This window comes from Miscanthus floridulus, chromosome 7 (assembly GCF_019320115.1).
Source record: "Miscanthus floridulus cultivar M001 chromosome 7, ASM1932011v1, whole genome shotgun sequence".
NCBI lineage: Eukaryota > Viridiplantae > Streptophyta > Magnoliopsida > Poales > Poaceae > Miscanthus > Miscanthus floridulus.
In genome coordinates, this window is record NC_089586.1 from 51,501,630 (window position 1) to 51,561,614 (window position 59,985).

Below are 59,985 nucleotides of genomic sequence, written 5' to 3' on the forward strand. Positions count from 1 at the left end.
CTTGTAATCTTTTAGTCTCCTCTTTGATATCATCAAGAACATTTGGATTAAATCTCCTTGGAGCTTGTTTAAATGGCCGATATTCAGGTTTGATTGGCAACCGATGTTCAACAATTGATTGATCTAAACCAGGCATTTCATAATATTCCTATGCAAAACAATCTTTAAATTTCTTTAATAAATCTATCAATTCTCTCTTATACTCAGGATCCAACTTAGCACTTACATACGTCGTCCTAGGTCTATCTCTAGAACCGATATCTACCTCCTCTAATTCATCGGCCGACATAAAGCCATGTCCCGATTTACCATCTGTACCATCTATTGGATTATCCATTAAAACAAACTCTCAGAGCCGACTGCTTGGATCGGCTGTTGGCTTTCATCATTGATTTTAATGAAGCCTCCTTCCCATCGCTTGCTAGAAAAACACTCAAAATCTTCTAGTTCCCAATACATTGGGTCAGTTGTTGCTATACTCACAGAATCATCAGCATGAACTAGCTCAACATCATCTCCATGCCACTGAATCAAGCATTGATGCATAGTTGATGGTACACAACAATTTACATGAATCCAATCATGACCAAGGAGTAAACTGTATGAACCCTTTCCATCAATGACAAAGAATGTAGTGAGCAAAGTCTTACTTCCAATTGTCAGTTCAACGTTTATTACCCCCCGGTCTTGGATGCGTTATCCCCAAAATCCTTAAGCATTGTGTCAGTCTCAATCAAATGTCCTGGTCCCTTACCAAGCTTGCAAAAAGTAGTATATGGCATAAGATTAACAGAAGCACCTCCATCCACCAACATTTTGTTCATCGGCTTCCCATCAACAAAGCCTTTCACATATAAAGCCTTCAAATGTCGATGTTTAACAGGCTTATCAAATATAGCTTGCTGTATCACTGTCAATTTGGCAACTATCTCCTTATATTCCAATTCATCAAAATTTGAATAGACTTCTTGATCTGTTGGAGCTCTAAATTCTAACGGCAAAAGAAAAGCCATTTGAATATTAGCCGATGGTTGACCCTTATCGGTTGTTTGTTTAGCACGCCATACTTGAGGTTTACCAGATTTCTGAGCGTGTTCTAACTCTCTATTCCTTAAGCATTGTACCCTTCTTTTCTGACTTCTCATTAAACCTCCTAGACACCATTGCCCTTTTCTGCCAAACACTCTTTCTCATCACCTTCTTCTTCATAATTAGCCCAATTTTAATCAACAACTCACTTTCCAAGCCGATCATGAACACTTCTATTTTTTAAGCGTCGATCCATATTATCATAATGATACTCAATTTGAGCATGGATAGACCGGCGGTTGGCTTATAATTGCCTAAACTCCCAATATTGTTCACTATACTCTGGACAATTATTTCTAGTAGGCAGTTTCAAATCTTTGTTCCAACAATGTCTAAAAAAGGACAACTCTAATGTAATTCAACTTGTTCTCTTTCATATCTCTCCTCTTCCTATTGACGCTAATATTCTTTCTCTTCTAACCAACACTGATAATCATTTTCCTTTTGTCGTTGCCATTTATTCAACAAAATTCGAGATGTCACACGCGGCCTCATCACCCCATTTCTTGACGTCTCTCCCTGCTCATATCGGCTCTTCTGTTGGTCACGATGCCTTTTTAATTTCTCTATATTTATCAGCCGATATTTACATCTCTAGATCAACAATTCTAGTTTCTTTTATCCTAGTTGATGTTAGGACTTTAGTCTTCCCTTTAAGCAATTTTGCATCAACCATATTCTGATCTCTTGGGAAAAGATGATCATCAACTTTCATCTTCTGAGGTGCATCAAACGTAAGCTTCCCTCGCTGAATAGCCCTTTGTATATGTTGCCAAAAAATTCTACACTCATTAGTAGAATGAGAAGTAGTGTCATAAAACTTGTAGAACTTCTTATTCTTTAACTAGTCAGGAAGTAATATAACATGATTGGTGGTAAATTTGATTTATCCTTTCTCAAGCAAAAAATCAAAGAGCTTATCTGATTTTGTGACGTCAAAATCATAATTTTCTTCAACTCCTTTTTCCCAAGGATTTGGAACCATCACCATCTTCTTACCCCAATTCCATTCAGCCATAGCAATCTCCTCTACTTCATCATCCTCATCATCATCATTAACTGAATATGGATTATAAGCTTCAGCAGTTGCGGCACTCTTCTGGAATCAGGTATCTCTACGCATATTCTAGAATTGGCTATTAAGTGTTGCTACCCGTTGAGACAACTGACCTAAATTGTCAAACTCTTGCCCAAGCAATTTTTCTCTCCATGTTGGCAACATTCCTTGAACAGCCAAAGCAGCTAGTTGATCATCAGAAAGATTCAATGAAAAGCACAAATTTCCTGTCTCTCGGAACCTCTAAAGAAACTCAGCACCCGATTCATTAGTTCTTTGCCTTATGGTCTTCAAATCTGTGATTTTCTTTTCTCCTATCACAGTATAGAAATATGTATGAAATTTCTTCTCCTGGTCAGTCCAATTGGCAATAGAATTAACCGGTAACGATGAAAACCAGGCAAAAGCTGGTCCTAACAGGGACAAAGAGAAGAAACAAACTCAATAAGCTTCTTCAATGGATGCTTCACCTAACTGAGTAAGATGTCGACTGACATATTCTATTGTATTTGTACTATCTTAACCAGTGAACTTAGCAAATTTTGGAAGCCTATAGTTCATAGGAAGAGCAACCAAATTATATCACTCTAGATATGGACGTTTGTACAAAAAGGTCTGCCCTTTTGGTTTTAAACCAAACTGATTCTTCACCATTTCAGTTACTCTGAGCAACAATTCATCAGCATTTGAATTTGGATTTCTTTACAATTGCTAACCCATCTGTGGATTAAAATTTTAGGTATCTTGATACCCTAGATTTGGAATCATATGAAGGGTATTATAATCTGTGCCATAATGATATCCTTATAGAATCTTTATCTGTTGAGTCCTTTACTGATTTGCTGCTTGAAGTCTCTGATTGTAAATGTTGGGATCTGTATCTCTATGAATCCTTTGAACTGGTGGTGCTATTTTTTGAGCCGATGGCGGTATTTGGCCTAATGTGCCAAAATTAACCATTTGATTTTGAACTTGTCCTGTCGGTTGTTGCACATGTTGCACTGATGATCCAGGATTATACTATATTTGATTAGTAGTAGTATTCTGAACTTGCTCAGATGAGCTCTGAACTACATGAATATCATCATTGCCAGCTAGTGTTACTTCTTGATGTCTAGTACCAGCTTGATTAGTTTCCTGAGTTGACAGATATGGGATGTTATAATAAGTCGGTCAAATCTGATCAATTGGATATCCATGAAACATCTCCTTCATAGCATTGTGGAATGTGTTCAAAAAAGCTGTATTATGATTCAACATGGCATCATGAACATATTTGTTGATAGCATCTACAAAGAAACGCCTATCATTAGCTTCATCTGTATCTGACTGCCCATGTATCAAAACTCTTAGAAGTGGATATTTTTGAAAAACTTTATTGTCACATGTCTTAGTGTAGGACAACAAACACTTGTTCTAAAACTCTTCTATATCTTTACTAATGACATCTTTATCCTCATCAGGTAAGTCTTCATAAGGCACCATAAGAATGTCCCTGTTGTTGTGAGCTGCCATGACAATTGCAAACCCACCGGGCATGCTAAAACGTGTGTCGGCGCAAAAAATGTGGTGATGCGCCTGACACACTGTAAGCTAGAACGATCCGGGCGGAGTCAACCCAAAGATCTGCTTGGCTTCAACACAGCACTAGTCGATCCCAAAAATCTCGAAGGCGTGTCAGTCAATTTGACTTGCAATTGATAAGGAAAGAAAGTTTTATCAGTAGTTTAGGGTGGAACATGCTAGTGTTGCCCAGACAGTTCCAAGTATGCTGCTTCGAGAGCAGCCAAACAGGAGAATTGACTAAATAGCCGATACGAGAAGAAATCGACTGTTTAGGGACTATGATGCTCATGGGTCATGATTGATTTATAATAACAAGTACAATACACATATGTATAAGTAATATAAAGAAACATCATCGGCTAGATAGATATAACCAGTGTAAAGCATTGAGCCGATAAGTTTAACGAGAAGGGATATAACATGCGAACAATCGACTATCTGGTACAAATGAATCTATAAATGCTCTAGATCTAATCTATTACCATCAACAGTGAGGTTCGACCGGATCGATGCAGCTATGATAATAGTAACAAACTAAAGCCAAAGAATCTATAAAACCATCTATATATTAACAGGTTTATGGAAAACATGCTATATGTGTGAAAGCACAGGCGAATCGGCTAAAATAGCCGATGTAGACATAGCAAACAAACATAGTACATATCTTGACCATGAACAAAACCATTAATCGATAATCTCTAACCCAAAGTCTTACCAGTGAGGTTCGACCGGATCGATGCAACTATGATAGTGTCATTAGATTGGATCTCATTAACTAGTGAGTTTATTCAGGATTGAAACATGTCTTTGAATGCATACTATGTTCGATTGGAATAGAGATAAAACAGCCGATCTAGTAGAATTAAGTTATCAATCATAAGATTCAAAGCGTGATCAGACTAGAAAACGACCGATTATGATGATATGATGCCGATCTATATGTATCTCAATAAGATGATTTGTTGTAATTAATGGGACATTAATTATAACAAAATCGATAACTGGTGAATCAGCCAAAAACAACAAGGAAAATCTTACTAATCTTAGCATATTCGATAACTGGTGATATTATATTAAACAACAAGTTGTTTAACACAAGATCGATAACTTTGATCTATATTATGATTCGCAAGAGTTCAATCAGCTGATCCAGCCTTACCAATAATGATACAGATCGATAACTAACTTATATTATACTCATAAAAGATCAATCGATTGATGCAGCTTTACAAGTATGATACAAGTCATGATGGTACTCACAGACAAGCCAGAGGTCGATCGGTTGATGTAGCCCTGCTTGTTGAAGAACTTATCGAGATCTATAGTACTCCTACTCCTAAGGGTTGGCGTGAAGCCAGAAAATTAATTGTATTGATTGATTGATTGTTTTCTGTACAATAACTGGGGTCTAATATTTATATCCGGAACCTAAACATGAATCCTACTCGAATACGATTTATTACAATTCTTGGAATAAAAGAAAATATTCCTAACTTAATATAACATGGGCCCTAATTTTTCCTTTTTATAGAGTCCGATATATTTTTCTCCGTTATCTGTTGACGTCATCTATAAAATAGCCGATTTCGACACTGCATCACAATCAGCCGATATCGATTCACATCTGATTGATTCCTTGATGATGCAATCTTGGAAGTTTTGAGTTCTCGTGTTCTTCTTTCTAAATTTTGGTGTAAACAATAGTTTTTCACTTTTTCACATTCAATGAGTTAGTTAGTGGAGGTGGACGAAAAAAATAACCTGAAATTTTGCCTCTTTAGTATTAGATATAGATATAGATTTGAAGCCAGCTTCAGTTCTAAACTGCTTAGGCTCCCTAGCTTTAGTAGCTATACTAGGTTTGTGCCCATACGTTGCTACGAGATAGCTAAACTTTTTTTACTAAAAACACATGGATCGTATGATAAGATAATAATACTGTAAAATTAAATACCGACATTACATTTAATCCAAAAAATCAAAGTTAGTGTAATTAACACAGTCACGAAGAGCGCGGTATCGTAGGCTCACAAACTCTACTGTATAGATCTTTCCGTGATGCGGCTAAGACAATATTTTATATTGGCAAAAAGAAATCTCATCTGCAAGAACAAAGATAATGTTACCCATCTTTGTTATCTGCAATGTTTTTTCACGGATGAACTTCCATTTGAAGATATCCTTGTTCCATCCAGGACTATGTACATTCATTGCGGCCCTGTACTGCAAGTTAAATACAAGAGTTTGTCTGGCACACATCAGCACTGGTGTGCCTTTACACCACTTTTCAACAGGTCTAGAGTCGATCATGATAAGCGTCTTCTTCCACAAGTCGAAAATAGCCCTGTTCGTTTCGCTGAAATTTGGCTTATGCTGATTTGTTGTGAGAGGACTGTTCGTTCGCTGAAAAGTACTGTTGAAGTAGTGTTGAAGAATAGAGCGAAAGAATATATTTTTAAACGTGTAGCCATGGCAAAAGAAACTATAAACACAGTAGCGATTATAATAATAGGAAACAAATAATAAAAGCAGGAGCAAGTGACTTACGTATCTGCACTATGGTAAGTTGTATTTCAGATTCTCATATACACCAATCACAGCAGCTATTTCTTTCACACTGTATCTTTTATGATATTCTGGGCTTTTTGTTCAAGCACACATTTTCTGGAAGAGAAGGATATCGAGAGTCAGGATTAATATAACTTATCTATTTTATATAATTAGAAGAACAACAAATAAGGCAATATAATATACCATGATAATAATTATAGAAATGTGTTAACCGAAGCGCAGGTCCGTGTGATGCTTCATAATCTTATGGGATTTACATTTTAAAAATGGTAATATTTTTAGGAAAAAAAAGAGAAAAGACCAAACTACGCATAACCCACAATCACACGTACATTATCCTCAATAAGCACTTCAGCTATTGAGTAGCAGCTACGAGTGAGGGTGAGGGGACATGGGAGTAGAGTCCACTTCCACCACAACCAAACGCGTACCGGTACTCTTGATCTAGTCCTCTCTTCTTCTACTCCGCTCTTTCCCCGTGGCATGGATGCACGTGCGCTAATCGGATTCGGTCGTGTGCCGGTGAGAACTGGGCTGCTACAGACAGAAAACATAATAATCACGATAACATATGTATGAGCGTGTTATACTGTTATACTGTTACTACAAAAAGATATTACAATCCTAATGTTTGGACATTGATTATATTGTTATACATATGTACGAGCGTGTGTTATACTGTTAGGTTCCATGCAAAAATGATGATTTTACCCTCTGAGTAACAGTAAAATTTTACTATATTACATTATGTCATTGCACGATATTTTCATCCATTCCCCTAGATATCATTGTTTTGAATATTTATTCATTCCAAATCTCCCACCGAAAGTATATACATATATTTGACAAGAAAAGAATGAACAAAAATACATGGATAACACATATATGTTTACATAGACAACAAGCTAGCCATTTAATTGGTCACTGGATACACATGGATGACATATATTTTAGCGAGCTGCTCATTAAATCAAGGCTACACTCGGGTGCTCCTGATAGTAGTATCATCATCCAAGTTTTGTGTCGTGAAACATCACGACACCACTTTTGCTGCACATAGTAATGAGAACACACTACAGTTAGGGGCGAGGAGAAAGCTTGCTTTGTACCTTAGAGGAGCCTTCCAAAAGAAGCAAAAACAGGGGATGGATGTTTAAGTTTTAGTAAGTCCAATACCTAGTACCAATATGAATAAGAGCAAAAATCACAGGAAAAGATAAGCATCAATTACCTTTTGATATTGTTGATAGGCATCGCGGCCAATAAACTGATGCTCATTTTTTGAGACATAAACCTGTAGCAAAAGTTCAACAAAGCAAAATTATAATTGAATATGTTTTCTTCAAGAGGATAAAAGAATAATCTTAAAAAACATTGAAATGCAACTAATATATGCATCCATGCGGACAAGTTATATAATTCTTACTACACATGGTTGAGGGTCCTCGTATCGATCAGTCAGACCATGCTCTCAAGGGCTGCGACGCTGTCCTTGACCATGCTCGGCCTGTGCGAGTGCAGCACGTAGGCGCACGATGCCACCGCCTCGCCTACCGTCAGGAAGATCCACTCGTCGCTGGTCTACTCCAGCACCTTGGAGCTATCCAGCTTCTTCATGATCTCTATCTAGCTTCTTCATGATCTCGCTGCCTGGTTTCGCCTGCTCGATCTTAATGAAAGACACACGGAAGAGCACTACGGAATCAGCCAGGGTTCATGCAAGCGGCATGATATGACATTTCAGAACTGTGCTGGAGTTGACAACAAATAAAGGACTAAATCAGCACTGGATGGATGGGAGTGTGTGATTGGTTCTGCTCTTACCTACATTCTGCTCTTACCTACATTCCCATCCGGTCCATGGACTTCCTGAGTTTGGCCAGCATGCTCGTCCCGCTCGTGTCGATGCTACTGACCGCTGCAGCATGAAGAAAATACAGATCAAGTTTCTAATGCAGATCGGTCAAGTTTCAGAGTTGAGAGAAAACCATGCAACTGATTACTCACCACCCATGTCAGGGACAACGTACTGCACGCCAATCTCACCCTTACCCTTGGTGCGCTCCTCCTCATCGTCGTTCCACCGTGAGATCCTGATCAAACCAAACACCGGTAGGTAGGACCCAGATCATTCTCGTCATCCCTCCATCGAGTTCAAATCCGTTGATCAACCTGCCTGCATTGCTTACCTCTCTCGCACGTAGCTGGCGTTGGCGAAGTAGATGGGCGTGCCTATGCGCAGCACGAGCACGCCGGGCATCGTCTGCGTGGCGGCATACTGGTCCATCCTCCGGTAGACCATGGAGTTGGGATGTTGCCGAGCTGAGCACCGTTGTTCGGGGCCGCGTGATGAACAGCAAGCACTACAAGAGAACAGATTTTAGAACGATGTTCTAATTTAGCATTAGCCTCGGCATTTTTTACCCCTGGGACTAAAGGTTCCTGCCCAACGGTCGTCCGCGGGGCAGGGATCTTTAGTCCCGGCTGGTATTACCAATCGGGACTAAAGGTAAACCTTTAGTCCCGGTTGGTAATACCAGCCGGGACTAAAGCTTTTAGTCCCCAGGTTTAGGTGATGCCCTAGGAATAAAGATTAATCTTTAGTCCCGGTTTGGCCCCCTAACCGGGACTAATTATCCCGGCCTATAGATCAGCTCATTTCTTCCTTCCTCGAGCCCGAGCCATTCCATTCAAACTCACTGTCCTCTGTTCTTCAGCTTGCTTTCTTGCTCTCTCCCCCTTCATTGGTGTTGCTCTTCGATTTTGGAGGTAACAAACTTAATCCTCTTATGTTTTATCAGTAGCTTATCTCATTTTGCGATGTAGATGCATGTGTAACTTTATATGTTGGACTTTATTATGATTTTATGTCATTTTTAGCTCAAAATCACATGATGATTTGTATATATGTTTGGATAAACGAAAGTTAAATTAGTTCATCAAAATCACTTGATAGTTTAGTATTGCTAGTATATGTAGTACATTTCATGGTTTAGTTAGATAAATAAATATTTTTATTTTTTTAATATATTACTTTAGAAATGAAAAATTTACAATAGTTTGCAAAAATAAGTATAGAAAGTAACTTGATATGGTGGATTTGATTATGATTTCTATGTCATTTTTAGCTCAAAATCACATGATGATTTACAATAGTAAAATCACTAGATAGTTTGGTATTTTACTATTATATATAGTACATATTTCATGGTTTAGTTGGATAAATAAATAATTTTAGTTTTATTTAAATATATTATTTTAGAAAATGTGAAATTTACACTAGTTTGCAAAAATAAGTATAGAAAGTAGATGACAACTGATACTGGATTCTCGGCCTCTCGTTCGGTTGCGAAACGACTGAGGCCAGAACTCCCTCTCATTATCTGCGGTAAGTGTAAGCAGAAGATTGTGATGGAGTACCGAGTCAAGAGACAGGGACCCAACAAGGGTCGTGTTTTCTATAAGTGCCCGGATCGCGATGTGAGTTTCTTACGCATTTGATTATTATGGCTAATTGATCTGCTTTTCTTGAATATTTTTGACTAAATATTTTTTGGCTTTAATTTCAGTGGGATGGCAATGGATGCGATGGTTGGTACTGGGAGGAAGATTATGCTACATACGTGCAGAATTCCGGGTGCGCTTGAGGTAGCAGTTGCTGATGATGAGGCAGTGAGCCAGTAGGAGAAGCTTATTGATATTCAACAGACGAATGATTTATCTGTTTTAGTTACGTACGGTCATGAAATAATTATGTTATTGAAGTGCATTGTAGTTTTAGTTTGTTTAGTGACAGTTGGGATTGCTTACGTTGTTGCCAGGCTTAGTTAATTAATCAACCGTGTGTGTGTTATCTATGTTGTGTAATAAAATACTTAATTATGTTCAAGGTTTTCATAATTTGTCGTGTAATACAGATTATGTCACGCCATTGGATGTATAATGCCGATCGCCGCTCCCAAGACTTTATTGAGGGCATGCACTATTTCTTAGGTGTGGCCGAGGCAAATAAGCGGGATGGTTTCATATGCTGTCCATGTGCCCTATGTAAGAATTTAAAGGAATATTCAAGCTCAATGAGTTTTCATTCACATTTGCTTAAGTCAGGTTTTATGTCAAACTATATATGTTGGACTAAGCATAGAGAAAGCGGGGTCATGATGGAAGAAGGTGAAGGAGAAGATTTAGACATTGATGACATTATTGCTTAGTATGGTGCCTTTGATGATACTACAATGGGGGAGATGAAGAAGAGGTAGCGGCAGAAGATGATCTCGGTGATGCTCTTGGCGATGCCATTCGTGATGCACAACAAGAATGCGAAAGTAAAAAGAGAAAGTTAAGTTTGAGCGCATGCTTGACGATCATAGGAAGTTGCTATACCCAACGGCCGAAGAGGGGCAAAAAATACTGGGTACAACACTGGAATTGCTACAGTGGAAGGCAAAGAATGGTGTATCCGACAAGGCATTTGGGAATTTATTGAACCTCATAAAGAAGATGCTTCGAAGCCAAATGAATTGCCCACCACTACGTATGAAGCAAAAAAGGTTGTCTGCCCTTTGGGATTAAAAATCCAGAAGATACATGCATGTCCTAATGACTGCATCCTCTACCATGGCAATGAATACGAGAATTTGGATGAATGCCCAGTATGTAAAGCATCGTGGTATAAGATCAGGCGCAATGATCCTAGTGACGTCGAGGGTGAACAACATCCTAGAAAGAAAATTCCCTGCCAAGGTTATGTGGTATGCTCCTATAATACCACGCTTAAAACATTTGTTCAGAAATAAAGACCATGCAAAGTTGTTGTGGTGGCATAAAGAAGACCGTAAGGTAGACAATATGCTGAGGCACCCAGCTGATGGGTCCCTAGTGGAGAGCGATAGACAGGGAATTTCCAAAGTTTGCAAATGAGGCTAGAAACTTAAGGTTCGCCTTAAGTACAGATAGGTATGAATCCTTTTGGGGAGCAGAGCACTAGTCATAGCACTTGGCCAGTTACTCTATGTATCTACAACCTTCCTCCATGGTTATGCATGAAGCGGAAGTTCATTATGATGTCGATCCTCATCCAAGGTCCGAGGCAACCTAGGCAACGACATTGATGTCTATCTGAAGCCATTAGTTGAAGAACTTCTAGTTTTATGGAACAAACCAGGTGTACATGTCTGGGATGAGTACAAACAAGAACACTTTGACCTACGAGCAATGTTGTTCGTAACAATCAATGATTGGCCTGCTTTAAGTAATCTTTTAGGTCAGACAAACAAAGGATATAATGCATGCACACATTATTTTGATGACCTTGACAGTATATATTTGAAAAGATGTCGAAAAGGTTGTGTACCTTGGCCATCGTCGATTCCTTCCTTTGAATCACCAAGTAAGAAAGAAAGGGAAGCATTTTAAAGGTAAGCCAGACCACCAGAAGAAGCCTCATAACCGAACCGGGGAAGATGTACTCGCAATGGTCAAGGACGTGAAAGTAGTATTTGGAAAGGGACAAGGCAGTGAATCTGTTCCCAAAGATGCTAAGAGACACACACCCATGTGGAAGAAGAAGTCCATCTTTTGGGAGCTACCCTATTGGTAAGTCCTAGAGGTCCGCAATGCAATCGACGTGATGCACCTGACAAAGAATCTTTGTGTGAACCTGTTAGGATTCATGGGTGTGTACGGGAAGCCAAAGGATTCACTTGAAGCACACCAGGACTTGCAGGGCATGAAAGAATGAGACAACCTTCATCCAGAGAAGACAGATGATGGACGTCATTACTTAAGTCTTGCTAGCTACACGCTTAGCAAAGAAGAGAGGGACAACATGTTCGAATGTCTAAGCAGCATCAAGGTCCCATCGGGATTCTCCTCTAATATAAAGGGTATAATAAATATGCCAGAGAAGAAATTCCTAAACTTAAAGTCTCACGACTGCCACGTGCTTATGACGCAATTGCTTCCAGTTGCTTTAAGAGGAATTCTACCTCCACATGTACGTCTAGCCACCGTGAAGTTATGTGCATTCCTCAATGCAATTTCTTAGAAGGTAATCAATCTAGTGGAACTAGCTACTCTACAGAATGATATGGTTCAATGTCTTGTTAGCTTTGAGTTGGTGTTCCCTCCATCCTTCTTTAATATCATGACACATCTCCTAGTTCATTTGTTGAAGGAGATTAGTATTCTTGGACCTGTGTTCTTACATAACATGTTCCCCTTCGAGAGGATTTATGGGAGTCTTGAAGAAATATGTGAAAGTCTGTTCTAAGCCTGAAGGAAGCATCGCCTAAGACTATGGAACAGAGGAGGTCATTGAGTTCTGTGTTGACTTTATTCCTGACCTTGCCCCAATTGGTGTTCTTGAATCACGACACGAGGGGAGACTCAGTGGTAAAGGAACTTTAGGGAAGAAAACATATATTGGCATGGAAGACGATTATTTCAATAAAACACACTACACAGTTCTTCAGAACTCGTCATTGGTACATCCGTACATCGAGATACATAAGGAGTTCTTACGATCCAAGTTTCTAGGGAAGACTGAAACTTGGATTAGGCAGTCAGCACATGGAAAGTTTCAGTGGTTGGTTGCGAAAAGAATGTCAAGGCAATGACAATATTGATGAGCAACTGTATTTGTTGGCTAGGCAACCATCGTGGCATATCCTCACGTACCAAGGGTACGAGATAAATGGGAATACATTTTACACAGTTGCCCAAGATAAAAGGAGCACCAATCAAAATAGTGGTGTTCGCATAGATGACATAGATCCAAATGGGAATATACAAACATATTATGGCCGCATAGAAGAGATATGGGGAACTAGACTACGCACCTAATTTTAAAGTCCCTTTGTTCTGATGCCAATGGGTGAAGCTGACCAGAGGAGGGGTAACAGTCGACAAAGAGTATGGAATGACAACAGTGGACCTCAACAATATTGGGTACAAAGATGAACCATTCGTCCTTGCTGCCGATGTGAGTCAGATGTTCTATGTGAAAGACATGTCTACAAAATCAAAGAGAGGAAAAAACAAAGACAACACAATGATCAATGAGCCAAAATGCCACATAGTTCTTTCTGGGAAAATAAATATAGTAGGGAATTGAAGACAAGTCAGACATGTCAGAAGATTATGAAAGAAATGTCCGAATTCCACCCTTCATAGTGAAGAAAGATCCAAGCATCATATTAAATGATGAAGACACTCCATGGTTACGACAAGATCATAACCAAGGGTCATACGTCAATAAGAAATTCACTGTTGTGCCCGCATGATACAACGATGCATGTTTAATATATTATATTTTAGAGATGGATATTATGTAATATGTTATGACTTCACATTGTAATATGTTTAACATATATTTTCAAATTTCACAAGTGTGTGACATAGTTTTAGAAAGTCTATATGAGATTCAAGAATTTGTGACTAGTGTTTGATAAAACTTTCTCAAATGGGAAAATGAGCTATGTAACAATTGTAGATCTTGCTGAGATGATCAAACTTGGTATTCAGAGTTTTTTCATCTGAGGTCATTTAGTGTCTCATTTGAGCAAGTTTGACCAAGTCAAATTTGTTCAAATGAAAAAACAACACTTTGACTCTAGTATTATGAACTCTAAATGACTTCAAATTGAAAAGTTTTGAATACCAAGTTTGTTAAACTCATCAAGATATACAATTGTTGTTTTGGTCAACTTTCCATTTGAGATAGTTTGGATGGCTCAAATTTGTGATTTTTAAATTTTGACGCCTACAAACTAGTTTTCGGAACCCTAGATTGTCTCAAATTTAAAAGTTTTGAATACCAAGTTTGTTCAACTCATCAAGATGTACAAGTCCTTATATAGGCCATTTTTCATTTGAGAAAGTTTGAACAAAATGTAGTTCAAATTTCATAAGTGTGTGACAGTTTTAGAAAGTCTATATGAGATTCAAGAATTTGTGACTAGTGTTTGATAAAACTTTCTCAAATGAGAAAATGAGCTATGTAACAATTGTAGATCTTGCTGAGATGATCAAACTTGGTATTCAAAGTTTTTTCATCTGAGGTCATTTATTGTCTCATTTGAGGAAGTTTGACCAAGTCAAATTTGGTCAAATGAAAAAACAACACTTTGACTTTAGTATTATAAACTCTAAATGACTTCGAATTGAAAAGTTTTGAATACCAAGTTTGTTAAACTGATCAAGATCTACAATTAGTTGTTTTGGTCAACTTTCCATTTGAGATAGTTTGGACAGTTCAAATTTGTGATTTTTAAATTTCGACGCTTACAAACTAGTTTTCGGAACCCTAGATTGTCTCAAATTGAAAAGTTTTGAATACCAAGTTTGTTCAGCTCATCAAGATATACAATTGTTGTTTTGGTCAACTTTCAATTGGAGAAAGTTTAGATGGTTGAAATTTATGATTTTTAAATTTCAACGCCTATAAACTAGTTTTTGGAACCCTAGATTGTATCAAATTGAAAAGTTTTGAATATCAAGTTTATTCAGCTCATCAAGATCTACAATCCTTATATAGGCCATTTTTTCATTTGAAAAAGTTAGTAGAACAAAGATATTATATTTTCTTTATTTTTATAGGTTCAACAAAAATTTCATATCATTTTGGTTAAAAATCGAGAAAAAATTGAAACATTGACGTTACAATAATGTGATAATAAATTTCCTATCGAATAATATTAGTTTTATTAATTTTAAGTTACAAATATATTTTTGCATTAACAAAATACTTAGTTTTAGTAACATTTATATTCTATATTCATAAAAGAAATTAAAAAACTTTAGGTTACAAAATTTTCCTATTTACAATAAATAATTAGTTCAATCAATAGTATTTTTTAAAATAAATATTGCAAAGTATTGAAGTTGCTATAGAATTAATTGATTAACCTAGTATTAAACACGGAGAACAAAATCAAAATCCCAGGCCTTTCAATTACTCTGGCGGGCTGCCAAAATTTTCAGGCCTTCAGTCCCGGCCCAGGCCAGGAACCGGGACTAAAGGGTGGGCGGAGTTGCCCGCCCAAAAATACCTTTAGTCCCGGCTGGTAACACCAACCGGGACTAAAGCTCCTTTAGTCCCGATTCGGCTTACCGGTCGGGACTAAATGGCGTTTAGTCCCGGCTGGTGTGACCAGCCGGGACTAAAGGGTCCCGGCCTATATATATCGAACGGTTCCTGCCTGTTCATCTTCTACTTTTCGATCTACACATCGATCTCGTCTCTGCCGCGCCCGGCCGTGTCGAGCTCGTCTCTGCCATGCCGCCGTCGTCGTCTACCCCCGCCCGGCCACGCCAATCCGCCCGCATCGCTTCCCGCCCGGCCTCGTCGTCGAGCCCCGCCCGGACGGCCGTCGAGCTCTCAGTCTGCCGCGCCGTCGTCATCTCACTCGGTCCGCGCGATCTCGCCGTCTCCACCGTAGTCGTACGCCTCGTGCGAGGTGCTCAGCTCGGCCCCGTGGCCGGCCAGCACGCCCATGCCCGGCCCGCCATCCGCCCCGGCTAGTTTATTTAGATAGCATTTAAGATAGTTTTTTAAGATAGTTTTTGACATATATGTTAGATTAAAATGTATTAAAATTTAATTAGTAGTTTATTCTTAGTTTTTTAGTTAGTTTTTAGATAGTTTTTGATATATGTTAATTAGATTTAAATGTATTAAAATTTAATTAGTACTTTATTTAGATAGTTTTTTATTATAGTTTTTGATATATTTAGTAATTATTATTCTATCTCTCTCTATATATGTGTTAGATTTAATTTTGTTTTAGTAATTGACACATGCATATTTTATTAGTAATTCTATCTCTATATCACATGCATATTTTATTTTATTAATTCTATCTGTATATCACTTGGATATTTTATTAGTAATTCTATCTATATCACATGTATATCTAGAGAGAGATTCTATATGTATACATATTCTATGTGTTGAGAGAGAGAGAAAATTGTATCTAGAGAGACATTCTATGTGTTATCACATACATATCTAGAGATATATACATATGCACTTATTTCTATGTGTTGAGAGTGAGAGAGAGAAAATTGTATCATTCTATGTGTATATATACATGTACTTATTTCCATATTTTTGGATCGAAAGTGTTTTTGATTCGATTCAAAGCATATACCTTATTATTATTTATCCTTATGAAATATTATGTGTTATTATATTTAATTGGATTTAGTAATCTCTCTATATATTTTAGTTCTTCACGCCGCCATTCGTCGGAGAGCTCGAGGCCATGTTCCCGAAGAAAGACGCCGTATTCTACCACCTGGGTCGGTACCTTTTCCACCCCAGCAACGCCGTCTTGCCGCGCTGTCACGAGCTACTACAGCGCCAACCTCGCAGGCGTTGGCCGCCTCGTCGGCATCCAGATCAGGGTGTTCCAGGACAAGCAGCCGCCGTAGCAAATCCTAGGACCAGCTCCTGTCCTGCGTCCGCGACGAGAAGCTGCTCCCAGAGACGACCACAAAATACAACGGCACGTCGTCATCCTATGGTGTCCTTGTGACGTCGCTGAGCTCATGGTATTACGAGAGGCTCAAGGGCGAGTACGGCGGCAGACTCACCGGCGGCGTACACCAGCCGAGCCACGAGGGGCGGCAGCGGTATGCGCAACGAAGTGCACAACGTGAAGTCGCTGAGCGAGATGTACCTGCTCAGCATGTGCGACGTGCTTGTCACCAGTGGCTTCTCCACGTTCGGGTACGTCGCGCAGGGCCTCGGCAGGCTGCAGCCGTGGGTCATGTCGAGGCCGTCCCCGTGGGAGGAGTGGACGGAGGGTCAGGCGGCGCCACAACCGCCATGCCAGCGCGCACTCTCCGTCGAGCCGTGCTTCCACTCGCCGTCGTCCTATGACTGCACGGTGAGGAGGGACGTGGAGCTGGACAAGGTGACGTCCTACATCTGGCGCTGCGTGGACGTCAGCTAGGGGCATAAAGCTTGTGAATCAATGCCGTGACAGTTAGTGGTAGCATTTGTCAAATAGGCGCCGTATGTAGGCACTTGAACCTACTCTGAGCTTGCTTTGTTCCTTTTTTCCATTTGGTTAAACATTACATGCATAGATAAGTTCAGCTTATAAAAGCTTAAATTGATAGAAACTTTTTAAAATCAGACAGAGAGGGAGGATCGTCACCTAATTTCATTATAGCATCTCCATAAGGGGACCCAATTATAATTTTGTAGTATCATAGAAAAAAAACTTAATTCAACAAGGGTCCAACTCGAATCCCTACTATAATTTATGAATGTCGCTAAACTTCCTCCTCGACCACATCTCTAAGGGGTGTGTAGGGAGCTCCACACTTCTTCCTACGAACACCCCCCAACTCACTCACGCGCATCTTTTAGTCCCACAACTCTCTTTCATGTCGCCGCCCTATTCCCCTCCCCCGGTTAAGCCCCTCGGCTTGGTGCAGTTCCGACGTCCGCCCCCTCCCCGATGAGGCACGTTCAATACGGCTTCTCTCCTCGCAGCAAGGCACCCTGACCCCACTTCGTCTCCTCTCTGCTTGTTGTCTGCGATGCTCCTCGTCCTCCTCAGCGAACCTATAGCTCAGTAGATTTGGAACTGATGGTAGATATGGTCTAATTATCAGTGGATCCTATATGCCAGCGCCTACTAGAATGGATTTGAGCACCCTTGTTTAAGGGCTCCTATTAGAGTAGGTGAAAAATATCAGACCATTAAAAAGTAAGGAGAGCCCTCATATCAAAAGTAAGATCCTAATTTGAGGGCTCGTGTTGAGTTGCTCTTACATAGACAGACTAGACTGATGGATTAATAATTATTCCAGAAATATATAACTCATGTTCATGATTATGACAGTCTCAAACTAGAAACTATGATATAGTTTTCATACTTGTAAGTCATATAGACACTATAGAAAAAAAAATCATATTTTTCAATGAACTGTTTCTTTAAAATAGGACTGTCCAATCATATATCTTCTTTCTCCTCATCCCCCTAGGCCCTATCTCATATCTTCTTATCGATATTATGGGCCCAGATATCCAAAAAAACACCCAGCCAGAACAGAATGCCCCGAATAATTTATGCAGGAGGCCCAAACTAGATAGGGTATCTCTCGACTACTTGGTGGATATATTGTATTACACTCAAAACAAACTCAGATGAAAAAGTCGTTAACTGCAAAGATGCAGATCTCGTCGAGTACTATAACTTTGATGCTGATTTTACCTCTATTCGACATTGTTAATAATGTCAAATATGATCCGAGAACTTATATTAAATATTTGGACTTGTAAATCATCTCAAATGAAAAAGTTGTCCACCGTAAAAATATATAGCAAGAGAGCCATACCATTTGCCTTAAACAGTATTCATGCTCATTGTAAATATTCCAGAGTACACAAACGAATTCTTGGACATCAATGGTCTAAACATAATAGAACATAAGTATAGATAACTGTAAAAAAGTGTTATCAGCACTGTTCACTCATTGTGATTCGTAATACTCTAAACTTGTTTTCTGTAGCATTTGGAAAGCAGCAAAGGTTCTCACAATATGAGTTTTTTATTCAGTTGGAACCTGTGAAAGGAGAAAAATAATCGTAAGAATTGAGAAAATTTAGAATATTCACACTACACTTTTAGGCAAGTTGAAGGCAACTGGAACGCTTGAAAACATGATCATTGCTACATATAGGAAAGTTTTCTTTTTCTTTTTTAGAATACATGTAGATGACTTTATATTGCAATAATGTTATCCTATACTCTGAAGTATAGGCGATTCTGATATATTCGATACTGAACAGCAATGATGTTATTAATTCAAGGAAAATAGCTGAACTGCACTTCCTGTAACCAAAGGAATCATGTACCAATGTCCTTTTCCATTTGGCATCATAGATTTCTTCGATTTTTCAATCACAAAAAAGCCACTAGTGATTCAAGAATAAAATTAATCCCCTATCTAATCATTAATCTCAAAGTCTATTTTTGTCCATGTCATCACTTTTAAGTAGTTTGACAACTTGAAGACTTTGTAAGGAAGTGACAAGGTCAACCCTAGGAAATATATTGAGCACACCACTCAAATAATAAACACCCCTTCCTAATCATATTTCTATATAAATCCTCCTTGAGGTACCAGTGCCTAGCTCCAGCGCGTACAAGCTCATCTCCAGCGGCACGTCTGGTGGCGAACGAAGGACACGATTATAGATTTCTATATAAATCATGTCCTTCGTTTGCCACCAGACGCGCCGCTGGAGAAGATCCGTCTCGGACACAACCTCACACGTGCATATACCACTCATCAGCAAGGCTAGCTATCCCCATCTCCTTAGCTTGCTTGCACAAATCTCTCTCTATGTCTAGAGCTCCTCGCTGCATATCTACCGCCGATCCATCCGCTACTGATCTATGCCAATCTATATATGCAGCTCATGCATCTAACATACATGCCGTCACACAATCAAACCACATGCAGGAAGCCAGAGTTATGCCGTCACTGGATCCATAGAAAAAAAACGGGAGAGGATCCACGTCTGACTCACCAGGCTTGAAGAAGATGGAGAGGTGAAAAGTCGATAACCTTGAGCGGTGAGTTCCAAGACCTAAGAAACGGTGAAGATGCGGTTCAAACTTCAAGCCCTAACGGATCGAGGAACAGGGAAGGAGATGTGTTTGGAGGCGAGCTCACCTACGGAGGCGGAGTTCTGGTGTCGTTGTCCGCGGCGATGGCGACACGGGAGAGGATCTATGGCGGCGTGGGCACGCGGGTAGGTCAAGGGCGACACACGGGTAGGTCGAGGGCGGCGCACGGACAGGTCGAGGGCAGCTGCATGGGAACCTTGCACTCTGGATCCAGGCCGCGCAGGTGAAGCTCTGCGGCGGTGGAGGCGGCGGTGGTGCGGAGAAGCTACGCCATGGCGGCGGCATGATGGAGTCGAGTCGGGGAGGGAGCGGCGTCGGGAGGGCGATTCTGAGCGTTTCGGGTGGGCTGGGGTCTGAATCGGTAGCAGGCCACCATTTCATCGGTCGGAAACGGGCTGAAATGGTGAATTCTATTCTGGGGTCACCCAAACGGGCCAGTATCCGGAATGTAATTCAATTCAATCCAATTCAGGGGAACCAAACATATGGTCATCACCGTCACCCTACCAGAACTGCGATATGGGTCATGAATATCGTCAGATAATTAAATCACCATCATTTTTCGTATTAATCATTAGCATACATCTCGTTGATTCTGAAGTTAGTTAATCCAATGATGAGTTTACGCAAACAGGGCCTAATGGCTCGTGTTTTGCATGGGCATCGTTTGATTCTGATCGATCTCTGAGTTGGCCGACACTGATCTGATGGATGATGATGACCCATATGCATGCGAGTCCGCGACGGTGGACCAGAAACCATAATAATGTCTAGCAATATTATTTCCGAGCAACACATTATGAATTACGACGCCAGTCACTGATTAATGTGAAAGTTTTCTTATACGCATGCATGGATCATGCAACTCTGAACTTTTAAATTAAAAAAATGAAATGGGGCCGGTCTGAATCGAGTTAGGAAATCGACGAGTCACTCATTTTAGGGAGATGGTCGTCATCTCTTTCTGTATTCCAGCTGGTAGGTGAGCAAATATACTGTATTTCATGTAGTCAAAGAACTCAAAAGTATTTGGTCCATGGAATTAGCTCATTTTCGATGGGAAAAAGTCAACTTACCCCCTCAACTGTATATTGGCAGTAGTCTACTACACTCCTTCACCTATGAAACTAGTTATTCTACCTCTTAAACTATTAAACTGTCTAAATAACCCCATGAAATGGTTTTAAAGGTGGTTTCACTGCCATGACATATTAAAAATCTATATAACATCCTAACATATCAGTTTGACTGCATAGCCCTTTAACTATAAAATATGATATTGTAGCCCTTAAAGTATCTAATAATGTTCAAATAACCTCTTGGATGGTCTGTTTCGACACCATATCCCCCCACACTAGCCTAAGTACCTATGTTTGCATGCACGCCAATTTGCTGCCTCCACTTCCTGACCTCCATACTCTTTTTAGGCTAACCCATCACCCTAAGAGTGACAAGCGACATCTTGTCTCTTGCTCAACCTCCCAACACTCGTCGATGGCATTGAGCTCAAACACCATGTCTACACCCTCGTCATCCGGCTGTCTTTCCCAGTTTTTTGGTAGCCAAGAGGAGAAAAGCGAGAGGAGTCAAGGCCTCGAGGATGCGGGAGGGGCCGTATGATAAGGAGGATAGGGGCAGTGCATAATTATGCCTTCTATGAGTGTTGTGAGGTGGAGTAGGAGACAGTGTGATGCTCATTGGGAGGTGTCACAAACCTAGAAAGAGTAGAGAGAGGGAGGCAAGTAATGGGCTTGTGTGCAACATTGGTGCTTAGGCAAGTGTGGTAAGAACGGTGTCCACATGACCCTACAAATATCATCGATCCAGGGGGGTCATTTGAATATTATTATATGGTTTAAGAGTGTTACAATATCAGATTCTATAGTTGAGGGTGTTATATAGTCAACTTTGATATCACAAGTCACGTGATTTTTCACGTGAAAAATGCGCGCGAGCTACGCGTGCGTGTAGCAACAGTCTCCTTCTCTCTCATTTTCACCTATTTTGCATAGAGAGGAGACTCCCATATTTAAGCAAGGCAACCTCTCCTTGAATTAGCAATATGGGACTATAGCTTGTGCATGCTTTGGAATTTTCAGAATAGGCCAAACATGGGCCTAATCCAACAGGTCCAAGGAGAGCCTGCGGAACATGCTGCAGAGAGGCGCCACCGGCGTGTCCGCCGATGGGAACATGTCGTGGCCATCTCCACCGCAGCCGCCGCCATATGTGTACCTCCACCTCGCTGGCGAGTATGGCTTCCACGACAAGCTCTTCGACTACGGGGAGCACCATCGGCTCCTCCGCGGAGTGCCGTGGCTGCTCATGAGGGTGGACGACTACTTCGTGCCGGGGCTGTTCTTCATGCCGCCGTTCTTCGGAGAGCTCGAGGCCATCTTCCCAAAGAAAGACGTCGTATTCTACAACCTGGGTCGGTACCTTTTCCAGCCCAGCAACGCCATCTTGCCGCGCTGTCACGAGCAACTACAGCGCCAACCTCGTAGGAGCCAGCCGCCTCGTCGGCATCTAGATTAGGGTGTTCCAGGAGAAGCAGCCGCCGCAGCAAATCCTAGACCAGCTCCTGTCCTACGTCTGCGACGAGAAGCTGCTCCCAGAGATGACCACAAAATACAACAGCACGTCATCGTCCTACAGTGTCCTTGTGACATCGCTGAGCTTGTGGTACTACGAGAGGCTCAAGGGTGAGTATGGCAGCAGACTCACCAGCGGTGTACACCAGCCGAGCCACGAGGGGCGGCAGCGGTATGCGCAACGAAGTGCACAACGTGAAGTCGCTGAGCGAGATGTACCTGCTCAGCATGTGCGACGTGCTCGTCACCAGTGGCTTCTCCACATTCGAGTATGTCGCGCAGGGCCTCGGTGGGCTGCAGCCGTGGGTCATGTCGAGGCTGTCCCCATGGGAGGAGTGGACGGAGGGTCAGGCGGCGCCACAACCGCCATGCCAGCGCGCGCTCTCCATCGAGCCATGCTTCCACTCGCCGTCGTCCTATGACTGCATGGTGAGGAGGGACGTGGAGCTGGACAAGGTGACGTCCTACATCTGGCGCTGCGTGGACGTCAGCTGGGGCATAAAGCTTGTGAATCAATGCCATGACAGTCAGTGGTAGCATTTGTCAAATAGGCGCCGTATGTAGGCACTTGAACCTACTCCGAGCTTGCTTTGTTCCTTTTTTCCATTTGGTTAAACATTACATGCATAGATAAGTTCAGCTTATAAAAGCTTAAATTGATAGAAACTTTTTAAAATCAGGCAGAGAGGGAGGATCCTCACCTAATTTCATTATAGCATCTCCATAAGGGGACCCAATTATAATTTTGTAGTATCATAGAAAAAAACTTAATTCAACAAGGGTCCAACTCGAATCCCTACTGTAATTTATGAATGTCGCTAAACTTTCTCCTCGACCACATCTCTAAGGGGTGTGTAGGGAGCTCCACACTTCTTCCTACGAACACCCCCCCCAACTCACTCACGCGCATCTTTTAGTCCCACAACTCTCTTTCACGTCGCCACCCTATTCCCCTCCCCCGGTTAAGCCCCTCGGCCTGGTGCAGTTCCGACGTCCGCCCCCTCCCCGATGAGGCACGTTCAATATGGCTTCTCTGCTCGCAGCAAGGCACCCGACCCCACTTCGTCTCCTCTCTGCTTGTTGTCTGCGATGCTCCTCGTCCTCCTCGCAAACCTATAGCTCAGTAGATTTGGAACGATGGTAGATATGGTCTAATTATCAGTGGATCCTATATGCCAGCGCCTACTAGAATGGATCTGAGCACCCTTGTTTAAGGGCTCCTATTAGAGTAGGTGAAAAATATCAGACCTTAAAAAGTAAGGAGAGCCCTCATATCAAAAGTAAGATCCTAATTTGAGGGCTCGTGTTGAGTTGCTCTTACATAGATAGACTAGACTGATGGATTAATAATTATTCCAGAAATATATAACTCATGTTCATGATTATGACAGTCTCAAACTAGAAACTATGAGATAGTTTTCATACTTGTAAGTCATATAGACACTACAGAAAAAAATCATATTTTTCAATGAACTGTTTCTTTAAAATAGGACTGTCCAATCATATATCTTCTTTCTCCTCATCCCCCTAGGCCCTATCTCATATCTTCTTATCGATATTATGGGCCCAGATATCCAAAAAAAAACACCCAGCCAGAACAGAATGCCCCGAATAATTTATGCAGGAGGCCCAAACTAGATAGGGTATCTCTTGACTACTTGGTGGATATATTGTATTACACTCAAAACAAACTCAGATGAAAAAGTCGTTAACTGTAAAGATGCAGATCTCGTCGAGTACTATAACTTTGATGCCGATTTTACCTCTATTCGACATTGTTAATAATGTCAAATATGATCCAAGAACTTATATTAAATATTTGGACTTGTAAATCATCTCAAATGAAAAAGTTGTCCACCGTAAAAATATATAGCAAGAGAGCCATACCATTTGCCTTAAACAGTATTCATGCTCATTGTAAATATTCCAGAGTACACAAACGAATTCTTGGACATCAATGGTCTAAACATAATAGAACATAAGTATAGATAACTGTAAAAAAGTGTTATCAGCACTGTTCACTCATTGTGATTCGTAACACTCTCAACTTGTTTTTGTAGCATTTGGAAAGCGCAAAGGTTCTCACAATATGAGTTTTTTATTCATTTGGAACCTATGAAAGGAGAAAAATAATCGTAAGAATTGAGAAAATTTGGAATATTCACACTACACTTTTAGGCAAGTTGAAGGCAACTGGAACGCTTGAAAACATGATCATTGCTACATATAGGAAAGTTTTCTTTTTCTTTTTTAGAATACATGTAGATGACTTTATATTGCAATAATGTTATCCTATACTCTGAAGTATAGGCGATTCTGATATATTCGATACTGAACAGCAATGATGTTATTAATTCAAGGAAAATAGCTGAACTGCACTTCCTGTAACCAAAGGAATCATGTACCAATGTCCTTTTCCATTTGGCATCATAGATTTCTTTGATTTTTCAATCACAAAAAAGCCACTAGTGATTCAAGAATAAAATTAATCCCCTATCCAATCATTAATCTCAAAGTCTATTTTTGTCCATGTCATCACTTTTAAGTAGTTTGACAACTTGAAGACTTTGTAAGGAAGTGACAAGGTCAACCCTAGGAAATATATTGAGCACACCACTCAAATAATAAACACCCCTTCCTAATCATATTTCTATATAAATCCTCCTTGAGGTACCAGTGCTAGCTCCAACGCGTACAAGCTCATCTCCAGCGGCGCGTCTGGTGGCGAACGAAGGACACGATTATAGATTTCTATATAAATCGTGTCCTTCGTTCGCTACCAGACGCGCCGCTGGAGAAGATCCATCTCGGACACATCCTCGCACGTGCATATGCCACTCATCAGCAAGGCTAGCCATCCCCATCTCCTTAGCTTGCTTGCACAAATCTCTCTCTATGTCTAGCGCTCCTCGCTGCATATCTACCGCTGATCCATCCGCTACTGATCTATGCCAATCTATATATGCAGCTCATGCATCTAACCTACATGCCGTCACACAATCAAACCCCATCCAGGAAGCCAGAGTTATGCCGTCACTGGATCCATAGAAAAAAATGGGAGAGGATCCACGTCTGACTCACCAGGCTTGAAGAAGATGGAGAGGCGAAAAGTCGATAACCTTGAGCGGTGAGTTCCAAGACCTAAGAAACGGTGAAGATGCGGTTCAAACTTCAAGCCCTAACGGATCGAGGAACAGGGAAGGAGATGTGTTTGGAGGCGAGCTCACCTACGGAGGCGGAGTTCTGGTGTCGTTGTCCGCGGCGATGGCGACACGGGAGAGGATCTATGGCGGCGTGGGCCCGAGGGTAGGTCGAGGGCAACGCACGGGCAGGTCGAGGGCGGCGCACGGACAGGTCGAGGGTAGCTGCATGGGAACCTTGCGATCTGGATCTAGGCCGCGTAGGTGAAGCTCTGCGGCGGTGGAGGCGGCGACGGTGTGGAGAAGCTACGCCATGGCGGCGGCACGATGGAGTCGAGTCGGGGAGGGAGCGGCGTCGGGAGGGGGATTCTGAGCATTTCGGGTGGGCTGGGGTCCGAATCGGTAGCAGGCCACCATTTCATTGGTCAGAAACGGGCTGAAATGGTGAATTCTATTCTGGGGTCACCCAAACGTGCTAGTATCCGGAATGTAATTCAATTCAGTCCAATTCAGGGGAACCAAACATATGGTCATCGCCGTCACCCTACCAGAACTGCGATATGGGTCATGAATATCGTCAGATAATTAAATCACCATCATTTTTCATATTAATCATTGGCATACTTCTCGTTGATTCTGAAGTTAGTTAATCCAATTATGAGTTTACGCAAACAGGGCCTAATGGCTCGTGTTTTGCGTGGGCATCGTTTGATTCTGATCGATCTCTGAGTTGGCCGACACTGATCTGATGGATGATGATGACCCATATGCATGCGAGTCCACGACGGTGGACCAGAAACCATAATAATGTCTAGCAATATTATTTCTGAGCAACACATTATGAATTACGACGCAAGTCCCTGATTAATGTGAAAGTTTTCTTATACGCATGCATGGATCATGCAACTCTGAACTTTTAACTTAAAAAAAATGAAATGGGGCTGGTCTGAATCGAGTTAGGAAATCGACGAGTCACTCATTTTAGGGAGATGGTCGTCATCTCTTTCTGTATTCCAGCTAGTAGGTGAGCATATATAATGTATTTCATGTAGTCAAAGAACTCAAAAGTATTTGGTCCGTGGAATTAGCTCATTTTAGATGGGAAAAAGTCAACTTACCCCCTCAACTATATATTGGCGGTAGTCTACTACACTCCTTCACCTATGAAACTAGTTATTCTACCTCTTAAACTATTAAACCGTCTAAATAACCCCATGAAATGGTTTTAAAGGTGGTTTCACTGCCATGACATATTAAAAAATCTATATAACATCCTGACATATCAGTTTGACTGCATAGCCCTTTAACTATAAAATATGATATTGTAGCCCTTAAAGTATCTAATAATGTTCAAATAACCTCTTGGATGGTCTGTTTCGACACCATATCCCCCCACACTAGCCTAAGTACCTATGTTTGCATGCACGCCAATTTGTTGCCTCCACTTCCTGACCTCCATACTCTTTTTAGGCTAACCCAACACCCTAAGAGTGACAAGCGACATCTTGTCTCTTGCTCAACCTCCCAACACTCGTCGATGGCATTGAGCTCAAACACCATGTCTACACCCTCGTCATCCTGCTGCCTTTCCCAGTTTTTTAGTAGCCAAGAGGAGAAAAGCGAGAGGAGTCAAGGTCTTGAGGATGCAGGAGGGGCCGTATGATAAGGAGGATAGGCGCAGTGCATAATTATGCCTTCTATGAGTGTTGTGAGGTGGAGTAGGAGACAGTGTGATGCTCATTGGGAGGTGTCACAAACCTAGAAAGAGTAGAGAGAGGGAGGCAACTAATGGGCTTGCGTGCAACATTGGTGCTTAGGCAAGTGTGGTAAGAACGGTGTCCACATGACCCTACAAATATCATCGATCTAGGGGGGTCATTTGAATATTATTATATGGTTTAAGAGTGTTACAATATCAGATTCTATAGTTGAGGGTGTTATATAGTCAACTTTGATATCACAAGTCACGTGATTTTTCACGCGAAAAATGCGCGTGAGCTGCGCGTGCGTGTAGCAACAGTCTCCTTCTCTCTCATTTTCACCTATTTTGCATAGAGAGGAGACTCCCATATTTAAGCAAGGCAACCTCTCCTTGAATTAGCAATATGGGACTATAGCTTGTGCATGCTTTGGAAATTTTAGATTAGGCCAAACATGGGCCTAAATCCAACAGTCCAAGGAGAGCCTGCGGAACATGCTATAAGAGGCGCCGTCGGCGTGTCCGCCGACGGGAACATGTCGTGGCCGTCTCCACCACAGCCGCCGCAATATGTGTACCTCCACCTCGCTGGCGAGTATGGCTTCCACGACAAGCTCTTCTACTACAGGGAGCACCATCGGCTCCTCCGTGGAGTGACGTGGCTGCTCATGAGGGTGGACGGCTACTTCGTGCCGGGGCTATTCTTCACGCCGCCGTTCGTCGGAGAGCTCGAGGCCATGTTCTCGGAGAAAGACACCGTATTCTACCACCTGGGTCGGTACCTTTTCCACCCCAGCAACGCCGTCTTGCCGCGCTGTCACGAGCTACTACAGCGCCAACCTCACAGGCGTCGGCCGCCTCATCGGCATCCAGATCAGGGTGTTCCAGGAGAAGCAGCCACCGTAGCAAATCCTGGACCAGCTCCTGTCCTGCGTCTGCGACGAGAAGCTGCTCCCAGAGACGACCACAAAATACAACGGCATGTCGTTGTCCTACGGTGTCCTTGTGATGTCGCTAAGCTCGTGGTACTACGAGAGGCTCAAGGGCGAGTACGGCGGCAAACTCACCGGCGGCGTACACCAGCCGAGCCACGAGGGGCGGCAGCGGTATGCGCAACTAAGTGCACAACGTGAAGTCGATGAGCGAGATGTACCTGCTCAGCATGTGCGACGTGCTCGTCACCAGTGGCTTCTCCACGTTCGGGTACGTCGCGTAGGGCCTCGGCGGGCTGCAGCCGTGGGTCATGTCGAGGCCGTCCCCGTGGGAGGAGTGGATGGAGGGTCAGGCAGCGCCATAACCGCCATGCCAGCGCGCGCTCTCCGTCGAGCCGTGCTTCCACTCGCCGTCGTCCTATGACTGCACGGTGAGGAGGGACGTGGAGCTGGACAAGGTGACGTCCTACATTTGGCGCTGCATGGACGTCAACTGGGGCATAAAGCTTGTGAATCAATGCCGTGACAGTTAGTGGTAGCATTTGTCAAATAGGCACCGTATGTAGGCACTTGAACCTACTCCGAGCTTGCTTTGTTCCTTTTTTCCATTTGGTTAAACATTACATGCATAGATAAGTTCAGCTTATAAAAGCTTAAATTGATAGAAACTTTTTAAAATCAGGCAGAGAGGGAGGATCCTCACCTAATTTCATTATAGCATCTCCATAAGGGGACCCAATTATAATTTTGTAGTATCATAGAAAAAAAACTTAATTCAACAAGGGTCCAACTCGAATCCCTACTGTAATTTATGAATGTCGCTAAACTTCCTCCTCGACCACATCTCTAAGGGGTGTGTAGGGAGCTCCACACTTCTTCCTACGAACACCCCCCCAACTCACTCACGCGCATCTTTTAGTCCCACAACTCTCTTTCACGTCGCCGCCCTATTCCCCTCCCCCGGTTAAGCCCCTCGGCCTAGTGCGGTTCCGACGTCCGCCCCCTCCTCGATGAGGCACGTTCAATATGGCTTCTCTCCTCGCAGCAAGGCACCCGGTCCCACTTCGTCTCCTCTCTGCTTGTTGTCTGTGATGCTCCTCGTCCTCCTCGCGAACCTATAGCTCAGTAGATTTGGAACGATGGTAGATATGGTCTAATTATCAGTGGATCCTATATGCTAGCGCCTACTAGAATCGATTTGAGCACCCTTGTTTAAGGGCTCCTATTAGAGTAGGTGAAAAATATCAGACCTTAAAAAGTAAGGAGAGCCCTCATATCAAAAGTAAGATCCCAATTTGAGGGCTCGTGTTGAGTTGCTCTTACGTAGACAGACTAGACTGATGGATTAATAATTATTCCAGAAATATATAACTCATGTTCATGATTATGACAGTCTCAAACTAGAAACTATGGGATAGTTTTCATACTTGTAAGTCATATAGACACTACAGAAAAAAAAATCATATTTTTCAATGAACTGTTTCTTTAAAATAGGACTATCCAATCATATATCTTCTTTCTCCTCATCCCCCTAGGCCCTATCTCATATCTTCTTATCGATATTATGGGCCCAGATATCCAAAAAAACACCCAGCCAGAACAGAATGCCCCGAATAATTTATGCAGGAGGCCCAAACTAGATAGGGTATCTCTCGACTACTTGGTGGATATGTTGTATTACACTCAAAACAAACTCAGATGAAAAAGTCGTTAACTGCAAAGATGCAGATCTCGTCGAGTACTATAACTTTGATGTTGATTTTACCTCTATTCGACATTGTTAATAATGTCAAATATGATCCGAGAACTTATACTAAATATTTGGACTTGTAAATCATCTCAAATGAAAAAGTTGTCCACCGTAAAAATATATAGCAAGAGAGCCATACCATTTGCCTTAAACAGTATTCATGCTCATTGTAAATATTCCAGAGTACACAAACAAATTCTTGGACATCAATGGTCTAAACATAATAGAACATAAGTATAGATAACTGTAAAAAAGTGTTATCAGCACTGTTCACTCATTGTGATTCGTAACACTCTCAACTTGTTTTTGTAGCATTTGGAAAGCGCAAAGGTTCTCACAATATGAGTTTTTTATTCATTTGGAACCTATGAAAGGAGAAAAATAATCGTAAGAATTGAGAAAATTTGGAATATTCACACTACACTTTTAGGCAAGTTGAAGGCAACTGGAACGCTTGAAAACATGATCATTGCTACATATAGGAAAGTTTTCTTTTTCTTTTTTAGAATACATGTAGATGACTTTATATTGCAATAATGTTATCCTATACTCTGAAGTATAGGCGATTCTGATATATTCGATACTGAACAGCAATGATGTTATTAATTCAAGGAAAATAGCTGAACTGCACTTCCTGTAACCAAAGGAATCATGTACCAATGTCCTTTTCCATTTGGCATCATAGATTTCTTCGATTTTTCAATCACAAAAAAGCCACTAGTGATTCAAGAATAAAATTAATCCCCTATCCAATCATTAATCTCAAAGTCTATTTTTGTCCATGTCATCACTTTTAAGTAGTTTGACAACTTGAAGACTTTGTAAGGAAGTGACAAGGTCAACCCTAGGAAATATATTGAGCACACCACTCAAATAATAAACACCCCTTCCTAATCATATTTCTATATAAATCCTCCTTGAGGTACCAGTGCTAGCTCCAGCGCGTACAAGCTCATCTCCAGCGGCGCGTCTGGTGGCGAACGAAGGACACGATTATAGATTTCTATATAAATCGTGTCCTTCGTTCGCCACCAGACGCGCCGCTGGAGAAGATCCATCTCGGACACATCCTCGCACGTGCATATGCCACTCATTAGCAAGGCTAGCCATCCCCATCTCCTTAGCTTGCTTGCACAAATCTCTCTCTATGTCTAGCGCTCCTCGCTGCATATCTACCGCTGATCCATCCGCTACTGATCTATGCCAATCTATATATGCAGCTCATGCATCTAACCTACATGCCGTCACACAATCAAACCCCATCTAGGAAGCCAGAGTTATGCCGTCATTGGATCCATAGAAAAAAAATGGGAGAGGATCCACGTCTGACTCACCAGGCTTGAAGAAGATGGAGAGGCGAAAAGTCGATAACCTTGAGCGGTGAGTTCCAAGACCTAAGAAACGGTGAAGATGCGGTTCAAACTTCAAGCCCTAACGGATCGAGGAACAGGGAAGGAGATGTGTTTGGAGGCGAGCTCACCTACGGAGGCGGAGTTCTGGTGTCGTTGTCCGCGGCGATGGCGACACGGGAGAGGATCTATGGCGGCATGGGCCCGAGGGTAGGTCGAGGGCGACGCACGGGCAGGTCGAGGGCGGCGCACGGATAGGTCGAGGGCAGCTACATGGGAACCTTGCGATCTGGATCCAGGCCGCGCAGGTGAAGCTCTGCGGCGGTGGAGGCGGCGGCGGTGCGGAGAAGCTACGCCATGGCGGCGGCACGATGGAGTTGAGTCGGGGAGGGAGCGGCGTCGGGAGGGGGATTCTGAGCGTTTCGGGTGGGCTGGGGTCCGAATCGGTAGCAGGCCACCATTTCATCGGTTCGAAATGGGCTGAAATGGTGAATTCTATTCTGGGGTCACCCAAACAGGCCAGTATCCGGAATGTAATTCAATTCAGTCCAATTTAGGGGAACCAAACATATGGTCATCGCCGTCACCCTACCAGAACTGCGATATGGGTCATGAATATCGTCAGATAATTAAATCACCATCATTTTTTGTATTAATCATTGGCATACTTCTCGTTGATTCTGAAGTTAGTTAATCCAATTATGAGTTTACGCAAATAGGGCCTAATGGCTCATGTTTCACGTGGGCATCGTTTGATTCTGATCAATCTCTGAGTTGGCCGACACTGATCTGATGGATGATGATGACCCATATGCATGCGAGTCCGCGACGGTGGACCAGAAACCATAATAATGTCTAGCAATATTATTTTCGAGCAACACATTATGAATTACGACGCCAGTCACTGATTAATGTGAAAGTTTTCTTATATGCATGCATGGATCATGCAACTCCAGACTTTTAACTTAAAAAACGAAATGGGGCCGGTCTGAATCGAGTTAGGAAATCGACGAGTCACTCATTTTAGGGAGATGGTCGTCATCTCTTTCTGTATTCCAGCTGGTAGGTGAGCAGATATACTGTATTTCATGTAGTCAAAGAACTCAAAAGTATTTGGTCCGTGGAATTAGCTCATTTTAGATGGGAAAAAGTCAACTTACCCCCTCAACTGTATATTGGCGGTAGTCTACTACACTCCTTCACCTATGAAACTAGTTATTCTACCTCTTAAACTATTAAACCGTCTAAATAACCCCATGAAATGGTTTTAAAGGTGGTTTCGCTGCCATGACATATTAAAAAATCTATATAACATCATGACATATCAGTTTGACTGCATAGCCCTTTAACTATAAAATATGATATTGTAGCCCATAAAGTATCTAATAATGTTCAAATAACCTCTTGGATGGTCTGTTTCGACACCATATCCCCCCACACTAGCCTAAGTACCTATGTTTGCATGCACGCCAATTTGTTGCCTCCACTTCCCGACCTCCATACTCTTTTTCGGCTAACCCATCACCCTAAGAGTGACAAGCGACATCTTGTCTCTTGCTCAACCTCCCAACACTCGTCGATGGCATTGAGCTCAAACACCATGTCTACACCCTCGTCATCCTGCTACCTTTCCCAGTTTTTTAGTAGCCAAGAGGAGAAAAGCGAGAGGATCAAGGTCTCGAGGATGTGGGAGGGGTCGTATGATAAGGAGGATAGGCGCAGTGCATAATTATGCCTTCTATGAGTGTTGTGAGGTGGAGTAGGAGACAGTGTGATGCTCATTGGGAGGTGTCACAAACCTAGAAAGAGTAGAGAGAGGGAGGCAGCTAATGGGCTTGTGTGCAACATTGGTGCTTAGGCAAGTGTGGTAAGAACGGTGTCCACATGACCCTACAAATATCATCGATCCAGGGGGGTCATTTGAATATTATTATATTTATAATATCATATTCTATAGTTGAGGGTGTTATATAGTCAACTTTGATATCACAAGTCACGTGATTTTTCACGCGAAAAATGCGCGCGAGTTGCGCGTGCGTGTAGCAACAGTCTCCTTCTCTCTCATTTTCACCTATTTTGCATAGAGAGGAGACTCCCATATTTAAGCAAGGCAACCTCTCCTTGAATTAGCAATATGGGACTATAGCTTGTGCATGCTTTGGAATTTTTAGATTGGGCCAAACAAGGGACTAAATCCAACAGGTCCAAGGAGAGCCTGCAGAACATGCTGCAGAGAGGCGCCGCCGGCGTGTCCGCCGACGGGAACATGTCGTGGTCGTCTCCACCGCAGTCGCCGCCATATGTGTACCTCCACCTCGCTGGCGAGTACAGCTTCCACGACAAGCTCTTCTACTACGGGGAGCACCATCGGCTCCTCCATGGAGTGCCGTGGCTGCTCATGAGGGCGGACGACTACTTCGTGCCGGGGCTGTTCTTCACGCCACCGTTCGTCAGAGAGCTCGAGGCCATGTTCGCGAAGAAAGACGCCGTATTCTACCACCTGGGTCGGTACCTTTTCCACCCCAGCAACGCCGTCTTGCCGCGCTGTCACGAGCTACTACAGCGCCAACCTCGTAGGCGTCGGCCGCCTCATTGGCATCTAGATCAGGGTGTTCTAGGAGAAGCAGCCACCACAGGAAATCCTGGACCAGCTCCTGTCCTGCGTCCACGACGAGAAGCTGCTCCCAGAGACGACCACAAAATACAACGGCACATCATCGTCCTATGGTGTCCTTGTGACGTCGCTGAGCTCGTGGTACAACGAGAGGCTCAAGGGCGAGTACGGCGGCAGACTCACCGGTGGCGTACACCAGCCGAGCCATGAGGGGTGGCAGCGGTATGCGCAACGAAGTGCACAATGTGAAGTCGCTGAGCGAGATGTACCTGCTCAGCATGTGCGACGTGCTCGTCACTAGTGGCTTCTTCATGTTCGGGTACGTCGTGCAGGGCCTCGGCGGGCTGCAACCGTGGGTCATGTCGAGGCCGTCCCCATGGGAGGAGTGGACGGAGGGTCAGGCCGCGCCACAACCGCCATGCCAGCGAGCGCTCTCCGTTGAGCCATGCTTCCACTCGCCGTCGTCCTATGACTGCACGGTGAGGAGGGACGTGAAGCTGGACAAGGTGACATCCTACATCTGGCGCTGCATGGACGTCAACTGGGGCATAAAGCTTGTGAATCAATGCCGTGACAGTCAGTGGTAGCATTTGTCAAATAGGCGCCGTATGTAGGCACTTGAACCTACTCCGAGCTTGCTTTGTTCCTTTTTTCCATTTGGTTAAACATTACATGCATAGATAAGTTTAGCTTATAAAAGCTTAAATTGATAGAAACTTTTTAAAATCAGGCAGAGAGGGAGGATCCTCACCTAATTTCATTATAGCATCTCCATAAGGGGACCCAATTATAGTTTTGTAGTATCATAGAAAAAAAACTTAATTCAACAAGGGTCCAACTCGAATCCCTACTGTAATTTATGAATGTCGCTAAACTTCCTCCTCGACCACATCTCTAAGGGGTGTGTAGGGAGCTCCACACTTCTTCCTACGAACACCCCCCCAACTCACTCACGCGCATCTTTTAGTCCCACAACTCTCTTTCACGTCGCCGCCCTATTCCCCTCCCCCGGTTAAGCCCCTTAGCCTGGTGCGGTTCCGACGTCCGCCCCCTCCCCGATGAGGCACGTTCAATACGGCTTCTCTCCTCACAGCAAGGCACCCGACCCCACCTTGTCTCCTCTCTGCTTGTTGTCTGCGATGCTCCTCGTCCTCCTCGCGAACCTATAGCTCAGTAGATTTGGAACAATGGTAGATATGGTCTAATTATCAGTGGATCCTATATGCCAGCACCTACTAGAATGGATTTGAGCACCCTTGTTTAAGGGCTCCTATTAGAGTAGGTGAAAAATATCAGACCTTAAAAAGTAAGGAGAGCCCTCATATCAAAAGTAAGATCCTAATTTGAGGGCTCGTGTTGAGTTGCTCTTACATAGACAGACTAGACTGATGGATTAATAATTATTCTAGAAATATATAACTCATGTTCATGATTATGACAGTCTCAAACTAGAAACTATGAGATAGTTTTCATACTTGTAAGTCATATAGACACTGCAGAAAAAAATCATATTTTTCAATGAACTGTTTCTTTAAAATAGGACTGTCCAATCATATATCTTCTTTCTCCTCATCCCCCTAGGCCCTATCTCATATCTTCTTATCGATATTATGGGCCCAGATATCCAAAAAAACACCCAGCCAGAACAGAATGCCTCGAATAATTTATGCAGGAGGCCCAAACTAGATAGGGTATCTCTTGACTACTTGGTGGATATATTGTATTACACTAAAAACAAACTCAGATGAAAAAGTCGTTAACTGCAAAGATGCAGATCTCGTCGAGTACTATAACTTTGATGCCGATTTTACCTCTATTTGACATTGTTAATAATGTCAAATATGATCCAAGAACTTATATTAAATATTTGGACTTGTAAATCATCTCAAATGAAAAAGTTGTCCACCATAAAAATATATAGCAAGAGAGCCATACCATTTGCCTTAAACAGTATTCATGCTCATTGTAAATATTCCAGAGTACACAAACGAATTCTTGGACATCAATGGTCTAAACATAATAGAACATAAGTATAGATAACTGTAAAAAAGTGTTATCAGCACTGTTCACTCATTGTGATTCGTAACACTCTCAACTTGTTTTTGTAGCATTTGGAAAGCACAAAGGTTCTCACAATATGAGTTTTTTATTCATTTGGAACCTATGAAAGGAGAAAAATAATCGTAAGAATTGAGAAAATTTGGAATATTCACACTACACTTTTAGGCAAGTTGAAGGCAACTGGAACGCTTGAAAACATGATCATTGCTACATATAGGAAAGTTTTCTTTTTCTTTTTTAGAATACATGTAGATGACTTTATATTGCAATAATGTTATCCTATACTCTGAAGTATAGGCGATTCTGATATATTCGATACTGAACAGCAATGATGTTATTAATTCAAGGAAAATAGCTGAACTGCACTTCCTGTAACCAAAGGAATCATGTACCAATGTCCTTTTCCATTTGGCATCATAGATTTCTTCGATTTTTCAATCACAAAAAAGCCACTAGTGATTCAAGAATAAAATTAATCCCCTATCCAATCATTAATCTCAAAGTCTATTTTTGTCCATGTCATCACTTTTAAGTAGTTTGACAACTTGAAGACTTTGTAAGGAAGTGACAAGGTCAACCCTAGGAAATATATTGAGCACACCACTCAAATAATAAACACCCCTTCCTAATCATATTTCTATATAAATCCTCCTTGAGGTACCAGTGCTAGCTCCAGCGCGTACAAGCTCATCTCCAGCGGCGCGTCTGGTGGCGAACGAAGGACACGATTATAGATTTCTATATAAATCGTGTCCTTCGTTCGCCACCAGACGCGCCGCTGGAGAAGATCCATCTCGGACACATCCTCGCACGTGCATATGCCACTCATCAGCAAGGCTAGCCATCCCCATCTCCTTAGCTTGCTTGCACAAATCTCTCTCTATGTCTAGCGCTCCTCGCTGCATATCTACCGCCGATCCATCCGCTACTGATCTATGCCAATCTATATATGCAGCTCATGCATCTAACCTACATGCCGTCACACAATCAAACCCCATCCAGGAAGCCAGAGTTATGCCGTCACTGGATCCATAGAAAAAAAAATGGGAGAGGATCCACGTCTGACTCACCAGGCTTGAAGAAGATGGAGAGGTGAAAAGTCGATAACCTTGAGCGGTGAGTTCCAAGACCTAAGAAACGGTGAAGATGCGGTTCAAACTTCAAGCCCTAATGGATCGAGGAACAGGGAAGGAGATGTGTTTGGAGGCGAGCTCACCTACGGAGGCGAAGTTCTGGTGTCGTTGTCCGCGGCGATGGCGACACGGGAGAGGATCTATGGCGGCGTGGGCCCGAGGGTAGGTCGAGGGCAACGCACGGGCAGGTTGAGGGCGGCGCACGGACAGGTCGAGGGCAGCTGCATGGGAACCTTGCGATCTGGATCTAGGCCGCGTAGGTGAAGCTCTGCGGCGGTGGAGGCAGCGGCGGTGTGGAGAAGCTACGCCATGGAGGCGGCACGATGGAGTCGAGTCGGGGAGGGAGCGGCATCGGGAGGGGGATTCTGAGCGTTTCAGGTGGGCTGGGGTCCAAATCGGTAGCAGGCCACCATTTCATCGGTCAGAAACGGGCTGAAATGGTGAATTCTATTCTGGGGTCACCCAAACGGGCTAGTATCCGGAATGTAATTCAATTCAGTCCAATTCAGGTGAACCAAACATATGGTCATCGCCGTCACCCTACCAGAACTGCGATATGGGTCATGAATATCGTCAGATAATTAAATCACCATCATTCTTCATATTAATCATTGGCATACTTCTCGTTGATTCTGAAGTTAGTTAATCCAATTATGAGTTTATGCAAACAGGGCCTAATGGCTCGTGTTTCGCGTGGGCATCGTTTGATTCTGATCGATCTCTGAGTTGGCCGACACTGATCTGATGGATGATGATGACCCATATGCATGCGAGTCCACAACGGTGGACCAGAAACCATAATAATGTCTAGCAATATTATTTCCGAGCAACACATTATGAATTACGACGCCAGTCACTGATTAATGTGAAAGTTTTCTTATACGCATGCATGGATCATGCAACTCCGAACTTTTAACTTAAAAAACGAAATGGGGCCGGTCTGAATCGAGTTAGGAAATCGACAAGTCACTCAATTTAGGGAGATGGTCGCCATCTCTTTCTGTATTCCAGCTGGTAGGTGAGCAGATATACTGTATTTCATGTAGTCAAAGAACTCAAAAGTATTTGGTCCGTGGAATTAGCTCATTTTAGATGGGAAAAAGTCAACTTACCCCCTCAACTGTATATTGGCGGTAGTCTACTACACTCCTTCACCTATGAAACTAGCTATTCTACCTCTTAAACTATTAAACCATCTAAATAACCCCATGAAATGGTTTTAAAGGTGGTTTCGCTGCCATGACATATTAAAAAATCTATATAACATCCTGACATATCAGTTTGACTGCATAGCCCTTTAACTATAAAATATGATATTGTAGCCCTTAAAGTATCTAATAATGTTCAAATAACCTCTTGGATGGTCTGTGTCGACACCATATCCCCCCACACTAGCCTAAGTACCTATGTTTGCATGCACGCCAATTTGTTGCCTCCACTTCCCGACCTCCATACTCTTTTTAGGCTAACTCATCACCCTAAGAGTGACAAGCGACATCTTGTCTCTTGCTCAACCTCCCAACACTCGTCGATGGCATTGAGCTCAAACACCATGTCTACACCCTCGTCATCCGGCTATCTTTCCCAGTTTTTAGTAGCCAAGAGGAGAAAAGCGAGAGGAGTCAAGGTCTCGAGGATGCAGGAGGGGCCGTATGATAAGGAGGATAGGCGCAGTGCATAATTATGCCTTCTATGAGTGTTGTGAGGTGGAGTAGGAGACAGTGTGATGCTCATTGGGAGGTGTCACAAACCTAGAAAGAGTAGAGAGAGGGAGGCAGCTAATGGGCTTGCGTGCAACATTGGTGCTTAGGCAAGTGTGGTAAGAACGGTGTCCACATGACCCTACAAATATCATCGATCCAGGGGGGTCATTTGAATATTATTATATGGTTTAAGAGTGTTACAATATCAGATTCTATAGTTGAGGGTGTTATATAGTCAACTTTGATATCACAAGTCACGCGATTTTTCACGCGAAAAATGCGCGCGAGCTGCGCGTGCGTGTAGCAACAGTCTCCTTCTCTCTCATTTTCACCTATTTTGCATAGAGAGGAGACTCCCATATTTAAGCAAGGCAACCTCTCCTTGAATTAGCAATATGGGACTATAGCTTGTGCATGCTTTGGAATTTTTAGATTAGGCCAAACATGGGCCTAAATCCAACAGTCCAAGGAGAGCCTGCGGAACATGCTATAAGAGGCGCCGCCGGCGTGTCTGCCGACGGGAACATGTCGTGGCCGTCTCCACCGCAGCCGCCGCCATATGTGTACCTCCACCTCGCTGGCGAGTATGGCTTCCACGACAAGCTCTTCTACTGCAGGGAGCACCATCGGCTCCTCCGTGGAGTGCCGTGGCTGCTCATGAGGGCGGACGGCTACTTCGTGCCGGGGCTGTTCTTCACGCCGCCGTTCGTCGGAGAGCTCGAGGCCATGTTCCCGGAGAAAGACACCGTATCCTACCACCTGGGTCGGTACCTTTTCCACCCCAGCAACGCCGTCTTGCCGCGCTGTCACGAGCTACTACAGCGCCAACCTCACAGGCGTCGGCCGCCTCATCGGCATCCAGATCAGGGTGTTCCAGGAGAAGCAGCCACCGTAGCAAATCCTGGACTAGCTCCTGTCCTACGTCCGCGACGAGAAGCTGCTCCCAGAGACGACCACAAAATACAACGGCACGTCGTAGTCCTACGGTGTCCTTGTGACGTCGCTGAGCTCGTGGTACTACGAGAGGCTCAAGGGCGAGTACGGCGTCAAACTCACCGGCGACGTACACCAGCCGAGCCACGAGGGGCGGCAGCGGTATGCGCAACGAAGTGCACAATGTGAAGTCGATGAGCGAGATGTACCTGCTCAGCATGTGCGACGTGCTCGTCACCAGTGGCTTCTCCACGTTCGGGTACGTCGCGCAGGGCCTCGGTGGGCTGCAGCCGTGGGTCATGTCGAGGCCGTCCCCGTGGGAGGAGTGGACGGAGGGTCAGGCGGCGCCACAACCGCCATGCCAGCGCGCGCTCTCCGTCGAGCCGTGCTTCCACTCGCCGTCGTCCTATGACTGCACGGTGAGGAGGGACGTGGAGCTGGACAAGGTGACGTCCTACATTTGGCGCTGCGTGGACGTCAACTGGGGCATAAAGCTTGTGAATCAATGCCGTGACAGTTAGTGGTAGCATTTGTCAAATAGGCACCGTATGTAGGCACTTGAACCTACTCCGAGCTTGCTTTGTTCCTTTTTTCCATTTGGTTAAACATTACATGCATAGATAAGTTCAGCTTATAAAAGCTTAAATTGATAGAAACTTTTTAAAATTAGGCAGAGAGGGAGGATCCTCACCTAATTTCATTATAGCATCTCCATAAGGGGACCCAATTATAATTTTGTAGTATCATAGAAAAAAACTTAATTCAACAAGGGTCCAACTCGAATCCCTACTGTAATTTATGAATGTCGCTAAACTTCCTCCTCGACCACATCTCTAAGGGGTGTGTAGGGAGCTCCACACTTCTTCCTATGAACACCCCCCAACTCACTCACGCGCATCTTTTAGTCCCACAACTCTCTTTCACGTCGCCGCCCTATTCCCCTCCCCCGGTTAAGCCCCTCGGCCTAGTGCGGTTCCGACGTCCGCCCCCTCCCCGATGAGGCACGTTCAATACGGCTTCTCTCCTCGCAGCAAGGCACCCGGCCCCACTTCGTCTCCTCTCTGCTTGTTGTCTACGATGCTCCTCGTCCTCCTCGCGAACCTATAGCTCAGTAGATTTGGAACGATGGTAGATATGGTCTAATTATCAGTGGATCCTATATGCCAGCGCCTACTAGAATGGATTTGAGCACCCTTGTTTAAGGGCTCCTATTAGAGTAGGTGAAAAATATCAGACCTTAAAAAGTAAGGAGAGCCCTCATATCAAAAGTAAGATCCCAATTTGAGGGCTCGTGTTGAGTTGCTCTTACATAGACAGACTAGACTGATGGATTAATAATTATTCCAGAAATATATAACTCATGTTCATGATTATGACAGTCTCAAACTAGAAACTATGAGATAGTTTTCATACTTGTAAGTCATATAGACACTACAGAAAAAAAAATCATATTTTTCAATGAACTGTTTCTTTAAAATAGGACTGTCCAATCATATATCTTCTTTCTCCTCATCCCCCTAGGCCCTATCTCATATCTTCTTATCGATATTATGGGCCCAGATATCCAAAAAAACACCCAGCCAGAACAGAATGCCCCAAATAATTTATGCAGGAGGCCCAAACTAGATAGGGTATCTCTCGACTACTTGGTGGATATATTGTATTACACTCAAAACAAACTCAGATGAAAAAGTCGTTAACTGCAAAGATGCAGATCTCGTCGAGTACTATAACTTTGATGCTGATTTTACCCCTATTCGACATTGTTAATAATGTCAAATATGATCCGAGAACTTATATTAAATATTTGGACTTGTAAATCATCTCAAATGAAAAAGTTGTCCACCGTAAAAATATATAACAAGAGAGCCATACCATTTGCCTTAAACAGTATTCATGCTCATTGTAAATATTCCAGAGTACACAAACGAATTCTTGGACATCAATGGTCTAAACATAATAGAACATAAGTATAGATAACCGTAAAAAAGTGTTATCAGCACTGTTCACTCATTGTGATTCGTAATACTCTAAACTTGTTTTGTAGCATTTGGAAAGCGCAAAGGTTCTCACAATATGAGTTTTTTTATTCATTTGGAACCTGTGAAAGGAGAAAAATAATCGTAAGAATTGAGAAAATTTAGAATATTCACACTACACTTTTAGGCAAGTTGAAGGCAACTGGAACGCTTGAAAACATGATCATTGCTACATATAGGAAAGTTTTCTTTTTCTTTTTTAGAATACATGTAGATGACTTTATATTGCAATAATGTTATCCTATACTCTGAAGTATAGGCGATTCTGATATATTCGATACTGAACAGCAATGATGTTATTAATTCAAGGAAAATAGCTGAACTGCACTTCCTGTAACCAAAGGAATCATGTACCAATGTCCTTTTCCATTTGGCATCATAGATTTCTTCGATTTTTCAATCACTAATCCCCTATCTAATCATTAATCTCAAAGTCTATTTTTCTCCATGTCATCACTTTTAAGTAGTTTGACAACTTGAAGACTTTGTAAGGAAGTGACAAGGTCAACCCTAGGAAATATATTGAGCACACCACTCAAATAATAAACACCCCTTCCTAATCATATTTCTATATAAATCCTCCTTGAGGTACCAGTGCCAGCTCCAGCGCGTACAAGCTCATCTCCAGCGGCGCGTCTGGTGGCGAACGAAGGACATGATTATAGATTTCTATATAAATCGTGTCCTTCGTTCGCCACCAGACGCGCCGCTGGAGAAGATCCGTCTCGGACACATCCTCGCACGTGCATATGCCACTCATCAGCAAGGCTAGCCATCCCCATCTCCTTAGCTTGCTTGCACAAATCTCTCTCTATGTCTAGAGCTCCTCGCTACATATCTACCGCCGATCCATCCGCTACTGATCTATGCCAATCTATATATGCAGCTCATGCATCTAACCTACATGCCATCACACAATCAAAGCCCATGTAGGAAGCCAGAGTTATGCCGTCACTGGATCCATAGCAAAAAAATGGGAGAGGATCCACGTCTGACTCACCAAGCTTGAAGAAGATGGAGAGGCGAAAAGTCGATAACCTTGAGCGGTGAGTTCCAAAACCTAAGAAACGGTGAAGATGCGGTTCAAACTTCAAGCCCTAACAGATCGAGGAATAGGGAAGGAGATGTGTTTGGAGGCGAGCTCACCTGCGGAGGCGGAGTTCTGGTGTCATTGTCCGCGGCGATGGTGACACAGGAGAGGATCTATGGTGGCGTGGGCACGCGGGTAGGTCGAGGGCGACGCACGGGCAGGTCAAGGGCAGCGCACAGATAGGTCGACGGCAGCTGCATGGGAACCTTGCGGTCTGGATCTAGGCTGCACAGGTGAAGCTCTGCGGCGGTGGAGGCGGCGGCGGTGCAGAGAAGCTACGCCATGGCGGCGGCATGATGGAGTCGAGTCGGGGAGGGAGCGGCATCGGGAGGGGGATTCTGAGCGTTTCGGGTGGGCTAGGGTCCAAATCGGTAGCAGGCCACCATTTCATCGGTCGAAAACGGGCTAAAATGGTGAATTCTATTCTGGGGTCACCCAAACGGGCCAGTATCCGGAATGTAATTCAATTCAGTCCAATTCAGGGGAACCAAACATACGGTCATCGCCGTCACCCTACCAGAACTGCGATATGGGTCATGAATATCGTTAGATAATTAAATCACCATCATTTTTCGTATTAATCATTGGCATACTACTCGTTGATTCTGAAGTTAGTTAATCCAATTATGAGTTTACGCAAACAGGGCCTAATGGCTCGTGTTTCGCGTGGGCATCATTTGATTCTGATCGATCTCTGAGTTGGCCGACACTGATCTGATGGATGATGATGACCCATATGCATGCGAGTCCGCGACAGTGCACCAGAAACCATAATAATGTCTAGCAATATTATTTCCGAGCAACACATTATGAATTACGACGCCAGTCACTAATTAATGTGAAAGTTTTCTTATACGCATGCATGGATCATGCAACTCCGAACTTTTAACTTAAAAAAACGAAATGGGACCGGTCTGAATCGAGTTAGGAAATCGACGAGTCACTCATTTTAGGGAGATGGTCGTCATCTCTTTCTGTATTCCAGCTGGTAGGTGAGCAGATATACTGTATTTCATGTAGTCAAAGAACTCAAAAGTATTTGGTCCGTGGAATTAGCTCATTTTAGATGGGAAAAGTCAACTGACCCCCTCAACTGTATATTGACGGTAGTCTACTACACTCCTTCACCTATGAAACTAGTTATTCTACCTCTTAAACTATTAAACCGTCTAAATAACCCCATGAAATGGTTTTAAAGGTGGTTTCGCTGCCATGACATATTAAAAAATCTATATAACATCCTGACATATTAGTTTGACTTCATAGCCCTTTAACTATAAAATATGATATTGTAGCCCTTAAAGTATCTAATAATGTTCAAATAACCTCTTGGATGGTCTGTTTCGACACCATATCCCCCCACACTAGCCTAAGTACCTATGTTTGCATGCACTGCCAATTTGTTGCCTCCACTTCCCGACCTCCATACTCTTTTTAGGCTAACCCATCACCCTAAGAGTGACAAGCGACATCTTGTCTCTTGCTCAACCTCGCAACACTCGTCGATGGCATTGAGCTCAAACACCATGTCTACACCCTCGTCATCTGGCTATCTTTCCCAGGTTTTTTAGTAGCCAAGAGGAGAAAAGTGAGAGGAGTCAAGGTCTCGAGGACGTGGGAGGGGCAGTATGATAAGGAGGATAGGCTGCAGTGCATAATTATGCCTTCTATGAGTGTTGTGAGGTGGAGTAGGAGACAGTGTGATGCTCATTGGGAGGTGTCACAAATCTAGAAAGAGTAGAGAGAGGGAGGCAGCTAATGGGCTTGCGTGCAACATTGGTGCTTAGGCAAGTGTGGTAAGAACGACGTCCACATGACCCTACAAATATCATCGATCTAGGGGGGTCATTTGAATATTATTATATGGTATAAGAGTGTTACAATATCAGATTCTATAGTTGAGGGTGTTATAGAATCAACTTTGATATCACAATTCACGCGATTTTTCACAGCGAAAAATGCGCGCGAGCTGCGCGTGCGTGTAGCAACAGTCTCCTTCTCTCTCATTTTCACCTATTTTGCATAGAGAGGAGACTCCCATATTTAAGCAAGGCAACCTCTCCTTAAATTAGCAATATGGGACTATAGCTTGTGCATGCTTTGGAATTTTCAGATTAGGCCAAACATGGGCCTAAATCCAACAGGTCCAAGGAGAGCCTGTGGAACATGCTGTAGAGAGGCGCCGCCGGCGTGTCCGCCGACGGGAACATGTCGTGGCCGTCTCCACCGCAGCCGCCGCCATATGTGTACCTCCACCTCGCTGGCGAGTACGGCTTCCACGACAAGCTCTTCTACTATGGGGAGCACCATCGGCTCCTCCGCGGAGTGCCATGGCTGCTCATGAGGGCGGATGGCTACTTCGTGCTGGGGCTATTCTTCATGCCGCCGTTCGTCAGAGAGCTCGAGGCCATGTTCCCAGAGAAAGACGCCGTATTCTACCACCTGGGTCGGTACCTTTTCCACCCCAGCAATGTCGTCTTGCCGCACTATCATGAGCTACTACAACGCCAACCTCTTAGGCGCCGGCCGCCTCATCGGCATCCAGATCAGGGTGTTCCAGGAGAAGTAGCCGCCGCAGCAAATCCTGGACCAGCTTCTGTCCTGCGTCCACGATGAGAAGCTGCTCCCAGAGATGACCACAAAATACAACGGCACGTCGTCGTCCTACGGTGTCCTTGTGACGTCGCTGAGCTTGTGGTACTACGAGAGGCTCAAGGGCGAGTACGGCGGCAGACTCACCGGCGGCGTACACCAGCTGAGCCACGAGGGGCGGCAGCGGTATGCGCAACGAAGTGCACAACATGAAGTCACTGAGCGAGATGTACCTGCTCAGCATGTGTGATGTGCTCGTCACCAGTGGCTTCTCCACGTTCGGGTACGTCGCACAGGGCCTCGGTGGGCTACAGCCGTGGGTCATGTCGAGGCCATCCCTGTGGGAGGAGTGGACGGAGGGTCAGGCGGCGCCACAACCGCCATGCCAGCACGCACTCTCTGTCGAGCCGTGCTTCCACTCGCCGTCGTCCTATGACTGCATGGTGAGGAGGGACGTGGAGCTGGACAAGGTGACGTCCTACATCTAGCGCTGCGTGGACGTCAGCTGGGGCATAAAGCTTGTGAATCAATGCCATGACAGTCAGTGGTAGCATTTGTCAAATAGGCGCCGTATGTAGGCACTTGAACCTACTCCGAGCTTGCTTTGTTCCTTTTTTCCATTTGGTTAAACATTACATGCATAGATAAGTTCAGCTTATAAAAGCTTAAATTGATAGAAACTTTTTAAAATCAGGCAAAGAGGGAGGATCCTCACCTAATTTCATTATAGCATCTCCATAAGGGGACCCAATTATAATTTTGTAGTATCATAGAAAAAAAACTTAATTCAACAAGGGTCCAACTCGAATCCCTACTGTAATTTATGAATGTCGCTAAACTTCCTCCTCGACCACATCTCTAAGGGGTGTGTAGGGAGCTCCACACTTCTTCCTACGAACACCCCCCCAACTCACTCACGCGCATCTTTTAGTCCCACAACTCTCTTCACGTCGCCGCCCTATTCCCCTCCCCCGGTTAAGCCCCTCGGCCTGGTGCGGTTCCGACGTCCGCCCCCTCCCCGACGAGGCACGTTCAATACGGCTTCTCTCCTCGCAGTAAGGCACCCGACCCCACTTTGTCTCCTCTCTGCTTGTTGTCTGCGATGCTCCTCGTCCTCCTCGTGAACCTATAGCTCAGTAGATTTGGAACGATGGTAGATATGGTCTAATTATCAGTGGATCCTATATGCCAGCGCCTACTAGAATGGATTTGAGCACCCTTGTTTAAGGGCTCCTATTAGAGTAGGTGAAAAATATCAGACCTTAAAAAGTAAGGAGAGCCCTCATATCAAAAGTAAGATCCAAATTTGAGGGCTCGTGTTGAGTTGCTCTTACATAGACAGACTAGACTGATGGATTAATAATTATTCCAGAAATATATAACTCATGTTCATGATTATGACAGTCTCAAACTAGAAACTATGAGATAGTTTTCATACTTGTAAGTCATATAGACACTACAGAAAAAAAATCATATTTTTCAATGAACTGTTTCTTTAAAATAGGACTGTCCAATCATATATCTTCTTTCTCCTCATCCCCCTAGGCCCTATCTCATATCTTGTTATCGATATTATGGGCCCAGATATCCAAAAAAACACCCAGCCATAACAGAATGCCCCGAATAATTTATGCAGGAGGCCCAAACTAGATAGGGTATCTCTCGACTACTTGGTGGATATATTGTATTACACTCAAAATAAACTCAGATGAAAAAGTCGTTAACTGCAAAGATGCAGATCTCGTCGAGTACTATAACTTTGATGCTGATTTTACCTCTATTCGACATTGTTAATAATGTCAAATATGATCCGAGAACTTATATTAAATATTTGGACTTGTAAATCATCTCAAATGAAAAAGTTGTCCACCGCAAAGTTTTAGATCTCTTAAACTCTACAATTTTGATATAAATTCTATCTTAATCCGATCTCATATGAAAAAGTTATGAATTTTTTGTTTAACGGCTATCACTACCGGTTCAAGCCACGAAGCGGTAATGATAAGTGGACTATCACTGTCGGTTTGTGGCTTTAACCGACATTGATAGTACACAACCTATCACTACCGGTTGAAGCCACGAACCAGCAGTGATAGTCCACCTTGAAAGCATCTAGGCCCCTAGTTGTGTTTCTGTGATGAATGACAACATGAGATTACTATAACTAACGTGTGTTTTGTAGAGGCAATTAATTTAGGTCATGGTAATGGCAATTGATTGGGAAATCATGGTGGTCATGCCCCTGACGATGGAAATTGTTTCGGTTTTTAAAGGATGGACGACAAGGTTAAGGATGGACTAGTTCTAAATGTCGTTTGGTGTTGGAGAGACACTTAGAGTAGTTTATGACTTTGATTTTCCTTTGGTCGTACTATTAAGGGGGTATGGACTAGTACCTTGACCTAGGTGAGTCTAGTGGGTTAGGTGTGGTGCACACTTGTCAAATCTAGCACTAGGTAGCTCAGGAGTAGCCCTAAGATCAATTGGAGTAAACTTCATTCATATAGGATTTCGAGTTGTAAGTGAATGGAGGGTCAAATGACTGACCGAACACTGGTCTGGTTGTAACCAAACGTTGAAGGGTGAGTCCGGTCAGTTCATTTGATCAACTAGAGCCATTTGGTTATGACCGGACATTGAGTGAAAAGTGATCGGACGCTGGGTGCCTATGTCCGGTCAACTTCAGAGAAGTTTCAGAGAGAGAGTTTCTGGATCAGACGCGTCCGGTCAGTGCTTACTGGATGCTGGTCAGGATCCTGGTAACTGACAGGACGCTGAACAGCCAAGTGACCGGGCTTTGGGTGCCAGCAGTCCGGTCAACATCAGTAAGGTTCCAGAGAGCATTTTTCTTGATGGGATGCGTCCGGTTAGTGCTGACAGGACGCAGGTCAGAGTTCGGTCAGAACTTAATGGCTTTTTCTGTCTTAGTGGCGGGGATAACTGACCGAAGCATTCGGTCACCCTGACTAGAGCGTCCGGTCACCCCGTAGAGTGATGACATTAGCCTCCAAACGTTATGTCATAAATGAGGGGGGCTATAAATACTTACTCCAGTCGTCCATTGTAGGTCTCTTGTCCATTTGTTCAGCTGAGAAACACCCTTGAGAGTGCAAAGGAGAGCAAGAGCCTAGTGAGGTGATTGGGATTTGAGAATCCAAGATTAAGGCCTCATTAGTGCAAGGAAAGTATCAAGTGTGCATCCACCCTTCTCATTAGGCTTGTTGTGGTCAAGTGAGAGTTTGTGCTTGTTACTCTTGGTGATCGCCATCACCTAGGCAGCCCGGTGGTAATTGGGAGTTCGGTGATCATCCGGCGGAGCTTATGGATGATCCAACTCAAGTTGTGAGCGGTTGTGGGCAATTCACCATGATGGAATATCGAAGAATCAGCCCGTAGAGAGCACTTGATCCTTGCACGGATCAAAGGGGAGCTACACCCTTATGTGGGTGCTCCAACGAGGACTAGTGGGGAGTGGCGACTCTCTGATACCTCGGCAAAACATCGCCGTGTTCCTTTCCCTCTCTTTACTTTAAGAATTTACATTTGAGCAATTCATTTCATGTCTTTACATTCCTAGAATTGCCATGCTAGAATAGGATTGGAACTTAGGGTGCAAGACTTTTGTGCGGTAGAACAATAGAATCACATTCTAGGCACAAGGGGTAAAGTGGGCTAAGTGTAGGACTTAATTATTGCAAAGAATTTAGAATTAGCCCAATTCACCCCCCCCCCCTCCCCTCTTGGGCATCTTGATCCTTTCAATTGGTATCGGAGCCTCGTGCTCGCTAAATTAGGCTTAACCGCCTAGAGAAAGATGTTCCTACGGGGATGGACCTCCTTCTATCTTTGAGAAAGATGATTTTCCTTATTGGAAAATCCGCATAGAGGCTTATTTAGAAGCTTTTGATGTTGGAATTCTTAGAGCCACCTCACAAGGCTTCCCAAAACCTAAGGATCCCACACACCTTTAAGGCGATGAAGTAAATTACGAGAAATAGAATGTAAAGTCTAGAAACACCATCTCTAGAGGCCTTTGCAAAGATGTTTTTAACCGTGTGCGGAACCACAAGGACGCCCATGCACTATGGTCGGACATTTGTGCGCTCCATGAGGGAACAAAGAGTGAGCATGAGGAATGCTATCATCTTGTTATGAAAAAGCTTAATTCTTTTGAGATGCTTCCTAAAGAAAGTGCTAATGAGATGTATTCACGCTTAAATGTTCTTGTAGAGGAAAGTCAATGGGCTTGGACTCACACAAATGCAACCATCCGGTGTTATAAGAAAGATCTTGAGTATCCTCCCCATTGACAAATATGGGCATATTGTGACCGTGCTTCAAAAAGGTGATCTTTCCACCACTACACCAACACAAATATTAGGAAAGATTAATGAAGAAGGCTCAAGCTCAATATCAACAACAACACAAGTCAAAGCCAAAGTCAAAGAGGTGTTTTGAGTGTCAAACTCCACCACCACAACCCTTGCCCAACCATGCTAGACCCTTTGCTTTCAATGCTCATTATATGCTTAGAAAGGACTCTAGTGAAAAAATAAAAGTTATGTTCTTAGGACCTCCCAACAAGAATAGGCCTAAGAAAATTTGGGTTGAAAAGTCACTTGTTGAGAAAGTTAAGGGCCCTCATCAAGTTTGGGTCCCTAAACAAGCTTGATCTCTTGTGTGTAGGTGAACTACAAGACCAGGTGGAAGTCATTGGGTAATTGATAGTGGTTGCACTCAACATATGATCAGTGATCCTCGTATGTTCACCTCACTAGATGAAGAAATAGATGGTCAAGAAAGGATAACATTTGGTGATAATTCAAAGGGCAAGATTCAAGGATTGGGCAAAGTGGCAATATCAAATGATCATTCAATTTCAAATGTACTATATGTCACTTCATTGAGTTTCAACTTGCTATCTGTTGGTCAATTATGTGATCTTGGCTTTCAATGCTTGTTCACCGAGAAGAAAGTGGTTGTGTCTAAGAAAGATGATGATCAAGTGATATTCAAGGGTTTTAGATACAATAACCTATATCTAGTGGATTTCACCTCCGAAGATGCAAACTTGAAGACATGCCTATTCACCAAAACATCACTTGGGTGGCTATGGCATAGAAGACTTGCTCATGTTGGGATGAGCTCACTCAAGAAGCTTATGAAGAATGAATTGGTGAGAGGGTTCAAGGATATGAAATTTGAGAAGGACAAGCTTTGTAGTGCATGTCAAGCCAGGCAAGCAAGTTGCAAACACTCATCCTACAAAAGCTTTCATGTCAACCACAAGAGTGCTAGAGCTCCTTCATATGAACTTATTTGGACCAACAACTTATAAGAGTTTAGGAGGGAATCTTTATTGTCTTATGATTGTTGATGACTACTCAAGGTATATATGGGTGTTCTACCTTCATGACAAGATCGAAGTTGCATCATGTTTCAAGAAGTTTGCCAAGAGAGCACAAAATGAGTTTGAAGTGAAGCTCAAGAAGATTAGAAGTGATAATGGAAAATAATTTGACAACACAAATATTGAAGCCTATTGTGATGAAGTTCGAATCAAGCATGAGGTCTCCACAACATACACTCCTCAATAAAATGGTGTAGTAGAGAGAAAGAACCGGACACTCATTGCACTTGCAAGAACAATGCTTGATGAGTACAATACACCCGAAGCTCTATGGGCAGAAGCTATCAACACCGCATGTTATGCATCCAATCGCTTATTCCTTCAAAAGTTTTTTGGCAAGACACCTTATGAGTTGCTCAATGGGAAAAAACCAGACGTCTCATTCTTCCGGGTGTTTGGTTGCAAATGCTACATCTACAAGAAGCGGCAACACCTAGGGAAGTTTCAAATACATTGTGACATTGGTTTTCTTATTGGTTACTCATCAAAGTCCAAAGCATATCGAGTATTTAATTATGCCACCAGCTTGGTTGAAGAAACATATGATATGGAATTTGATGAATCTAATAGCTCCTAAGGAGCACATGAGAATCTTGATGATGTAGGTGATGAACCATTGAGGGGGCCATGAAGAACATTCTGGTTGGAGACATCAAACCTAAAGATGATGAAGATGATGTACAAGTGATTGATCCACCTTCTTCATCAAATGTGCCACAAGATGGTGATAAAGATGGAAGAGTAGAAAATGAAGACACTCATGTCTCTCATGATTAAATGGTGGCACAAGCTCAAGATGTTGATGCTTCACAACCTCCCCCTCAAGTGGTTGATAGAAGAAATTCACCTCTACTACAAACACATCCATAAGATCTCATCATAGGGAGTCCTTCAAAGGGTGTAATGACTCGCTCTCAAAAACTTGCTTCATTTATTGAACATCACTCTTTGGTCTCTTATGTTGAACCTAAGAATGTAGAAGAAGCTCTTCAAGATTATGATTGGATAAATGTCATGCATGAAGAGTTGAACAACTTCACTCGTAATGAAGTTTGGACTCTTGAAGAGCGACCACAAGGTGCAAGAGTCATTGGAACAAAGTGAGTGTTTCGCAACAAGCAAGATGATCAAGGCATTATAGTGAGGAACAAGGCATGACTAGTTGCAAAGGGGTTCTCTCAAGTTGAAGGGTTGGATTTTGGAGAGACCTTTGCACCGATTGTAAGACTTGAAGCCATTCGTATCCTCCTTGCAGTATGCATCGCATCAGGAAATGAAATTATATCAAATGGATGTTAAAAGTGTATTTTTAAATGGCTTCATAAATGAACTACTCTATGTTGATCAACCTCCTGGGTTTGAAGATCCTAGATATCATAATCATGTTTATAGGTTTTCCAAGGCGCTATATGGGCTTAAGCAAGCCCCAAGAGCTTGGTATGAGCGCCTTCGGGATTTCCTCATTGAGAAGGGCCTCATCGTTGGGAAGGTCAACACCACACTATTCACCAAGAAGCTTGATGGAAAAATCTTTATTTGTCAAGTATATATTGATGATATCATATTTGGATCATCAAATGAAGATTATTGCAAAGAGTTTGGTGAATTGAATGTCGAAGGAGTTTAAGATGTCAATGATTGGAGAGCTTACATTCTTTCTTAGTTTTCAAGTCAAGCGAATGAGAGAATGAAATTTCATCTCTCAAGAAAAGTATACCAAGGACCTTCTCAAGAGGTTCAATAGGGATGAACGCAAGCCAATCAAGACACCAATGTCATCTAATGGACATCTCAACCTAGATGAGGGAGGTAAATCGGTTGATCATACTCTCTACCACTCTATGATTGGTAGCTTGTTATATTTGACCGCATCTAGGCCTGACATCATGTTTAGTTTGTGTATGTGTGCTAGATTTCAAGCTAATCTTAAGGAAGCTCATTTGGTTGCTGTTAAAAGAATCCCTTAGGTACCTTAAACACACACCAAGCATTGGTCTTTGGTATCCCAAAGGAGCTAGATTTCAACTAGTTGGCTATTCCGATTCGGGTTATGCCGGTTGTAAAATTGATAGAAAAAGCACATCCGGAGGGTGCCATTTGCTTGGTAGATCACTAGTGTCTTGGTCTTCCAAGAAGCAAAATAGTGTGGCTTTGTCCACCGCCAAAGCGGAATACATTGTCGTGGGTGCTTGTTGTGCACAAATACTTTACATGAAGCAAACTTTGCTAGACTATGGTGTAGGTCTAGAAAACGTACCTCTTTTGTGTGACAATGAGAGTGCGGTAAAACTTGCTAATAATCTGGTTCAACACTCTCGCACCAAGCACATAGATATCCGCCATCACTTTCTTAGAGATCATATTGCTAAAAATGATATATCACTAGAAGGTATAAGGACCGAGGATCAATTGACGGATATCTTCACTAAACCGCTAGATGAGGCTATATTTTGCCGGTCGAGGAATGAGCTCAATGTGCTTGATTTTAGTAACTTCACTAGAAAATGAGCTTGTGTTGTCCCTTGCATTGCATTATAATATACAACATGTTCAATTTCAATCATTGCACTTAGGGCTTGTCTAACATAGTTAAGATAACCGCCAAAAAGTGTGTGAAGAAGCTTAACCTTGGATCAAACTTGACAAGCAACTAGAATTACTTTCAAGTATTGCATTGCATATGCATATGTGTTGCTTTTGTCATTTCCTTTCGATTAATTGCCTATTTTCTTAAAAAGAATTATAGCCTAAGGCAAAATATTTTAAAAAATTTAAGGGTTTGAGAGAGGTCACTCACATCAGTCCCAATTGGTGTTTATTTGGGTCTTATTAAAGTTAGGACTTGATTGGGAATAGGCAGAGCGAAGGAACATTGAAGATTTGCTGAGAAAGGGCGACCGGACGCTGCACCAGACTCTACCTCCAGTGTCCGATTAATTCATAGGAGGTGAATAGAAGCAGCACAAGAGTGACCGGACGCTAAAACAGTGCTCGTCCTATGTCCGGTGTGAAGGTGTCCCTATGTCCGGTCAATTGAAGAAGATGAACTCAGCATCGACCGGACTCTGGCTGCGTTCAGTAAAGGGTAATCAGACACGTCCAGTCGTGACTTGAGGGGTTTTGGACCTCTCTGTAGTCGATCGGACTTCGGTGGCAGCATCCGGTCATTGCCACCGGTGCGTCCGGTCAGTCGAAATCGGGTGGATCTCTAACTCTATTTCATTTCCTTATCCAACACAGGGGGCCACCATAAATATCGACTCCATACCTTGTGTCACCCTAACCTAGCTGTGCCGCTGCCCTAATCGCGCCTCCACCACCGCATCCGTGCCAGCACTCCCATGCTCGACGTCCACACCACCGCGCCCGCTCTGCCGTCGCGCCACCACACTCGCATAGTGCCGCCACACCACAGCACCTCTGCCCCAACCATCGCACCACCACACCAGAGCCTCCATCGATCTAGCTGCGCCATCATAGTGCCGCTGCCTACACCTCCATTGTTGCGGCTGCGTCTCCACGGCTTCACCAGCGTCGCCTACCCGCGCCGCCGATAGCCCTAGCCGCCATCCACTGCCTCGTCACACCTACATTGCATTGCTCGGCCGCCGCTCCACTTCGTGCCCAAACCCTAACCCTAGGCATATTCTAGTGGTGCCCCGTGGTCCTCTTCTTCGCTCATTGGTCGCTGATTCATCAGGTAGCAAGCCATTGCTTTCAATTTCGTATCTACTACTTGCTTCTTAGGGTTTTGCACCTCTAGATGTATATTGTGATTATTTATATATCCAATCTATTCTATCATGTAGCAAGTCGGTGCTCTTGTGGTTGTCTTTGTAGTTGTCAGTAAACTTAGGGCCAAGCCTACGAGTACGGATCGAGGCCAAGCCTCGCGAGTGTTAGTTGGCAGTTGGTTCTTGTCCATGGCAGTAATTCTCTTTAGCTCCAACAAAGGCATGAGTCAAGAATGCCGGAGGTGGTCCCGATGATGAGGATCCAAGGCCTCCGCCTCGCCTAACTACGCAAGAAAAGGGGAAGACGAAAAAGACCACAACAAAGAAGCGGAAGCTCGTTGATGTGGAGACTGAGAGAGCAGCAGCAGTGGCAGCCGTCGCTAAGCGAGCAGAGAGAGGTGGAGCCAGGAGTGGTGTATGTATTGCCGATCAGCTATCACCAGCTTAGAGGGCCACCGTCGAGAGGGTTGAGAGTCATCATGGTAGTCCAGCTGGGACTGTCATACTTGGAGGATGGCGTGTTGCTTTAGAGGAGAGTTAGCCTCAGGGGGAGACACGGTAGCATATGTAGCCAGCAGAGCAGTCAGATGATACACAGCAGGTAGAGCAGACTGAGGAGACAGAGCAGGCAGCATAGCCACAACTTTGATGTTCTGTTCATACACGCACTCAGGTGTCACTGAGGCCTAAGACACAAAGGAGGGGTTCTCGTCCACCTCCTAGACCATAGGGTTCGCCTCTAGTGGTTCACCTTGACTTAAGGGCAGTCATAGCCAAACAAGTGCAGTAGCTCCGCTTCTTGTAGTTTGAGGATTGGTTTTCACCGAGGTGGGATGAGCATGCTTCAGAGCACTTCTATACAGTACTACAGGAGGATTTCTATAATGCTTATCTAAACAGTGGAGTTGTCTTCATATCACAGAGAGTTTGCTCTATTGAGTCACTTGTTGCAGCAGCAGGCGAGCAGATTCGTCCTCACCTCTCATATCTGCTAGGGTTGACAGATCTTCTTGGACACACTGGCCGCTATGTTCTGTCATGGGTCCATGAGTTTTACTCTTCTTTTTGGATTGACCCAAGGCACAGATTCATACACTTTGCAATCAGAGGCCGTGACTATAGGCTCCAGAGCTCGAGGGTCAGAGAGATTCTCAGGATTCCAGAGTCACCCATTCACCTTCATGAGGTTTTCTATGGTCAGACAGAGCCTCTGAGATGCCCTCATGGTGGACTTGTGCCACCCACAGATCTTGTCCGACCATGCTTCACAAAGCCATTTGGTGAGGGTTGAGTAGGACACCATGTGACCTTACTCCTATTGCTCGGCTTCTTGATGCTATCATGAGGAGAACTCTATTCCTGAGGATGGGTTACCATGAGGGCTTGACTCGCATTCGGTTGTGGTTAGTGAACTCTCTGGTGTCTCAGACTGTATTTGATATTTGGGATGTCATACTTTCAGAGATGGAGGAGACACTTGCAGAGGGCTTCAGAGGTCACCGTCAGCTGTCGTATGCTCATTGGATCACCTTCTTGATTTGCAAGGCAGTTACACAGAAGTCCCTAGAGACGATGGCAGAGTACATAGGTGCTACTACAAAGTTTCTACAATATAACATGACCCAGATGCTCTGCCACAGTAGTGCAAGGACACCATGCTAGCGAGCCGTCACCCAGAGGTCCTAGAGACAATAGCCCAGCAGGATGAGATCATCAGGGGCATTGTAGCAATAGAGGAGGAGGAGCTGGATGCTCAGCAAGAGGGTGTGGTCAAGAGCGACCAGAGTGACAGCTCTGATGATGACTATTAGCCTATTCCATAGATGCCTCCTTGACCACACGACAGAGAGACCAGTGGTTCTAGCTCCGCTCCACCATAGCCATCGCAGACAGATCTAGCGCTTCTTGCCGTACTTGAGCGGATGAGGAAGGACCAGGCATGCCAGGCATAGGAGACCACAACTGCACTTGCATAGGTTCAGGCTCGATAGGACGAGTTCTAGAGGCAGCAGCAGCAGTTACTTGGCTTCATGCAGCATGTCTTTACTGCTATCGAGGTGGTTCCACCATAGTCTACACCTCAGATCGGCAAGCCTACCACCACCTCAGTGACTCTAGCTGTATAGCCCAGTGGGCTTTAGAGTCAGGGACAGCCAGCTACTCAGTTTGCTTCACCAACAGAGCAGGTGTCTCGGTGGTTTGCTTTGCTAGTGACAGCCTAGGGTCCACACTTCACTCCCATTGTTACAGGGTCCACTCTGCCTCAGAGTTCCTCAGTGATAGTGACTGACACCCCAGTCTCCATGAGCCATGATGCTACTTTTAGTGAGCTTACAGGGCAGCCTACACTGCATGAGTTACGAGTCCCTGTCACTACCACAGTTGCTCTAGTTAGCGGTACTACAGAGACGATCCCCTCGTCTATTGCATCATCCGAGCCAGTTTCAGTGACAGCGGCAGATGTGGCTCCACTTCCTATAGTGATACTTCCTGAGTCATAGGCTATGTCGGTTCCTGAGCAGACCCAGACCGCTTCACCTTCACTTCCTACGATAGAGGGTCAGACTACTCAGAGCTCAGGATCAGAGGATGATGCTGCTCAGTTCTAGATTTCTCATCACACCTCAGCGCTCGACTCGACTGCTCCAGTCCCGCCGTCCGACCCTTAGGTTTTGGTGCTTGATGCCAAAGGGGAGAGGGATCGAGTATGTTAGATCTAGGGGGAGCGGTACATCTAGAGGGAGCATATGATTCATTTCTTTTGGCTCTTTATGTGTGATACATTATGCATTCACGTTTACCTTCATGCATTGCATTACATACTTGTGATGGTGAGACTTGTGACATGTGTGCTCTCTACACTAATACTTAAATATATGTTATGTCACTTGATTATGCTCATTTGCTTTGCTTCCGCATTTTACTCTGATTCAAATGAGCTTTACTTCATGTACTCATGCTTAATTCATATCCTTTGAGTACACCATGTTGGCTTGGGTCATATAAGCATGTCTAACTCCTTTGCTCTTATTGTCAAAAGCTTATATGAACCAAGCATGTTGAAAACCTCACTCATCTGTTTTACATACTCGAGGTTGTGTTGTCATCAATCACCAAAAAGGGGGAGATTGAAAGCATCTAGGCCCCTAGTTAGGTTTCGGTGATTAATGACAACATGAGATTACTATGACTAACGTGTGTTTTGCAAAGGCAATTAAGTTAGGTCATGGTAATGACAATTGATTGGGCAATCATGGTGGTCATGCCCCTGACGATTGAAATCATTTCGGTTTTCAAAGGATGGACGACAAGGTTAAGGACGGACTAGTTCTAAGTGTCGTTTAGTGTTGGAGAGACACTTATAGTAGTTTAGGACTTTATTTTTCCTTTGGTCGTACTATTAAGGGGGGTATGGACTAGTAGCTTGACCTAGGTGAGTCTAGTGGGTTAGTTGTGGTGCACACTTATCAAATCTAGCACTAGGTGGCTTAGGAGTAGCCCTAAGATCAATTGGAGTAAACTTCATTCACATAGGATTTCGAGTTGAAAGTGAATGGAGGGTCAAATGACTGACCGGACGCTGGTCTGGTTGTAACCGAACGTTGGAGAGTGAGTCCGGTCAGTTCATTTGATCAACTAGAGCCATCTGGTTGTGACCGGACGCTAAGTGAAAAGTGACCGGACGCTGGGTGCCTGCGTCCGGTCAACTCCAGAGAGGTTCCAAAGAGGGAGTTTTCTGATCGAACGCGTCCGGTCAGTGCTGATCGGACGCTGGTCAGGATCCGGTAACTGACTGGACGCTGAACAGCGAAGTGACCGGACTCCGGGTGCCAGCGTCCAGTCAACATCAGTGCTGTCCGGACGCAGGTCAGGGTCCGGTCAGAACTTAACGGCTCTTTCTGTCTTAGTGGAGTGGATAACTGACCGGAGCGTCTGATCACCCCGCAGAGTGATGACTCAACCTCCAAACGTTATGTTTTGAATGAGGAGGTATAAATACTTACTCCACTCGTTCAAGAGAGGTCTTTTGCCCATTTATTCAGCTGAGAAACACCCTTGAGAGTGCGAAGGAGAGCAAGAGCCTAGTGAGATAATTGGGATTTGAGAATCCAAGATTAAGGCCTCATTAGTGCAAGGAGAGTAGCAAATGTGCATCCACCCTTCTCGTTAGGCTTATTGTGGTCAAGGGAAAGTTTGTGCTTGTTACTCTTGGTGATCGCCATCACCTAGATGGCTCGGTGGTGATTGGGAGTTCGGTGATCATCCGATGGAGCTTGTGGATGACCCAACTCAAGTTATGAGAGGTTGTGAGTGATTCACCGCGACGAAGTGTCGAAGAATCGGTCCGTAGAGAGCACTTGATCCTTGCGCAGATCAAGGAGGAGCTACACCCTTGCGCGGGTGCTCCAATGAGGACTAGTGGGGAGTGACGACTCTCCGATACCTTGGCAAAACATCGCCGCGTTCCTTTTCCTCTCTTGACTTTAAGGATTTACATTTGAGCAATTCATTTTATGTCTTTATATTCTTAGAATTGACATGTTAGAGTAGGACTGGAACTTAGAGTGCAAGACTTTTGTACGGTAGAACAATAGAATCACATTCTAGGCACAAGGGGTGAAGTAAGCTAAATGTAGGACTTAATTATTACAAAGAATTTAGAATTAGCCCAATTCACCTCTCTCTTGAACGTCTTAATTATTTCTCACCTATCAACGTTGGTGGTCATATCACTGCTAGTTGAATGAAGCCACGAGCCGACAGATTATCAGTTCTCTATAGTAGTGTAATTTAATTGGCCTTCCATGTATTTAACGTTTAAAGAATTGTTATGGCTTGTCACGGTAACCATAACCAATTAGTTTTATTAGTGATATTTCACAAGGACCCAATACTTTTTGACAGGGATGCATGGTATGCATGGTCGTGCGTGCCGACCAAGAAGCATCACGAGTAGCTATATGTTTGGAAATGGTTAGTTTGAGCAAATCTACTCAATGGTTCCGTTCGATTCTCTTATAATTTGTTTTTTTTAGCTTATTTTTTCAGTTGAAATAGTATTTTTCTCTCACAACAAATCAGTCGAAACAGTATTTTTCTCTCACAACAAATCAGCGAAACGAACGGGGCCAATAGAATCCATCGTCATGGAGTGAGCGTGAGCTTCCATAGCTATCTAGCTAGCTTGTTCGACACTAAGTGGATGTTTAGATGCGGTGACTAAAATTTAGGAGATGTCACGTGAGGGTGTCATATGGGGTGTTCGGATACTAATAAAAA

At 43.5% G+C, this 59,985-nt stretch overlaps 1 protein-coding gene and 6 pseudogenes across 1 annotated transcript; 6 read left to right on the forward strand and 1 right to left on the reverse strand.

Annotated features, from left to right (window-relative positions):
- Positions 1-7,741: 7,741 nt before the first annotated feature.
- On the reverse strand, positions 7,742-15,685 carry LOC136465506 (sulfate transporter 3.1-like; annotated as a pseudogene).
- A 1,235-nt stretch (positions 15,686-16,920) lies between these two features.
- LOC136465507 (galactoside 2-alpha-L-fucosyltransferase-like) lies at positions 16,921-17,241 on the forward strand. Its single transcript, XM_066464210.1, has one exon. The coding sequence runs from the start codon at positions 16,921-16,923 to the stop codon at positions 17,239-17,241; it is 321 nt and encodes a 106-aa protein (XP_066320307.1).
- A 2,777-nt stretch (positions 17,242-20,018) lies between these two features.
- Positions 20,019-23,063, forward strand: LOC136465508 (galactoside 2-alpha-L-fucosyltransferase-like; annotated as a pseudogene).
- A 2,727-nt stretch (positions 23,064-25,790) lies between these two features.
- LOC136465509 (galactoside 2-alpha-L-fucosyltransferase-like) lies at positions 25,791-28,830 on the forward strand (annotated as a pseudogene).
- Positions 28,831-31,564: 2,734 nt separating this feature from the next.
- Positions 31,565-34,597, forward strand: LOC136465510 (galactoside 2-alpha-L-fucosyltransferase-like; annotated as a pseudogene).
- Positions 34,598-37,324: 2,727 nt separating this feature from the next.
- On the forward strand, positions 37,325-40,361 carry LOC136465511 (galactoside 2-alpha-L-fucosyltransferase-like; annotated as a pseudogene).
- Positions 40,362-44,727: 4,366 nt separating this feature from the next.
- LOC136465512 (galactoside 2-alpha-L-fucosyltransferase-like) lies at positions 44,728-46,112 on the forward strand (annotated as a pseudogene).
- The last annotated feature ends 13,873 nt before the right edge of the window (positions 46,113-59,985 follow it).

What these genes read in the sequence shown, in the direction of transcription:
- LOC136465507 (XM_066464210.1), top strand. Translation starts at nt 16,921, where the DNA reads ATGCGCAACGAAGTGCACAACGTGAAGTCGCTGAGCGAGATGTACCTG.